The sequence below is a fragment of the Capsicum annuum genome, chromosome 5 (assembly GCF_002878395.1).
Source record: "Capsicum annuum cultivar UCD-10X-F1 chromosome 5, UCD10Xv1.1, whole genome shotgun sequence".
NCBI classification, from domain to species: domain Eukaryota; kingdom Viridiplantae; phylum Streptophyta; class Magnoliopsida; order Solanales; family Solanaceae; genus Capsicum; species Capsicum annuum.
This window is the reverse complement of record NC_061115.1, coordinates 80,763,373-80,835,461: the sequence shown is the minus strand read 5'-3', so window position 1 is coordinate 80,835,461 and position 72,089 is coordinate 80,763,373.

Here is a 72,089-nt window from a genome sequence, read left to right as displayed (position 1 = left end):
CCTCATACAGCATGGTAAGGTCATAGCCTACGCCTCCAGACAGTTAAAGCCATATGAGAAGAATTGTCCTACTCATGATCTTGAGTTAGCAGCGATAGTTTTTGCCTTGAAGATTTGGAGGCATTATCTCTATGGAGTTCATGTAGATGTCTTCACAGGCCATAAAAGCCTCCAATATGTCTTTTCCCAGAAAGATCTCAATCTTTGCCAGAGAAGGTGGTTAAAGCTCTTGAAGGATTACGACATGAGTGTTCTTTATCATTTGGGAAAGGCTAATGTTATGGCTGACGCTCTCAGTCCACTCTCCATGGCTATTATTTCTCACATTGAGGATAGTAAGAAAAAGATGGCTCAGGAGATCCATCAGCTTGCGAGACTAGGCGTTTGCTTAGTCGATTCTTCACAGGGTGGTGTATGTGTTCATAGTAGTTTAGAGTTATCTCTAGTTTTTGAGGTAAAAGAGAAACAAGATAGGGATCCTAGCCTTGTCAAGATCAAAAGGTCAGTTCATAATCAGAAAGTCGAGGTTTTCTCCCAAGGGGGAGATGGTGTTCTTTGTTATTAGGGTCATCCATGTGTTCCAGGTGTAGATGAATTGAGGCAGTGAATTCTTGCAGAAGCGCATAGTTCATGATACTCTATTCATCTAGGGGCCACTAAGATGTACCGCGACATGTGGGAGATCTATTGGTGGAGTGGGATCAAGAGAGATGTTGTAGAGTTTGTGGCTAAGTGCTTTACATATCAGCAGGTTAAGATAGAGCATCAGAAACCTAGTGGTTCCATGCAAGAGTTCACCATTCATACTTGGAAGTGGGAAAAAGTTAACATGGACTTCGTGAAGGGTTTGCCTAGAACTCATCATCAGAATGATTCAGTCTGGTTCATTATAGATAGAATGACTAAGTCAGCTCATTTCTTTCCTATTCGTACTTCTTATTCTGTCAGGGATTATGCCAAACTCTATATCAGGGAGTTAGTCAGGTTACACGGTGTACCACTATCTATCATCTCAGATAGAGGTACCCAGTTCACTTCTCACTTTTGGAAAGCATTTTAAAAGGGTCTCGGTACCCAGGTCCATCTCAGCACAACATTTCATTCTCAGACAGATGGTTAAGTAGAGAGGACCATTCAGACTCTTGAAGATATGCTAAGGGCGTGTGCAATTGACTTCAAGGGAAGTTGGGACGACCACTTGCCTTTGATTGAGTTTGCATACAACAATAGCTATCATTCTAGTATTCAGATGGCTTCATTTGAAGCTCTCTATGGTAGGAGATTTAGATCTCTAATTGGTTGGCTGAAAGTTAGTGAGGCCTCAATAATAGGTCCTACCTTAGTATTCGATGCCTTAGAGAAAGTTTAGTTGATCAGAGAGAGACTTCGAGCTGCTCAAAGCCGATAGAAGTCCTATGCAGATGTTCGTAGAAAGGATCTCGAGTTCAAGGTCAATGACTATTTCTATCTTAAGATCTCTCCCATGAACAGAGTGAAGAGGTTTGGCAAGAAAGGGAAACTCAGTCCCCGGTATGTCGGTCCCTTCAAAATTCTTTGTCGCTTCGGCAAGGTAGCTTATGAGCTTTAGTTTCCTTTAGATCTAGCCTCAGTCCATCCAGTCTTCCATGTCTCTTTGCTAAAGTAGTGCATAGGTGACCCAGCAGTTGTTGTCCTTCTTCAGAGTATCGGCATTTAGAACAGCCTCTCTTATGAAAAGATTCCAGTCAAAATCTTAGATTATCAGACTCATAGATTGAGCAACAAAGAAGTCTCTCTAGTCAAGGTTCTTTGGCAAAATCAGTCTTATGAGAGAGCTACTTGGGAAGTAGAAACAGATATGCATACCAAGTATCCTCACCTCTTCCCCGCCAATTCAGATCAACCTCAAGGTAACAGTTCTCCTTAATCTTATTCAGTTTCACGTTCATGTTTCCAGTATAAACTTGGTACCTATTAACCATTTCATACTCAATCATGCATTCATGTGTCAGTTGTCCATGCATCAGATATAGACGAGTTTAGTATGTTAAGCATGTCAGTCATGAGATCAAGTTTTAGTTCTTCATGTTCAGTATAGGTTCTATTGTCTTGTATCCCTTCTCAGTAAATTCTCATTCGAGGACGAATATTCCCAAGGGGGAGATACTATAATACCCCGCATATTTCTAAGCTAGGAAGTGAATAAGTATTCCTATGTATGAAATCTCTTATCCTATGATTCATACTTGAGTACATGACTTATAATGAATATCCTAGTTATAGAATAGCTTATGATGCATTAAGCATGTTCATATAAGTAACTTAAGGTAATACAAGCTAAGAGTTTTTGAATCCATCAAGTTTTAGTGTTTGATTTTGCAAAGGTCATATTTGAATGAGTATAAATCGATGTTATTGTGGTATTTTGGCTGATTTAGACCCACCAAATTATAGAGAATCGAATTAGCTTTCCAACGATACCAATTTCTCCTTAATCCAATACCCGAGCAAAAAGTTAAGCCCATTTTTGTGAGAGATAATAAAGATAGGCGATGGGTTAGGCGCCGCCCAACCTAGCTTAGGCAATCACTTGGGCGCCGCCTAAGTCAGTTCCAGGTGCCAAAATCACTCCTTTTTGAGTTATTTTAAGGGTAATTAAGTCTTTTAACACTCCTTAGACGTCCCTAAACTTAACCCTAAGAAATATATAGCTTTTAAACATATTACAACCCTATTATCAGCTCAAAGCTCATCATCTAAGAGCACTAAAAGAGAAAAACAACTAGGGTTGCTTAACTAATCTTCTGATTTCAAGGAAATTCCTCTGTCAATCATCAAGAATCTTCCTTCTAAGATATATGTGAGTTGATGCATGGACTCCTTTCATCCATGAAGCTAGAGAGCCATCTTCTAAATTTTGTATCATGGTGTTTATGTTGTTGGTGGTTGATGTTCATGTGGTTAGAGTTTGATGATGCCTAAGATGGGATCTTTGTATGTTTATTCTGAGGATATGGTGGTATTTAATGTATAAATATGTGAAATTCGTGGTTGAATATTTGTAATCTTGATGAATCCACCTATGCCTAAGATGTGCATGTGAGGTGTTTGTGAAAATACCTAAGGGAATAGAAATCATGCTTTTATGACATAATAGGTCCAAAATGACTATTCAATGTTCTAAGTTTATGTTCAACGTGATCCCGGTGCTATTGTCTTGAATTGAAGAAGTTGTAGGAGATTCTCATGATATTGTTGCGATATGGAATGACCATGTTATTAAAGCCATGCAAGTAAATACATGTTGTGTGAATTCCCGATCATGTGATAGTTTGTTGAGAATCATTCTTATTATGAAAGCCTTACTTATGATATTATGAATTATGGACTCAAATCTTATAAGCAAGTTATGTCATGTGTGTCAGTTTCCTCCTATCGAGTCCTGAGGGTACTTGTACCCGAAAACTATAGCTATGTGCCTAGAGCCATGTCATGTTTCACAATATCCAAACTCAAGCTATGATTCCATAGATTTCAATCAGTCATGTGACTCAGGAAAACCTTATGATCTTAGTCAGTTGTCGGATATCAATAACATTTCACCAGTCAATGGAATTCAGTAAGATTAAGTCATTTACAGTGAGTTATTCATGTCCAGTCCCTCCAGATGGGAGTAGAGGTTAGCACCGAGTGAACCCAAGGTTGGGAACTCACCCACCCGTTCAGGGTGTGATTCTTAGTAGTCATCCTTTTGTTCTAGAACTACGTAGCCAGCGTAGGTTGAGACATCTTAACCCATCAAATTAGGGTTGATGAGATGGCTTAACCTGTCAGTTTAGGGTTCCTACCATTCTCATTGAGTACCCACCAGATAAGGGTTACTCACATGCTGTCCTTACCCATGGCACGGTATTGACACGCCTCTAGTTAGGGCAGAGATTGGACCCCAGCTTAGCCATAACAGCATACATGGGGCATGTTGGTTAAACACTACTACCCACAGTTTCAGTATTAGTCTTAATTAAAGAACTCAGGGTGTTCTTCAAATTTTAGTATATACAGGACTATCAGATACTGTTGTCCATGTTATCAGTTTCAGTATCAGTCATGACAGTTATCAGTAAACCATGTATTATCATACAGGTCATGCTATCACGTATTCACGGTCCAAGTTTCTATATATGTGTGTTTGCTCTCCTACATTCATATTAGTCAGTCAGTGTTGTTCATGCATGAAACCCTTTATGTTCAGACTACCTTCCTCGTATACTCAGTACTCCAGTTGTACTGACGCATTATGCTATGGTGCTTTCTTTTTATGTTACACCATAGGTTCCGAGACATGAGCTCCAACCCAACAGTAGCGGTAGCATTCTAGTCGCAGAGACACAGTGAGTTCTCATTGATTGGAGGACAATATGATTTGATACATTTATTTATTTCTTCAGTTTAGTTTTATGGAGTTAGTTAGAGACATGTTCCTTCAACTCCTTATTCAGATAGTTTAAAGGCTTTCAGATTTACGTTCAGACTTAGCTTTCAGATTGAGTTGTTTTGGGTATTTTCACCTATCTGCTTTTATTTAGTTGAACCTTATGGCCTTACAGTTCTATGTATTCAATATTATTATATCATAATTTGCAATATACAGGTACAAATATCAGTCATTGGTTAGCTTATGGTCCCTCGGGGTCATGAGCACCGTATAGCATTCCGGTTCAGCGAATCGAGGTGTTACATGGAATGCAGAGATAAGGCATCTAACCAAGAAGCTGTTACACTATCATGCTACAGAGAATAATAATATGATTCCACTTCTCCAAACCATCTTCCCAAGTCCTTTACCTATTAATCTTTCTTAATTCCTATGGCTTATGCTTTGGAATATTTAAATTATGCATTGCAATGATACTTACCTTTTTCCTTTGAATGAATCACAGTTTGTGTGTTTTTTTTGTCTCTTCCTCAATTTTAAAAGTTGTTCTTCATATTAGTGTTGCCCTAGTGGCCATGAGTTAACTAACTTATGGTTATTTTACTCTTAGTTTACTATTCTTACTTTTTAATAATACTAAAAAAGGGAATACTAAATTCATATGGTAGGGAACAGGTGTGTGTGTTTCATGATGTGGAAGGGACCAGGTACCAGTTGCATACGTGTTGAATGTTTTGAACTTTGCTCAAGCATGATAACATATTGATAGGGGGAAGCATCGTGTATGAGATATTTACAGGGGTAAGAATGGTGTACAATGATAGGGGGAACATTCACTGATAGTAGTGGTAATCACTCTAACTAAATAAGGTGAATGAATTAGATGCTTCAAAGTTCTATGTTCATATTCTGTGGTTTGTCATTATCATAATGGGGGGAATTGATATATCTTATTTTGATGATAAGCCATTGATAACAAGGGACCAGGTTCTTAAGTCTTCATGGAAAAATACAGCTGTCACAAGGTCTGCATAGTTTTATCTTCTAGTGTAACAAACTGCACAGGTGAGATATGTACCTTTCAGGATACTTGGCTCAATTAGATTTCTACCCTAATTAGTATTCCACAATAACATTAAAAGAATGCTTCTTAATTTTATATGTACTGAAAGAGTGAGTGTTCTTAAGTTATGTTTGAGTTTGTAATTGAATTACTCATTTTATAAGGGTAATGCCCCTTTTAATGTTCTTGAGAGTGTTTAGGTAGAGTTACCTGAGTGTAATATTGGTTAGTGTTAATCAATATTGAGGTGAAAAAGCTTATGTAGAGTTACCTGAGTTTTTTATATTAGATAGAGTTAATCAATATCAAGGTGTATTCTTGATAGAGTTGTCAAGGTAGGCTTGTTGTAGACTTATTACAAGCAGGTGGAGCCTACTATTAGGTTCATTGGAGTCTGTAATCAAGAGTTTGATTATAGTAGGCTGTTGAGTTCTTGTGAGGGCAAGCCATGTTTTTTCCTCCCTTGAGGAAGGAGGTTTCCATGTTAAATCTGTGTGTTCTTCCTACAAAGCTTTAGCTTATTTATAACTTAACCATGTAACTATCCGTGATTGACTTTAATGTACTTGGTCCCTCATAGTTTGGTGCAACCCCTCTATGATTCATCATACATATAAAGAGAGGAGCCAAGTTTATAGTTTTGGGGTATTTAATACATTCAATTCCAATTTTCAACTAGATATATTTATGCATTTAAGAATTCTAGATAAACATATACATAAATTATATATAATACTTTTTAAAACTCTCGACTAGCTAGTTGAACCAGGAAAATATAGAGAAGAAGAAGAATCTAAACAACAGAGGAATTTGACTAACTGAATCTGTTTAATTACTCTAAGCTGGAATAAGTTGGTATTTATAGACATATTAACTCCTTGTCACAACGGTATAATGACAACTACCACACTAACTAACTACCCTCCTCACTCTCTTAATGTGCAAAATAACTACTTCTAACAAACATCATCTTATGTAATGGCCCTTACAATCATTTATCTTATTTTGATATATTTTTATATTTAGAGATTTTCTATAACGTCCCCAAGTTGTTTATGACATTGCTGGGGCTGGTAGCTCTATTTTCAGACAGTTAGTTTGAGAATATTTGTGATATGAAACATATTATGAAATATTTAATTTAAATTGACATTTGGTAGAAATATTATTTGTTACTCTTCTAAAATATTTGCTATTAACAAAATTCTGTAAGTTATGGTATATTTATATTATTTTAAATAGCTTTTTATCGTCTATTAATATTTTAAGAGGGGATAGTAAATCTAAATAGGTTAAAAGATTGTTATTATGTAATAAAAGTTTTATTATAAATAAATTTCTATTAACTATGACATATTTAAAATATTACATTTATTTTATCAGAAACATATGCAATACTCGAATAAAAAAATTAATGAATAACAGAGAAGAGTAGGAAGGACACCTCCACTCCCACGTGGAAGTGGAGGGAGACTTATCACCAATTGAAGGTAAAGGTGGCAGCAACATGGTAGATTACATGTGTAAGTCATAAACTCATTCAACTAACATTTCATTAACTAATCATGCATATATATATATATATATATATATACACATATATATATATCTCCTTTTCTTCCTATACGGGTTAAGGTATTTTGGCCTAATAAAACTTTGGTATTCAATTTATTTTTTTACTCAATTTCTTAAATATGAATACATAACCACAATAAAGAGGTAATACTTCATAAAATACCATGACCTCATATTTCATCACAAAGGAAAATTAATTAACTACATCAGTTTATTCATGCTCGCATTTTAGTAGAATATTATTTGAAGGCTTCTTAGAGACAGTTTAGCTTTGACATCTAGATAGTCTATGCGCTATTATACTAGTTTTGAATAAATACTTGTAGTGGCGTATGGTTTGATGTATATAACATGCCTTATTTATCCGATTAGGATCCCATTCTAGTTAATTTTATAATTTTATCTTTCAGTATGATAAACTATCTATCACTTTAGAATGTGAAATTAAGTTGCAATACCCTGGATTTTTCTCCTTTTTAATTAAGATATGCGAATGGTTAATTAAATGTATTTTAGTTCCAATTTAGGTTCAGTATACACTTTATTTCTTTCATTGATTATGAATTTTAGTACCAATTTGGCATTAATTATGGTATGGTTTGGATTTTAATATCATAGTTGGGTATGGCTACTATGAGTTTCAGTACAAGTTTGATTTTCGATTGTGATGGTTTGGTAGATTTGGTACTGATTATGGATGTTCTTAGAGTTGTCGTTTCGCTAAGTTTTGGTTCTAGTCTGATATTTGATTATGAGTTCTATTGTATATCATATATGCGGCCTATCATTATTACCTACTATTTTTTATTCACATTTGGCTTATGGCCTCTTGTTATTATCCACCTCTACCTATTTAAGACTAGAATCTGGACTCTTGTTACTATCTATTGGTGCCGGTTCAAGCCTGGTGCACATTTGTATTACTACTATGATTTCTTAGGATCGACTTAGTTATAGATTATTTACATTTATTTTCTTTAATTACTTTTTGTGTATCCCACCAGCTTATAGTAGTATGGTTGGGTTAATTGTCTTCTTCAGTGTGCCTAGCATATTCATGGGGTTCAGTTAGGTTATGCTTGATTTTTTTATAATTACTATTTTATTTATTTTCTGTATCATTTATATGTATTCCCTTACCGTATTGCCTAGCTTGATAGTTGTTTATATTTTTATCCTTGATTACAGTTAACTTAGATTACACTCTCGCATTGTATTTATACTTTTTCTGTATTGAGCTCAGTTGGCCGATGATGCCTATTGAGTACCCATTAATTTGGTACTCATACTACACTTTTGCATCTTTTTCCTGATGCAGATTCGAGTACTAGTAACCTATATTGACATGGTTCCTACCTTTCAGCACTAATTCAGAGCAGGGTGAGCTTACTATCATCTGAGGCTAATCCTTCTCTATCTATTCTAGTTTAGTCTTTTGTACTCGAGACTGCTTGTATATGTTGTGTATAGTTTTGATTCTTTTTAGTACTCAATGTATCATTTTGTAGTGACTCTAGTACTTACCTTACCAGGTCTTGGGAGGGATCCATTTGTATATTTGGTCCTTTTTTCTTCTCTTATTTTAATATATTATATATGTTTCCTTTCTGTTTATTACTTATTATTAGTACAACAATCATTATACATGATCTTTTTTGGTTTCTTCCTGTTATCTCATTACCTATTATTCCAGGCCATGGTTTGCTTGCCTACTGGTGGGTTAAGGTAAGCATCACTATAACTTGAGAAATTAGGTTGTGACATCTTGGTATCAGAGTCTAGGTTTCATTTTAATTGTTGGTACTAGAGCCTATGTTAAGTAGAGTTCTATGGATCGGTATAGAGACGTCTGTATCCTATCTTTGAGAGGCTATGGAGCATTTTTAGGAGAAAATCTCATTTTTTGATCTATTTTAGTGTGTTAGGTCTGAGTTGGTTTTAGTTTTTATTGGTTCACTATTTATACGTATGTATAGGATACAAAATTTGGGAGCCAGAGATCGAGATCCTAAGCCTGCTACTAGAGTTTTAATTTGGGGTTGAGGTCAACCCAGATGCTGAGGGTAGCATAAAGAAACAACCCATATTTGAGATCAGGCCAGGGATCCATCACCTGATCTTGTTGTAGCTTCTATGACTAAGAGAGCTCTAGGTATTCTGCCACAGAAGCCAGTAGGTTAGAGGGTATCCATAGCTCCACCTAATTCTATATTCTCTTCGGTCCTTTGAGATGCATTGGTATATTTATTAGTGTTAGCTGATGGTCTGCCGAATGAGGGATAGCCTATGGCAGTGAAGCCTAGGGTAGTGGTTTCTCCAGTACCAGTAGTCCCACCGTAGACAGTAGCCCAACCAGTTATGTTTTTTGAGGAGCAAAAGATACTGGGTTGATTTTTGAGGTTGACTTCCCCCAGGTTTGCTGGGACCCCAAGAGAGGATGTTAATGAGTTCCTTTCTAGTTGCGAGGGGCAGTTGCAAAATTTGGGGTTTATTGAGTCATGAGGAGTGGACTTTATTTCTTATCAATTAAACATAACAGTAAGGAGGTGGTGGAGAGGCTATCTTGATTCCAGGATAATTAGATCTCCACCAGTGACTTTAACTCAGTTGTCCGAGGCTTTCTTAGGGAAGTATATGCCTCGCAGCATGCGCTAGCATCTTCAGGATGAGTTTACAATATTTAGATAGGGTTTTATGTCTATGGCTAAGTATGAGCCGAGATTTTATGAGTTAGGTAGACACGTCACTATGATTGTACCTATGGAGTACGAGTGGATTTGATGCTATGTTAAGAGATTAAGATTATCGCTTTGTAAGGTTGCACAGAGTTTAGTGACAGTAGAAAAATCCTTTTTTTTAGATAGTTGAGCATGTTGATTCAATAGAGGATATAGATTGTGAGGCCCAAGGGGAAATAATAAGAGACCTCATTACTAAGGTAGTTATAATGGGAGCCACAATGGTTTACAGTTCACAGGATGAGGATTTTATCCTAGCTGACCATTTTAGGCATTGATTCTGATATAAGATAGGGGTCAGGTCAGTTATAGTTATTCTAGTGGTCAAAGCAACAGTCAGCCATAGAGGGGCATTTAGTTAGGATCATTATGTTGGGGTGGTCATTCTGGATTTGCCAAACCTTCTAGATAGAGTAGGGTGCTCAGGGCATGTTATGATTGTGGGGTTGTTTATCACTTTACCCATGAGTGTCCTCAGCATAGGATAATTCAACCATTAATTTCGAATGCACAGCTAATCAGGTTAGTGCTGTCGCTAGGTAGGGGTAATGCACAGGGTCGTAGAGATGGCTTATCAGGAGGTAAGATAGGGGGTCGGGCAGGTACCCAGTCGAGTAGTGGACAGAGCCATTTGTATACTGCACCAAGTAGATTAGAGGCTGAGGGTTCGAATACTGTGATCACAGGTATAATTTCTATATGCCATCGGTCAACTTCTGCTTTGTTTGACCCTGATTCCACATTTTCATATGTTTTTGCTTATTATACATTGAGGCAGGGTTTATGTTTGAAGTCCTTATCTGTACCATTGTATATAGATACCCCATAGGTAATTTTTTAATATTAAATGAGGTATAGAGATCATGTTGGGTGACTGTTTGGGAGTTTGATACTTATATTAATCTTATTTTCCTAGATATGGTAGATTTTGATATTATTCTATGCATGGATTGACTATCTTTTTACCATACGGTCTTGGATTATTTTACTCAGACAATTACCTTAGCCTTGCCTGGTGTACCCTCGATTGTATGGCAGGATTATGTTAGCCAGGCGCTGACGAGGATTATTTTTTATATTTAGGCTCGGAGTTTGATATCAAAGGGTTGTCAGTCATTTCTTACTTATTTTTGGGATGTTAATTCTGAGAGTCCATAGCTTGACTCCATCTATGTTGTTCATGAGTTTCCTGATGTAATTCTGACCAACCAACCTATCCTTGTTCTTGAGTGTGATATAAAGTTTATTATTGATCTTGAGTCAGGTACCTAACCTATTTCTATGGCCCATTATCATATGGATCCTGCTGAACTAAAGGAGTTGAATAGTAAGCTTCAGGATTTTCTAGGTAAGGGATTTATTAGATCAAGTGTATCACCATGTGGTGCTCTAGTTATGTTTTTGAAGAAAAAATAGCTCTATGCGTATGTGTATCGACTATAGGCAGTTGAATAAGGTGACTGTGAAGAATAGGCAGTTGAATAAGGTAACTGTGAAGAATAAGTATCCAATGCCTCTGTTGATGATTTGTTGGACTAGCTTTAGGGTACAGTAGTGTTTTCTAAGATAGATTTGAGGTCTAGTTACCATCAGTTGAGATTTAGGGTTGCGGACATCCCTAAGAAAGCCTTCAGGACTTGCTATGATCATTATGAGTTCCTGGTGATGTCTTTTGGGTTGACCAATGCTCCAACAAATTTTTTGGATTTGATAAACCGCGTGTTTAGGCTGTATTAAGGCTCATTCATTATAGTATTTATTGATGGCATTCTGGTATATTTGAGGAGTAGGGAGGAGCACGAGCAATATTTGAGGATTATGCTCCATACTTTGAGAGAACATAGGCTATATGCCAAGCTCTCAGAGAGTGAGATCTGTCTTTAGTCTATAGATTTTCTGGGGCACATAGTGTCCAAGGATGGTATTATGGTAGACCCGAAGAAGATTAAGGCTATTTGTTGTTGGGCTAGGCCTATGTCATCTTCTAAGGTTTATAGATTTATTGGATTAGTAGTCTACTATAAGCATTTTTTGTGGGATTTTCTTCTATTGCAACTAAACTGACTAGATTGACCAGGAAGGAGGTTCCATTTCAGTTGTCTGCGAGTTGTGAGGCAAGCTTTCTGAAACTCAAGGATTTGCTTACTTCAGCTCCTATTCTGACTTTTCCTATTAAGGGCGAGGGTTTTTGTAACACCCCAGATTTTTGGTTCCTGAAAAAATTCCTTGATCTTTGAGCTTACTGCCTAAGCTATGAGTCATAGGGTGTCTATACAGGTCGTAGGAACCTAATTGTATGGTGACCAGTGAAGATTCCCTTTGTTTAATTATCTTGAATATGAGTTATGCCTAACAAGTCGTATGGACTCTCTACGAGTTGTAATATGCCTTCTGTGATGAAACCAGTCTGATGGCCCAAGTTTCTACTCAGGATATGATTAGGTCCTTACGAACCATAGTGTATGACTCATAAAGTAACCAGTGAAGGGTCTCTGAGCTATTGTCTTGACTACAACTCATATTGGCGAGTAATAATGTGTTATCACGAGTCATAGGGTGACCCGTGGTCACTGATGACTATTTTTTAGCTTTTAATTAAGGGCACTTTGGATATTTCCCCTCTTTCCCAATCGTGCCCCACGACTTGAAATCCCTTTCGGGAATTATTATCATTCTAAAAAAATCAAAATAACTTCATAAACACTCTCAAATCCCCATGGTCAGAAACACTTAGGGTTTCCAATAAGTTGGTCAATTAGGGCTTTCAGGGGTGATTTATCTCCAAAGTTGCAATACTCACAAGTATGTTAATCTCCCCCAATTATTATTTTATGAAAATCATGTATTTTAAATGGTTTAACTGTATTGATTTGAATATAGGTTTTGATATAGGTTGAGGGTTTTGGAATGGTTGATCCTTAAATTATTTTCCCATGGTTTTCATGAGTTGTTCATGGTTTGAATTCTATTATTTTTCAAATTAATAGGGTTCATGGGTATTGGAATTAAAGTGGGGTTCGAGGTATTCCCTAAACTAATGTTTTGAACTTGGAAATTCATTTTGAATAATTGTGTTCCCTCAGCCCACTTGTGTTAATGACCTTGAATTATAGAATTATCACTTGGTTTGACTTACTCACCTATACTATCGCATTTCATAAATGGTTAAACAATGGACATGTATTTAAAAGGCCTTGTTAGCTATGTTTTGAATTAATGAACAAAGAAGGCTAATATATTCCCCCAAGTAAATGGAATTATACTGGCATAATTATGATCTTGCAAGCTAAATAGTATGATGATACTTGTGTTGTTCATTAATGTATAGTTCCTTGGCTAATAAATAAGTTATATAAAACTTGTTTTAATTGGTCTTAATAGGGGATATGTATCTAATCTTTAAAGGTGTGAGTCTTGAATGGATGATACTGGAAACTCATGTTTGTTGATGTAAGGGTTTTTTTTAATGATCATATGCATGGTTCAAACCTTGATATAATTGTATCTAGGATTGACTTAGGGTCGGGGAATTCCCTAGTCTTTCTTGTTACCTCCAGTTCATATGGCTAACACATACTGGGGCCCTTTTAGTAGGGGGAGTTGAACCTATATAGCCTGTGTGTTTCTGTTTATGATGGTTGAGCTACATAGTCTAGGCTAATGTTTTATTATCATTGTAAACCTTGTTCCCTACCCCAATATATATTATATATATTTATGCATAAATTTGAACATATATATTATATTTGAAATTGAACTTTTGTCTTACACTACTTTGTCCTTATATTGAGTTACATGCTAGTGCTTACCCTACAAAATATTCTCGGATGGTGTATCCACCAGCGCTGTAGGCTTCTAAGGTACTTATACTTTTCTTGTGCAGTGATCGTGATTCCAGAGTTGTTCTCATGTCATCTTGAAATGGTGAGCCTTCTTATTATGGAAGGCTTGTTGCTTCTTGATTTAGTATGTCATAGACTAATTCTTTTTTGGACTAATTCTAGCTATTGCCGGTGGAATGTCCCAACTTAGGTTGATGATTGGTATTGTTTTGAGGCTTTGTGGATTACTCTGGTTGGGTTCGGTGTTGATATTATCAGATTCTTTTGAGCTTATACTTTTCTATATTGTTATATATTTGGAATTTATCTGCTTCTACTTGGTTTGTATCCTTTTTACTAGGAAATAGGGGTGGTTTATAGTCCTCAATGGTCTTAAGATAACTACCATGGACAGGCCCTGGGTTGAGTCATACCAAAGGTGGTATCAGAGCCTAGGTTCGGTGTCATTGGTTGTCTATAATGTTGTGTCAAATAGAGTTTATTTTATGGGTATGTGGCACACCACACTTATAAGGGAGGGGCTACAAGACATTTAGGAATATTTTTCTTTCTTGTGTTCTATTTTTGGGCTATAGAGTTTAAGGTTTTGAATCTCCTCTAATTTCTATTTGTTGACATTTTAGATCATGCCTCCCTGAAGACTCGATGTTCTTGGAAATTCTTTAGTCCCAACTGAGGATAATATGATTGAAACTCATCCTACCTATGGTGTAAAAACCTGGTCTAGGGTCTCTACTTCTGATTGCCCATGTGGAGCTCTACCGATCCCTATTAGTCTTCCTCGGGCTGATGATGATTATGCCCCACAATCATAAGGAAATATTTCTAATGTTGAGTTTTGTTGGTCTATTTATTTGTTGACCCAGTTGGTAATATCTTAGTCACTTCAGTCGGATCCTGTAGGTACTACTGTGAGTTCTTCTGAGATTACTCAAGTAGGGCAATTTATAAGGCTAAATTCTCTGACCTTCACTGGCTCTAAGGTGGAAGACTATTCCTAGGGTTTTATGGATGAGACGAAGAAGATATTTAGTGTGATACATTTTTCTAACTTTGAGAGTGTAAAATTTTCCACTTATAAGTTAAAGGTATAGCCTATCAGTGGTATGGGGAGTGGGATCAGTCAAGGGGTGACGATGTGGAGTTTGCATTATGTGATAAATTTTCTAGTGCCTTCTGGATCCTTTCTTTCAACATGAGTTAAGAGAGCCTAAAGTTGAGAAGTTCGTGCATTTGAAATAAGGTAGGATGATTGTGAAGGTTTATTTCTTAAAATTTAATTAGTTATCCCATTATGCTCCTCAGCTAGTGTCTAGCGTGAGGGATAAGATGAGGAAGTTTGCTTCAGGCTTGTCTCGGGACTTGGTCTTGGAGTGAAAGTCCTTCTTAATGAATAGTGACATGGATATTTCTAAGCTTGTGGTATATATATAGTATATTAAAATTGAAAAGAAGAAAAATATATGAAATAGGAGCAAGGAAAAGTAAGAGGTCTAGGTATTTTGTGCAAAGTGAAGGACAATAGAATATTGGTAGAGATGAAACACTATGATCTAAGAAGTATTAGGAAAATTATGGTTCTTATTCCACGGTTAGTGCTCCATATCCTAAGCTATTCGGTGATCGCCACTTTCTGAGAAACAATTGGTTTGAGGTACAAGGTGCCCAATCTCAGGCCAGTACGACCCAGTCAGCTCCATCATATCCTCTTTGTAGATTTTATGGATAGTTGCAACATGGTTTTTGTTATGAGGGAAGAAATAAGTGTTTTAGGTATGGACAGTTGGCTCTATTCAGAGGAAGTGTCCCTCAGGTGTTGTTGCTACTGGGGTTATAAAGTTTCGGTTGCTATTTTTTTAGCTCCTGGACCAAAGGGTGCTAATTTTGTTATTAGCATTGGCCGAAATCATCTGTATGCTCTTACCATCCATTAGGATTCTAAGGCATCTCCTGATGTTGTTACTGGTATGATAAAACTTTTCTCTGATGATTTATACTGTTTGCTAGATATCGGGTCTACCCTTTCTTATCTGACCCCTTGTGTGGCGGTTCATATTAGTTTTGGCCTTGAGTCTATTCGTGATCCCTTTTTTATGTCTACCTCGATAAGTGACTCTATTATAGCTAGGAGAGTCTATAAGGGTTGTGCGGTATCTATCTATGGTAGGGATATGTTGGTCGATTTGATAGAGTTGGAGATGTTAAATTTTGATGTTATCTTGGAGATGGAATGGATCTACTAATGATATATATCTCTTGATTGTAGGACCCGAAGGGTTAGTTTATAATTCCTAAATTAACTAGTGATTAAGTTGGAAGGGTGACAAATGGAAGGTTCATTTCTTATCTAAGATCCCGAATATTGATTTCCAAGGAGTGTATATGTCACCTAGTTTGGGTTAAAGATTTTAATTCTGAGGGTCCTTCTTTGTTATCATTCCCTGTAGTCAATGAGTTTCCCAAAGTGTTTTCTGATGATCTTCCTGGCATTTATCCCAATAGGAAAATTGATTCTAGGATTGATCTTCTCCCGGACACTCATCCTACCTCTATCCCTTCCTATAAATGGCTCCAAATAAGTTAAAAGAATTCAAGGAGAAGTTGAAAGATATTTTTGATAATTTTATACACCCTAGTATTCCCCATGAGGTGCTCCTGTGCTCTTCGTATGTAAGAAAAATAGGTCCATCCTGATGTGTATAGATTATCGCTAGTTAAATAAGGTGATAGTGAAGAACATGTATCCTCTTCTTAGGATTGATGATCTCTTTGACCATATTCAGGGTGCTAAGTACTTTTCTAAGATTGATCTTCAGTCGAGTTACCACCAGATGAAGATTAGGGAGGCGTATATCCTAAAGACTTCTTTTTGTCCCTAAATGACTATTTTAAGTTTTTGGTGATGTCCTTGGGTTAGACTAATGCCTCAACTGTATTCATGGATCTGACGAACTAGGTATTCCATTAGTTTGTAGACTTATTTTTCATTGTGTTTATTAATGACATCTTGGTGTATTCAAAAAGTAAGGAGGATCATGCCAATTAACTCAGTATAGTGTTACATACCATTAAGGATCAACGCTTGTATGCTAAGTTTTTAAAGTGTAAGTTCTGGCTGAATGTTGTTACCTTTTTGGGTCATGTTATTTCTAGTAGAGATCATGCTGGATCCAAAGAAAGTTGTGGCAGTGAAGAAGTGGCCTAGACCCACGACTCCAATCGATATTTGAAGGTTCTTGAGTTTGGCATAATATTACAGGAGTTTTATGGAGAGTTTCTCTTCGATTGCTGTTCCATTGACTAGATTCACTCAAAAAGGGTAATAGTTATTGTGGTTGGATGCTTGTGAGTGTATCTTTGAGAATTTCAAGGATAAGTTGACTTTTGCTTGCGTTTTGACCCTGTCTAAGGGTACTGATGTTTTTATTGTTAATTTTTACGCATCCCATATGGGACTGGGTTTTCTGTTGATGCAGCATGACAATTTTGTAGCAAATGCTTTGAGATAGCTTAAGGTGCATGAGAAGAACTATCCGACACATAATTTATAGTCGTTGGTTGCAGTCTTTGCTTTAAAGATTTGGCATCATTATTTCTATGTAGTTCATGTTGACATCTTCTTAGACCATAAGAGTTTGTAGTATGTGTTTACCTAGAAGGAGTTTTATCTCCAGTAAAGAAGATTGCTTGAGTTATGCAATGACTATGATATGAGTCTTCATTATCATTCTGGTAAACCTAATATGGTTGTTGATAGTCTAATTAGGCTGTCCATGAAGAGCTGGTCTTATGTTAATAAGGAGAATCAAGGATTAGTGAAGGATATTCATTGGCTGGCTAATCTTGATGTTTGTCTCTTCAACTTTGAGAATGGTTGTGTGATTGTTCAAGAGGTGGTGAAGTTATCTCTTGGTGCTGAGATGAAGGAGAAATAAGTTTTGGATCATAGTTTGATGCATGTCCAGGATGATGTGGGTCAACATAAGGTCTTAGCTTTTGAGATTGGTAGTGATGGAATCTTGAGGTACCAAGACAGACTATGTGTTCCCAATGTTGATGGGCCGTAGAAAGGATCTTGAATGAGGCTCATGAGTCAAGGTACACTTGTTCATCCTAGTTCGACCAAGATGTACTATGACTTGAAAGAGATCTATTGGTGGAGTAAAATGATGAAGAATGTAGAAAATTTTATGGCCAAGTGTATGGTCTATTAGTACATGAAGGTGGAGCACTTGAGGCCTGATTGTTTGTCTCAAGAGATTGAGTTTCGTGTGCTAAAATGGGAATTGATTAATATGGCCTTCCGCGGTCTTGCCATCAGTTTGATTTGATTTGGGTCATCGTGGATAGGATGACCAAGTAAGCTCACTTTTTGTAGTAAAGACTAATTATTCTACAAAAGATTATGCTAAGCTCTTCATGTAGGAGATTATTAAGTTGTATGGTGCGCCTCTCCATTGTATGTGATCATGGTACACAATTTGTATCTCATTTTAGAGAGTTTTGGGGACTAAGGTGAGTCTTAGCACCACTTTCATCCTCAAATAGATAGTCAAGGGGAGAGAACGATTCAGACTTTAGAGGATATGCTGGCCCATATCATATTTTGTGGCAACTGGGAAGTGTTGCTTATAAGTTGGATTGCCTTCTAGTTTGGGTTCTATTCATCCGGTGTTTCGTGTTTCGATGTTAAAGAAGTGAGCGGGTAATCCTTTTTTGATTGTTCCTTCAGATGGTGTTGGTGCTTTTAATTCCTTACTTATGAGGAAGTCTCGGTTGATATTTGGGATATGCAAGTCCATCGTTTGAGGACTAAGGATGTGGCATCGATGAAGGTTCTATAGAGGAACCATAAGATTGGAGAAGCTACTTGCGAAGGTGAAGAGGACATGAAGTCCAAATATCCATTCTTATTTCCCAGCTTGGATAATCATGCTTGAGGTATTTGTATTACTTAATATCTTTATTTTCTATTTTTGTTGAAGGAAAGTTTAATTTTTTTTTATGTTAAATCTTGTTAATGAATGCCTTAACTCATCATTTGGGGACAAATAATCTTAAGGGGGGAGGGGGAGAACATAACTTCCAAGATTTTTGGTGCATGAAAAAAATCCTTGATCTTTGATCTTATTACCAAGCTACGATTCATACTATGAGTCGTATGGTGTCTACACGGGTTGTAGGACCTTAATCGTAGGGTGACCAGTGAAGATTCACTTTCTTTTTATCTTGGCTATGAGTTGTACCAAACAAGTCATATGGACTCTCTACGAGTCATAGTGTCTCTTCCGTGATGAAACCAGTTTGATGACCTAAGTTTCTGCTAAGAGTACGATTAGGTCCCAAAGAGTCATAATGTACAATTTGTAAGGTAACATGTGAAGGGTCCTTGAGCTACTGTCTGGACTAAGACTCGTGATGACAAGTCATAATGTGTCCACATGAGTCCTAGGGTGACACCTTATCACTTATGACTATTTTCAGCTTTTAATTATGGGCACTTTGGACATTTCTCCGCTTACCCAATCGTACCCCATGGATTAAAACCCCTTTATGGTATCATTATTACTTCAAAATAAATCAAAATAACTTCATAAACTCTCTCAAATCCCAAAGGTCAAGAACACTTCGGGTTTCCAAGAAGTTGGTCAGTTAGGGCTCTCAAAGGTGATTTCCCTTCATAGTTGTGATACTCTCAGGCATATTACTCTTCCTCAAATCTTAATTTATGAAAATCATGCGGTTTAAATGGTTTAATTGTATGGATTCAAAGGTGGGTTTTGACATGAGTTGAGGGTTTTGGAATGGTTGATCCTTGAATTACTTTCCTATGGTTTTCATGAGTTGTTCATGCTTTGAGTTAAATGTTTTTGAAAATAATGGGGTGCATGGGTATGGGAATTGAAGTAGGGGCCGAGGTATTCCCCAAACTAATTTTTTAAGCATGGAAATTGGTTTTGAATTGTTGTGTTCCCTCAATCCTCTTGGGTAAATGGCTTTGAATTGTGGAATTATCACTTGGTTTGACTTACTCACCTGTACTATTGATTGCATAAATGGTTAAACAATGGACATATATTTTAAAGGCCTTGTTGGCCACGTTTTGAATTAATGAATAAAGGGGGTTGAGGCATTCCGACAATTTGATTTGATAAACTAAAGGTAGTCGAGGAATTCCCCCAACTTGATTAAATAAACAAAGGTGATTGAGTCATTCCTCCAAGTAAATGGTTTTGTGATGTCATAATTATAAAGTTGCAAGCTAAATATTATGATGATGCCTGTGGTGTACCTTAATATATAATTCCTTTGTTAATGAATTGTTTATGCAAACCTTATTTTAATTGGGCTTAATGGGGGTTATGTAGCTAAGCCGTGAAGGTATGAGTCTTGATTGACTAATACTGGAAAATCATGTTTGCCGTCATGAGAGTTAGTCGTAATGACAATGTGCAAGATTTACATTATTGATATAATTGTATCTAGGAATGACGTAGGGTTGGGGCATTGTCTGGTCTTCCTTATTACCTCTAGTTTGTGCAGCTAACAATACTGGGGTCCTTTCAATAGAAGAGTTGAACCCATATAGCCTGTGGGTGTCTGTTTATGATGGTTGAGCTACATAGTCCAGGCTAACATTTCACTATGACTGAATGTGAACATATAAATTGAGTTTGAAATTGAACTTTTAATTGGTACTACTTTATCTTTATCCTGAGTTACATGCTAATGCTCACCCTACTAACCATCTTTAGACGCTGTATCCCAATACGATGAAGGGTTCGAAGGAACTTTTACTTTTCCTACATAGTGATACGTTATTCTAGAGTTGTTCGTATATCAGCTTAAAGTGGTGAGCCTCTTTCTTTTGAAAGGCCCGTTGCTTCTTAGTTTAGAATGACATAGACTAATTCCTTTTTGGAATCATTTTGTCTATTGTTGGGGGTATGCCCCAACTTAGGTTGATGATTTATATTGTTTAGAGGCTTTGTGGATTACTGTGGTTGGGTTGGTTGTTGATACTCTCAAATTTTTTTGAGCTTATACTTTTCTATCTTGTTAGATGTTCAAAATTCATCTGCTGATAGATGTATTATGAACTATTTGACTAAGCAACAAATATGGTCTCGAGTCCTCAGTAGACTTCGGATACTCTTTATGGCTAGGCCCTAGTCAGGTTGTAACAGTTTTACCAATTATTGTGAGACATATGGTGTTAATTTGAGGTGTGATATGACGTAGTGGGGCTGTGTCGTTTCATATGAATTAAGGCAGTTAAAGGTGTATGAGCACAACTACCCCACTTATGACTTGAAGTCGGCTGCTGTAGTGTTTGCTATTAGAATCTAGAGACATTATTTTTATGGGGTTCACTATTAGATATTTACTGATCACCATAGTATTTAGTATATTATGACCCAGAAGGAGCTTAATTCGTGGTACCATAGATGGATTGAGTTATTAAAGGACTATGATATCTCTATTCTCTATCATCTGGGCAAGGTGAATATGGTACAGGACACTTTGAGCTGAAAGTCATTAAGTATAGGTAGCTTAGCCTTTATTTCAATTTCTCAGCGACCATTGGCTTTGGACATCTAATACTTAGCTAACTTAATGGTTTTTCTAGAAGTTTCTGACCCTCGGTGGATTATTACTAGTGTAGAGGCCAGATCTACCTTATTGGAGTGGATTCAGGGTTGTCATTTTGAGGATCGTAGGCTTCATAGCATTAAAGAATAGGTGGTAATAGGTGAGTACTAGAGGGCTACCCATCATTTTAAGGGTGCCGTAAGGTTTGATAGTCGTATTTGTGTTCCATGAGTTGGAGATTTGATCTAGTTGATTCTTTAGAAGACTCATATCTCCAGATAATCTATTCATCCTAGGACAGCTAATATGTATAGGGATTTGAGGTAGTATTACTGGTGGAGTGGTATGCGGAGAGATATAGAAGGGTTTGTGGCTTGATGTCTTTGGTGTCAGTAGATAAAGGCCGAGCAACAGAGACTTAGTAGATTGTTTCAGCAGCTACCTATTCCAGAGTGGAAGTGGGAGCGAGTTGCTATGGATTTCGTGGGTGGGTTCTCTCGTAGTTCCCATGGTTTTGATAGAGTTTGGGTCATCATGGATCAATTGACCAAGTCTGAAGATTTTTTCCCCATTCAAGTTTCCTATAGTGCCGAGAGGTCAGCCCATGTATACATTTAAGTGGAGGTTCACCTATATGGGGTTCCTGTGTTCATTATTTCAGACCGAGACTCTCAGTTCACTTTTAGCTTCTAGAGGACATTTCAGGAGGAGTTGGGTACCCAAGTTGATCTTAGCACCGCATTTTACCCTCAGACTGATGTGGCAGTTACAGCCTATCTAGGTTTTAAAGGACATGCTCCGTGCTTGTGTGTTGGATTTTTGGGGTCAGTGGGACCAAGTTCTACCTTTGGCAGAGTTTACACATAGTAACAACTTTTACTCAAGTATTCAGATTGCCCCATTTGAGGCATTGTATGGTAGGCAATGTCGATCTCCTATTGGTTGATTTAAGACTTCTAACGCTAGGCCTCATGGCATAGATTTTCTTTATGAGTCATTGGATTAAGTTTCAGTAATTCAGGATAGGCTATGACTAGCCTAAAATAGAAAGAGAAGTTAAGATGACCACAGGCGTCATCCATTGAGGTTCAGAGTTGGTGATAGGATCTTCTTCAGAGTATCATCCATGAAAGGTGTGGTGAGGTTCGAGAGGAGGGGAAAGCTTAGCCCCAGGTATATTAGACCCTTTGAGATTCTATAGATAGTTGGAGAGGTAGCTTATATATTGGCATTGTCTCCTATCTTCTTAGCCATTCACCCTGTGTTCCATGTATCTATGTTGTGGTAGTGTATTCTAGATGAGTCGCACGTTCTTTAGTTGAACTCAATTTAGTTGGATGAGAGGTTGAAGTTTGTAGAGGAGCCAGTGTCCACTTTAGCTAGAGATGTCAGAGAGTTGCACTCCAGGGACATTCCAATAGTTAAGATTCAATGGCATCACAATCAAGTAGAGAAGGCTACTTGGGAGATCGAGTATGATATGTGCGCCCAATATCCTTGTTTGTTTGAGCGTTCAAGTATTTCCTTATGCTTTACTTTTGCGGACAAAAGTCCTTTTAGTAGTGGATGTTGTAATGACCCTCACAACCATTTACCTTATTTTCATATATTTTCCGTGTCTAGAGCTTTTCTACAACCCCTCAAGTTGTTTATGACTTTCTAGGATTCATAGTTCGATTTCTGATAGTTCATATGAGAATTTTTGTGATACTAAATATATTGTGGAATATTTAATTTAAATTGACATTTGGTAGAAATTTAATTTATTACCCTTCTAAAATATTTTTGATATTGACAAAATTCTTTAAGTTATGGCATTTTTATATTATTTTTAAATAACTTTTTTAGTCTATTAATATTTTAAGTAGAAATAGTAAATCTAAGTATGTTAAAATATTATTATTATATAATACAGATTTTATTAGAAGTAATTTTTTTATTAATAATGGTATATTCAAAATATGATGTTTATTTTACCGCAAACCTATATAATACCCGAATAAAAAAATTATTGGATAACAAAGAAGATTTGAAAGGGACACCTCCAATCCCACGTGGAACTGGGGGAGATTCATCACCAATTGAGGGTAAAGGTGGCAGCAACATGGTAAATTACATGTGTAAGTCATAAACTCATTGAATTAACATTCCATTAACTAATCATATAAATATATTTTTTTCTTTTTTTTCTTCTTATTAGGGAAGAGGTATTTTGGCCTAAAAAAACTTTGCTATTTCATTCATTTTTTATCAATTGATTTAAATATCTGTACATAATCACACTAAGAAGGTAATACTTCATAAAATACTGTGACATCATATTTCATCACAAATGAAAATTAATTCTTAGCATCAAGTTAATCAATCTCGTGTTCTAATCGAATATTATTTGGAGGTTTCTCAGAGACATTTTAGCTTTAGCGTCCCAGTAGGCTCGGCTTACCCTACCTTTAGATTGAACTTATTTCTTGAAATTATGTACTATTATGCTAGTTTTGGATAAATACTTCTAGTTGTGTACAGTTTGATATATATAACATGCCTTATTTATCAGGTTAGGACCCCATTCTAGTAAATTCTGATAGTTTATCTTTCAGTATGATATAACATCTATTACTTTAGGACGTGAAATTAAGTTGCAAAATCTTGAATTTTTCTACTTTTTAATTCAGATGTGCAAGTAGTTGATTAAATGTATTTTAGTTTCGATTTAGGTTCAACATACAATTTATTTCTATCACTGATTGTGAATTTTAGTATCACTTTGGTATTGGTTATGGTATGGTTTGGATTTTAATATTATAGTTTGGTATGGTTACTATGAGCTTCGATACAAGTCTGAGATCTGGTTGTGATGGTTTGTAAGTTTTGGTACTTATTATGGTTGTTCTTGGAGCTGTGGTTCCAATGAGTTCCCGTTTGAGTTTGGCATCTGATTGTGAGTTCTGTTATATATCATATATGTGGACAATCATTATTACCTACTTTTTTTGGTTCGAATCCAACATTTGGCCTCTTATTATTAGCCACCAATACTGGTTTGAGCCTAGAGACAGGCCTTCCGTTACTACCCATTGGTATCGGTTCAAGACCGTGCATATTTTGATGACTGTTATGATTTATTGGGATGGACTCTGTTACAAAATATTTACGTTTCTTTTCTTTAATTACTTCTTGTGTGTCTCACTGACCTATGGGGGTACAGTAAGGTTAATTGTCTTCTTTAGTGTGCCTAGCGGGCTTATGGCGGCCCAGTTAGGTTATGTTTGAGTTGTTTGTTATTGCTATATTATTTATTTTCTATGTCACATATATTTATTTCTTTACTTCATTTGAGTTGCTTGGTAGTCGTTTACTTTTCTATCCATGTTTACTATTGACTTAGATTACACCCTCTCACTGTAGTTATACTTTTTTCATATTGAGCTCAGTCAACCGATGATTCCTACTGAGTAACCATTTCTTTAGTACTTATACTATACTTATGCATATTTTCCGTGATGCAGATCCAAGAGTAGGAGCCGACGTTGATGTGGATCTTAGCTTTTAGCACTGATTCAGACCAAGGTGAGCTTACTATCGTCCGAGGATAATCCTCCTCTATCTATTCAAGTTTAGTCTTTTGTACTCGAGACTTCTTGTATATGTTTCATATAGTTTTGATTCTGTCTAGTACTCTAGGTATCTTTTAGTAGTGGATCTAGTACCAACCTTACTTGGTCTTGAGAGGGATCCATTTGTATATTTGGTCCTGTTTCCTTCTCTCCGTTTGATATATTATTTATGTTTCATTTCTATTGATCACTTCTTATTAGTACAACTATCTTTGTATGCGGTCTTTCTTGTTTCTGCCTGTTAGGTCGTTACCTATTATTTTGAGCTATGTATTGGCTTGCCTACTTGTGGGTTAAGGTAGGCTCCATAACGACTTGAGAAATTGGGTTGTGATAGCTTGATCACTGCACTACTTTAGCTAAACACTCCCCTCTCAAAAGGAAGGCTTGAAGAGGCTCTTCATCCCTAATTTATTCAGTAGATACTCATGTTGATTTTTTCCGAAGGCTTTTGTGAGAATGTCTGCAAGTTGCTCTTCTGTGGATACATGATTACTCTTTGTCATCTTTTGATTAATTCTTTCCCTTACAAAATGACAGTCTATGTCAATATTTTTTGTCCTCCCATGACATATAGGATTAGATGCAATTTGTATTGCTTCATTGTATCACACATTAGGTCGATAGACTATCTGATCTGAACACCTAATTATTGAAACAAACCAATTAACATGGTAATCTTTGTATTGCATGTAGGCATATTCCTAAACTCTACTTCTGCTGAACTACTGGATACAATTTCATATTTCTTTGACTTTCAAGAGATTATAGCATCTCCAAAATTTACTATATATCCTTAACTGACCTTCTAGTTTTTAAGCAAGCTACCCAATTAGAATCACAAAAATTTGTCAGCATGTTTGTAGTCTCTGCAGGCATAAGTAATCCAGACCAGGACTACCCTTTATATATCTCAAAATCCTTAGAGAAACTTTCATATTTGAGGGATTTAGACAATGCAAATATTTATTTAGCATCTATACCACAAATAATAGGCCCGATGAAGTCATGGCGAGATATAGTAACCTTTCTACTAATCTTTGATAGATTAATGGATCCTTAAGGACTGTATCATTATATATTATTCCATTGGAAATGTGATTAACATATTCCACTGAAGTTAACTTCTAATTTACTTCAAGTAGAATTCCAATAGGTGTTGCTCCACACAAGCCAGCCTAAAAAATGAGTCCAAAGGCATATTTTCTTTGGCTCAATGCTATCCATTCCTTGGAATTGGCCACTTCTATTCCTAAGAATTTCATGTCTCCAAGGTCCTTCATTTTAAACTATAGTGCAAATCTACTCTAGCTTGATTTATCAAGATGATATTATTCCCAGTCACTAATAGATTATCAACTTAAACAAGAATGATCACTACGTCATCTCCTTATTTCTTAGTGAACAAAAAGTAATCAAAGTAACTTTTATTGAACCTCATTTACGAAAAATCATCAATTAGTTTCTTGTTCCATTATCTAGGGCCTTGTTTCATGCCATATAGAGATTTGTGTAATTTTTAGACCTTTTGAGTCTCCCCTGTTTACAAAACCATCGAGAATATACACTTATACCTCCTCTAAGAGATCTGCATTGAGGAATGAATTATGAATATCTATCTAAAAAATTAACCACTGTGTAGAAGTAGCAAGTGTAATAAGTAATCTGATAGTGACAATGTTAGCTACAGGTGAAAAAATCTCTAAATAATCCACACCATGCTTTTGACTATAGCCTTTGGCTACTAGTCTAGCCTTATACCTCTCCATTTTCTTAGAAGCCTTATACTTTACTCTGTGTAACTATCTTGAACCAATAGGAACTTTACTAGGACATAGATCTATAATAGAACAAGTGTTGTTCTCCTCAAGAGTTGCAATCTCTAACTTCATATCTTCAATCCAAGAGGGATCTTTGGAAGCCTCAAGAAAGGAAGAGGGATCACGAATAGATGAATACATTGAGAGAGTTTGATAATAATGAGGGGACAGGTAAGAGTAAGTAACTTAAGAAGACATGGGATAGAGGCATTAATGAGTTGAGGTAGGTTTAAAGTAACAAAATCATGCATTCAAATAGGAGGATTCCTATTTCTAGTAAATTTTCTTAGAACAAGTGCAATTATAGCATCCGAGTGAGATGAAGAGTGATTGGGAGTTTGTAAGGTAGAGGAGAAAGTAGGTTTATTCCTATAATGCCCCAAGAGTACACCCTGGGTGCCACATGGTGCTTACGGTCTCAAGAGACCATAAGCTAACCTATGAGCTGGTACTTGCTGTGAGCACTGGATAAAACTGATAGCAAAAGATTATATGCGGAATTTAGCTGAAGAATTCCATAAGGTTTTAAATCATAGTTCTGATAATTTTTGTAAAATAATAGTGATAATACTGATAAAACAACTGACAATGACAACTGAAAACTGAATATTAACTATCTGTACTAGTCTGAAAAGCCACTATTGAATGGCTGTGGAGTTGATGGGACAAGCCCCCAACTAACTCCGAATGAATGGAAAAATAATAAACCATGTCCTTGAAGTAGGAGGACTCATCACTGCTACAACTGATAATCTGGTATATCCATGCGCGATCAGGGAACTGAGCATCTAAACCTATGATATTAATATCATTGCGCATGAAATGAGTATGTGATCAGTACTTTCAATATACTGGTATGCTAAATGAGGTTAGGCTGATATGCATGGTTTCATGTGCAGGAGTAATAACTGACTGAATAAATAGCATGAAGTACTAAATAGAATGCATGAAATCTATAAAAATTAAGACCGCATGACCAAGAATAAAACATGTTGTGAATATAATCTGTAAACTGAAATACTGCAAACTGTCAAATCAATGAATTATATTTGTATGCTATAGTTAAGCAAAACTAAAATTATAGTACTGAGCTGAGTACTGGACTGAGACTGTGGGAGCTATCATCTAACTGACATGCCTCAATAAGCAAGTTGGGGTACAACTTATGTCTCCAGTTGGAAGGGTATCAATACCGTGCCATGGTTACTAACACTGGCTACGAGGTCCAGTAATGTTCTGTCTCGAAGGACTAAGAGTGTTAAGCCTATACTGACAGGTGACTCCTGAGAGGTAGCCAAGCTTGAACTAAAGGGTGACTCTTTATATCCTATGCTGGTTATGTAGTTTTCAAATACAGGGACTGCTACTAATGACTTTACCTGACTGACGGGGAAGATGTAACCCCTGTATTCGCTCAGTGCTAAATCCTACTCCTAACTAATAGATACTAAACTCTGAACTGACTATGTTTAACTATTTATACTAACTAACTGAAACAATAGGACTTATAACTATTCTGTGAATATTTTTTAGACACTGAAAAACTAAGTAAGCAACTAAAAATTCAGAAATTCAAACCCCCAGGACTCGATAGAAACAATAGCGAGATCATACAAAAACTCTAAGGACATAATGCGAAAGCATTTATTCAAAACTCATTCTTGTAGGCATTTCATCAAATACTTGACATTCGTAGCTTAAGATAAACATGGGAATACTTTAAAACTTGTAGTAATAGCTTGATTTCAACATCAAAGTCATAAATTATGATTTAATCAACGAACAATATCATTAAAATATGTGTGGTTTAATAACAACAATAATTTCATGTAAACAAGGTATCGAATCAAAATTCATAAGGATTCAAGTATAAAAATCATAATAACTTGTAAAAATCATAAGTTTGAATTTAAAATTAGATTCTTGGACTCTGTGGGTGAAAAAGGCCAATGGATGAACATCTAACTTACCTTGACCGAGGAATTCGTAAAGGTTCTTGATGGTTTTCTTGAAACTTGAGCTTGAATCTTGAAGGGATAGGGTTTGTTCATGAGAGATTATTAATTTCTTGAACAAAAATTGTGAGTAATGGGGCACATAATGCCCCTTTAGGGTTTTAATTTTGTGTTTTGAATGGATTTGAGGCCATGGGAAAAGACCAAAATATACTTGGAGATTTAAAATAGGGAACTAGAAATTCCAATTTTACACTCCAGTGCGATGTAGTGCTATCATGTTGCGATTGAAAAAGGACGATCCCAATTTTGCACCTTGGCTCGACGCGGCGCCATTGCGGTGCTTCACAGGAAAAGGATGAGTGTGATTTTGCACTCCAATGCAATGTGGCGAATGTTCCACCATGATTTATGGCGAAATACAGGAAAATCTTGGTGACATACTAGAAAAGGAAGAACATGATTTTGGGAATCACCACGACGCGGCACAACCGCGGTGAGTTACTGCCTCATACTAAAAGTGCCATAACTTCTAACCTGGGTATCATATTTAGGTAAAATTGGTATCGTTCGAAAGTTGACTCAATTATCTACAATTTGGTGGGTCTTGTGAAGGAAAATTCTTAGTAAAGAGAGATATGCTCGTTTGAATTTGACTATAGCAACATCCTTCTCTAGAACTCAATCGATAAGGGATATTTTGATTCGTGTAATAGCTAGAAGATATTTAAGGCCTTAATACACATCAAACTTGCTCATAAAAATATGAAAGCACTCTAATTCAAATCCCATAATCCTAAAGCATGGCTTTAATATTGGTTAGGATTCTCAGGGTATTACAATATCTCCCCCTTAGGAACATTCGTCCTCGAATAAGATTGGCTAAGCTAAAAAAACTGAGGAATTGAGGTTATAAGATGAATATACATGATGAAAATGTGAATACATGACTGATTCTGAAACATGGAACATGACTAAACTGGTTCCATGAATACGTGAATGATATGAGAAACATATAAAGCTGAAACTGAGCATGGATAAAAAAAATTCAAAGAAAATAGTTACCTTAAGCTGAGTTTGAGTTTCTGGAGAAAAGATGAGGATACTTGGTCTGCATATCTTCTTCTTCTTCCCAAATGGCTCCCATAACGGTCTGATTCTGGCAAAGAACCTTGATTAGGAGAACTTCTTTGTTCCTTAGTCTATGAATTTGTCGATTAAGGATCTCAACTGGAATTTCTTCGTAAAAAAAGTTGTTCTGAACATCTACACTTTATAAGGAAAAAACTACAGCTGGGTCACCGAGACACTTCTTTAACAAAGAGATATGGAATACTGGGTGCACTGATGCTAAGTCTGTAGGGAACTCAAGCTCATAAGCTACCTTTCCAAAATGGCTCATAATTTTGTAAGGGCTGATATTTCAGGGACTAAGCTTTCCCATTTTACCAAACCTCCTTACCCCCTTCATGCGAGAGATTTTTAGATACACAAAATCACCAATCTCAAACTCAAGATACTTTCTCTTCATATCTGCATAAGTTTTTTGCCAGCTTTGGGTCGCCTTAAGCCTCTCTCAGATAAGCTAAACTTTCTCCAAAGCATCAAACATAAAATTAGGCTCTATCAAAGAAGTTTCACCTATCTCAAACTGATCAATTGGAGATATACATCTCTTTCCATATAGAGCCTCAAACGGAGCTATCTAAATACTATAATGATAACTATTATTATATACAAATTCATTGAAAGGTAAGTGGTCATCCCAACTAACCTTAAAGTCAATGACACATTCTCTCAACATGTCTTCAAAGATCTGAATGTTCCTCTCTGCCTGAACATCTATCTGAGGGTGGAAGGTATTACTGGGGTGAACTTGGGCACCAAGACCCTTCTAGAATGCATTCCAAAAAATGAGAGGTACACTGAGTAGCTCTATCAGCGATGATAATAGGGGAACACCATGTAATCTAAACAAATCTCTAATATAGATCTTGATATAGTCCTCGACTAAATAAGAAGTATGGAATGGTAAGAAATAGGCTGATTTGGTCATCCTGTCCATAATGACCCAAATTGAATTATGCCGACGATGAGTACGGGCTAAACCTGTCACAAAATCTATGTTCACTTCTTTCCACTTCTATGTGGGAATACTGGGGTCTTGCATAGACCCACTAAGCTTTTGATGTTCAATCTTAACCTATTGAAAAGTGGAGAACTTAGCTACAAACTCTGCAATATCCCTCTTCATCCTACTCCTCAAATAGACTTCCAGTAGGTTGTAGTACATCTTCGTGGCCCATAGATGAATCAAGTAACGTGCACCACGTGCTTCTATAAGAATTTACAGTCTCAACTCATCAACACATGACACACTTATTCTACCCTGGCAACGCAACACACTATGTCCCCCTTGGGAGAAAACCTTTACTTTCTGGTCTCTGACTGACTTCTTCAGCTTCACTGGACTGGGATCCCTATCTTGCTTTTCTTTCACTTTGGTAACCAAAAAAGATTCTAAACCATTTTACACCTATATGCTACCCGCAGCTGAATCAAACAAACGAACACCTAATCTGGCAAGTTGATGAAATTCTCCAACTAACTTCTTTTATCATCCTCAACATGTGCAACACTACCCATACACAATCCATTTGGGGCATCTGCCACTACATTGGCCTTGCCTGGGTGGTACAAAACACTCATATCATATTCTTCTAACAATTCTAACCATTTTTTTTGATGTAGATTCAAATCCTTCACCGAAAATACATACTGTAAGCTTTTATGATCCTTGACCACATCAACATGAACCCTATATAAATAGTGCCTCCAAAATTTAAAGGCAACAACAACAGCTGCTAACTCAAGATCATCAGTAGGGTAATTCTTTTCATAGGGTTTAAGCTATCTAGAGGAATAGGCCACAACCTCACCCTTCTGCATTAAAACACACCCAAATTGACTCTTGAAGCATCATAGTACACAATAAACCCATCTGAACCATCTAGTAACATCAAAACTGTGGCTGTGGTGAGTTGAGTCTTTAACTCCTGAAAACTCTTCTTACAAGAATCTGACCACTGAAACTTAACTTTATTTTGAGTGATTCTATATATGTGGGCTGAAATTGATGAAAACCTTCAAAAAACCACCGGTAATAGCTAGACAAACCCAAGAAAATCTTGATATCTAATAAAGAGATGGGCCTAAGACAGTTTCTTACTGCTTCAATCTTTTGAGGATCAACTCTAATGCCATCACCAAAAATAATATGGCCAAGAAAAGCTACTGATCTTAGCCAAAATTTGCACTTACTAAATTTAGCAAACAACTAATGGGCTCTAAGAGTATGCAATACTATTCTGAGGTGGACTGCATGATCACTTTCATAATGGGAGTAGACAAGAATGTCATCAATAAAGAGTACGATGAACATGTCCAAGTGCTGCTTGAACACTCGATTTATCAAGTCAATAAAAGTTGCTGGGGCATTTATAAGACCAAAGGACATGACTAAAAACTCGAAGTGACCATACTGGGTTTTGAAAGCCATTTTTGGAATGTCATATTCTCTGACTCTAAGCTAATGATAGCCGAATCAGATGTCTATTTTGGAGAAATAACTGGCACCCTAAAGTTAGTTGAACAAGTCAACGATTTTAGGAAGTGGGTATTTGTTCTTGATTGAGGCTTTGTTCAATGTACGGTAGTTGATACACATTCTAAAAGAATCGTCTTTCTTACACATGAATAGGACTGGTGCCCCCATAGGAAATGCTGGGCCTAGTGAATCCCTTATCTAGGAGATCTTTCAACTGTTCTTTCAACTATTTGAGTTTGGTAGGAGATATTTTATATGGAAAAATAGAGAAAGGTTGTGTATCCAGAAGAAGGTCTATTCCAAAGTCAATTTTCCTTTTGGGAGGAATTCAAAGAAGATCTTTAGGGGACATATCTAGAAATTCCCTCACTATTGAAACTAACTCAAGATTGGAAGTCTCAGAATTAGAGTCTTTGACTCGAACAAGTTGATAAATACACCCCTTGGCTATCATCTTTCTTTCTCTAAGGTACAAAACAACCTGACCCATAAGCTTTGTAGTACTACCTCTCTATTCAAGAAATGGATCATTTAGAAACTAGAAATAAACTACTTTAATTCTATAATCCACTAAAGCATAGCATGAATTGAGCCAATCCCTACCAAGAATGATGTCAAAATCCATCATCTCTAACTCTACAAGGTCAACAAAAGTAACTTTCTGAGACACTATAATTAGGCAGTTCCTGCATACCCGTCTGGCTACGATAGACTTACCCACTGGGATACACACTAAGAAAAGGCTCTAGTAGTTTCGATACTGACCCTGAAGTTGACAGGCATATAAGGGGTTACAAAAGAAATACATACTCTAAGATCTAGTAAAGCATAAACATGTAAATGAAAGACTTCTAATGTACCAGTAACCACATCAGTAGAACTTTCCCGATCCTATTAGGACAAAAGTGAATAAAGCCTATTTTGACATTGACCACTAGTAGCACTGAAAGTGGTTCCCTACTAAGTTGGACGGTCGACTAGAGAATATGACTGATGGGACTAGCCCTATTGGCATAAATCCCTTCTTTTCTGAGCAACTACCCGACACTCCCGGATCTGATTGCCTAGCTTACCACACCTAAAGCATACATTACTACCAACTCTACGCTCACCCTGATGGTTTTTACTATATTTCTAGCAAAGGGGATTTGTGCGATCACGATTTACATTGATTTGAGACTTAGAGCCTAGTGCCCCATCCCGTTTGTCATTTCTAAACTTTCGCACAAGGCCACTAGGAAAAGATAAAGTAGGAGCTAAATAATTCTTACAGAATTGGAAACGATTTCCACCATCTGACTTTGGCTGAGTGAAATTAAAGCTACATATCCTAGCCCTTTTGTTGTCTCTCTCAATCTATTAAGCATGGACCATCAAATTTTCCAAGTCTATCTCTTTGATCAATATTTTGGTCGTACACTCTTTGACCACACTATCAAATATGCCAGACATGAACTTGCCATCCTAGACCTGCTATCAGCCACCAAATATGGAGAATACCTAGATAGCTGAGTAAATTTAATGGAATACTCCTTCACACTAATGTTGCCTTGTCTTAAGTTGAAAAACTCTAACTGTTTGGCTTCTCTCAGATCCAACGAGAAGAATCTATCTAAGAAGGTTATAGCAAACTTCTCCCATTCTATAGCCTCTGGGTCTATGCCTCTATCCCTTTTCCACTGCTTAAATTAGGTATGGGCTATATCCTACAGTTGGTAAGCAGCTAATTCAACACTCTCACTAAAAGTCACCCCCATAATGTCTATTACCTTTTGGACTATGTCAAGAAATTCCTGCAGACCCTCTTTAGATTTTGATCCAAAAAATAAAGGAGGATTTATTCTGATGAAGTCTCGAATCCTAGATATGGTAGTATTGTCCACTGGGTTGGCCAAAACAGTGGCTGAATGAATATTTTAAGCCATTACATAGTGAGCTAGAGTAGTAAATGCAACTCTAAACTTTGCAAGAGAAACATGCTCGTTCAGGGGATCTTCCTGAATGGGCGTAGGTGTTGGCTAGTTTACATGGGGTTTCATGGTTAAAAATCATAATAATTTGTAAAAATCATAAATCAAATTTAAAAATAGATTCTTGGACTCCATGGTTGAAAAGGGCCCATAGATGAACATCTAACATACCTTGACTGAGGAATTCGTAAAGGTTCTTGATGGTTTTCTTGAAACTTGAGCTTTAATCTTAAAGGGATAGGGTTTGTTCTAGAGAGATAATTGATTTTTGGAAAAGAAATTCTGAGTAATGGGGCACATAATGCCCCTTTAGGTTTTAATTTTGTGTTTCGAACGGATTTGGGGCCATGGGCAAAGTCCAAACTATCCTTGGAAATTTTGAAATGGAAAACTAGAAATCCTAATTTCACACTATGGCATGATGCAGTCCTATCGTGTTGCACCACTGGATAAAGGACGATCTTGATTTTGCACCTTAGCATGATGCGGCGCCATCACGGTGCTTCACTGGAAAAGAACGAGTGTGATTTTTCACTCCAATACAATGTAGGGCCTATTCCACCATTATTTCTCGCATGATACTGGCCAATCACGGTGAAATACTAGCAAAGGACGAACGTGATTTTAGGAATCACCACGTTGTGGCATAATTGCGGTGAGCTATTGCCTTACACTAAAATAACTTTTTGCTCGGGTATCTGATTTAGAAGAAATAGGTATCGTTGGAAAGATTACTCAATTATCTACTATTTGGTGGGTCTTAAGCTGGAAATTTCCTAGTAGAACGAGAGATATTCTTGTTTGAAGTCGACTATAGCAACATCCTTCTCTGGAACTCAATCGGTAAGGGATATTTTGATTCGTCTATTAGCTACGAGTTATTTGAGGTCTTAATACACATCAAACTTTCTCATAACACTTTCAATGCACTATAATTCATTTATCATGACCTTGAAGCATGGCTCTAATATTGGTTTGGATTCTCAGGGTATTATAATTCCACTGTTCTGGGAAAGAGTAAATGTAAGAAGAAAGAGAAGAGGGAAAAGAAAAAGAAGCTAAATTATGATCAACAAGGGACAGTGGTACCACGGGGAAGAGATGTGAACCAATAGAGTGAGTTTGAAGAAAAATAAAGATTTCTTAAAAACTACATTTCTACTAGTGAATAAATATTTAAAGTGAAGATCATATAATTTATAACCCTTTTGAGTGGAAGAATACCGTTTAAAAAAAACTAGAAATAACTCTAGCTGATAACCTATCAGAACCATAAGTATTGGAGGCATAACCAAGGCATCCAAACATCTTCACATGTGATAAATAAAGAGAATACTGATATAGTATCTCATAAGGAGATATATGATGGAGAGTTTTGGAAGGTGTTCTGTTAAGAAAATACGTAGTAGTCTCTACATTCAACCTAAAATTTTAAGGTATACCTTTTTGGAGCCTGAGGGATCTGGTAATGCCCAAAATAGTTCTATGTTTTCTCTCCACCACTCCATTCCACTAAGGAGTGTAAACATAGAAAGTTTGATGTAATATACCAAGAGTAGACATAAGAGACTTAAATTCAGGACTGAAAAATTCACCTCTATTATTGTTTCTTAATAATTTTACAGATATGGAGAACATATTTTTCATCCTAGACAAGAAATCTCTTAGTAATACTATCACTTCAGATTTGATCTAAATAAGAAACAACCAAGTAAATCTAGTGTAGTCATCCACTATAGTAATAGAAAACCTTTTTGTTATTATAGGCAGGAGCTCTATAAGGACCCATATATCTTAAAGTAATAGATCAAAAGAAACCTCAGACATAGAAATACTAGGCTGAAAAGGTAGCTTTAGATTCTTTGCAAGGGGCAGACAATACACACATGATCTTTATACTTCAAATGACTTAGTGCAAGATGTTTCTTGAGCACTTTAATAAGAGCATGCCCCATTTTTCTATACCAGAGAACACTGAAATTACATAACAACTTTATATTTTTATCAAACCTATTACATAGTTTTACTAAGTAGAACTCTTTTTTAGAAACTACAATCCTTGATCCGCTATACAAATCCCTAGCACTATGCCGGTATACAGATCATGGAACATGCAGAAGTCAGGAAAGAATTCCACTAAACACTATAATTCCCTTGTTAGCTTGGAAATAGATAAAATATTGTACTTAAAATCAGGCAGATAAAAAACACTAGAAATGGAAAAATCAGTTAACACAATAGAGTTGCCTTTGTAAGAGATTGAAACCTCACTACCTATTGGAAGATACACTTTTTTTTGTGTGCATACTGAGATAATTCATGAAAACTATGCAACAAATTAGTATTAAAGTTCATACAATTAGTAACACTAGTGTCAATAATCCAACTATCATTTATAGTAGTAGTAGTTGAAGCTATTATGATACCTACATTTAATTTAGGCTGAGTAGAATCCTCTTCTTCTTTTTCTTTATTGGCATCATCACAATCTGATGCTATAATTTTGTTGTAAAGTGTGAAATATGAGGTAACATATGCTATGATATAATAGATTGATAATGTCTATCACTAGTGGAGTTTGAGTCCACAGAGTAGCCAGAATCATCACTAACAAAAGGAGCAACATTCCTTACTTAATGTGCATATTAACGTACTCCTTTCTTCATAGATTTAGGCTAGCCTGAGGGATAGCCAATTATCTTAAAATACTTCTCATTTGTATGACCATTATAACTATAGAACTCACATACTAGTAGTGGACCATATCAAGGAACTTTCCTCTCAGCAAATACTCTGGATGGTATAGGTATGTAAAAAGTTAACATACATTGTTATTTTTTTGAACATACACTGTATTTCATAGAAATAGTTAGTTAAGTGTATGAAAAAATAGTTTTTACAAATTTTTATGTTTTCTCCAAAAAAAACATTTGTGTTGTTTTTTACTATTATAGTTTATACAAAATGAAGGATGCATATTACCGCTTGCGTATGGTGTTATAGATACTGAGAATGGAAATTCATGGACATGGTGTTTCAATCAGTTCAAAATTACATTCGGAGAACGTGACAACTTATGTGTTGTAGCTGATAGGAACGAAAGTATTATCAAAGCTATCAACGATGTATATCCAAATATCCCACATCTTGCATTCATTTGGCGTCTCTATAAAAATATTTGTAGTTACTTTCGTAAGAACAAACAAAGTATCTGTGATTTGTATTATTCAATGGTTAAAGCTTATAGAAAATATGATTTTGACTACTTAATGTCAAAGATTGAAAAAGCTGATCCGAGAGTGAAAAACTATCTATAAGAAGCTGGATATGAAAAGTAGAGTAGGTTTCATTCATTGGTAAACAGAGGTCGGAAGATGAACTCGAATATTATTGAGTGTATTAATGGGTGTTTGGTGGAGGCCCAAGAATTGCTAATATATGAATTATTAGAAAACGTTTGAATGTTATTTGGTTCTTGAATCTGTAAAAACAGTGAGATAACTTCTTATACAAGTACGACTTTGGGTCGTAGATTTAACGAAATTTTAACTCTTAACGGTGTGAAAACTTTAAGAATGATGGTATGAAAAAGATTTTAATTTTTTTATTATGCATTATATGTAGTATTTGATTGACTATAAAGAAGTGTATTTAAATTAACTTTTAAAAAAAAACATCTGTGGTTGAATTTTATTTTTAATTGTTCAGGTGAAGGCTTCCTCAACCTATATATATTCGGTTTATGAATCTAGGAGAAGATACATTGTGGACCTTGAAAGTAGCTCGTGCAACTATAAAAGTTTCCAAATAGATCAAATACCTTGTCCTCATGCTATAGCGGTCTTGAAGTCTAAACATGTAAAAGATTTTGGACCATACTGTTTAGAATTCCACAAACCAAAAACTTTGGTGAAGACTAATGATGTTCCAATCATTTTGATACCAGATAAGAAAGACTGGGATGTTTCAAACAATGTAGATAGGGAAGAAGTGTTGCCACCGATATACAAAAGACTTTTAGATAGATCGAAGTAAGAGAGGAATAAGAAATCCAACAAAACACTTTGATCAAGCACAAATCATTGTGGACGATGCGTACATGTAGGGCACAATAGGCGTTCATGTAACTTTTCCCAAAGGAAAACTAACTTATTATTTTTCCATACTCTTGAAGAGTAATCACTAATTTTTTGGTTTCAATTTTGTAAAAATTACTTTATTAATATGTTTTAGTTTCTTATTTTTGCGTTGAAATAAATTTGAGTTTAATTCAGTTTAAAATTTCAATTTGATGTATTTTTTTCTTAGTTGTGTTGTGTATGTAGTCACTGGGTTAATTCGATTTGTTATTATTACTTGTACATGAATTGTTTATTAAGTAATGTTTGATATCACTATGTAATATAGTTATGTATATTAGCTAACAAACAGAACCTGTAGATATAAAATTAAACTCAGCTATGTGTATTATCTAAATTACATATACAATTATGTATATTATCTAACATACATCACTAGGTTATAAACTATGTTATGTATATGTAAACATATACTCACATATTTAAAAAAAAATGCAGGTTATTAGTTTTCCATATACTCTTGAACTAACTCATTGTTTATCTATACTCTTGAGGAGTAATCACTGATTTTTTGTTATCAATTATTTAGAAACTACTTTATTGATATGGTTTAGTTTGTTATTTATGCATTGAAATAAATTTGAATTTACTTCAGTTTGATGTAATTTTTTCTTATTTGTGTTGTGTATGTAGTCGCTGGGTTAATTAGATTTGATATTATTACTTGTGCATGCATTGTTTATTGAGTAATGTTAGTAATCATTATGTAACACAGTTATGTATATTAGCTAACATACGTAACCTGTAGATATAGACTTTAACTAAGCTATGTTTATTATCTAAATTACATTTACAATTATGTATATTTTCCAACATACATAACTAAGTTATATACTGTGCTATGTATATGTAAGCATATACACTCATGATAAAAAAATGTAGATAATTTTTTATCCTCGTCGTTCAAATTCAACATTCAAAATTCCTAACAAATTCATAGAAAATAAAATTTTCATCATATTTATAAAATTAAATCAATTCTTTGTATTCTTCCATACAAAACATCTAAAGTACTTTAACATTCAACACTTCTAACAAATTCAAAGAAAAAAAGTCTTCACCATATTCATCACTAAGACAACTCAGTGATAACTATTCCACATTTATTAGGAATTGGTATAATTTTTGTCTTTGGTCTTGGAGAGTCATCATTTTCACTAACCTAACCTTTGTTTGATTTCTAAATACCGTATTTCCGAAGGAGTGACGGGTATCACATTCGATGGTATTCTACTTCAAAACCAACAGAAGGAATATCCATTCCTTTACCTAGGTATTCTTCATACCCAACAACAAAGACTCCACAGTCCCTTATATCCATACAAAAATTTACATATTATTCTGTAGTACTTACAAGTAAAGAAATAAATATGTTATTCCGTATAACACATGTACAGTAATAGTTCACAAAAAAAATATAGAAGTATACTTACACACTGCCACATTCTTGTTGCATAATGGTTTGCATATACTCAACCTCGAAGAGATGTTGTATCATAAACTCTGTCCTTTGACTCATGTTATCCCTATATGCTTAAAGATTTTCCTAATTTGTATGAGATATTTCTTCAAAGAACCCATTGTCAGACTGGTAAGTTGGAAGCATCACAACCAACTTGTCAATCTTGTTAATGAATTCCATATTTCTTAGATTGGACAATGAGTCATAGACACATATGCACTTATCATTTAGAGCAATAAAAACTAATACCTAGTGAAACTTTTTTTTGTAGTTGATGGGAACATACACCTGATCAACTATGTTCCATGGTAATGAGAAAGTATGCAATATACCTTAATTATGTTTGTTATTGCCTCTTCATTTTGGGCCATAACAACAGATTGAGCATAATTGTAATACCCTAAACTTTCCTTAAGCCTAATTTCATCTCTATAAGATTGAGAAATCACTTCAAAAGTGAGTACTATTTAAATAATATATAATTTTACTTATTATAACTTTTTATCATGTGGTAAATTGAATTAGCTTTCCAACGATATAAGATTCTTCCAAATTAGATAATCGGGCAAGAAGTTATGGCTAATTGAAGTTCCAATCATAAAGCACCATCATTCAGATCCTTAGCACATCGCGGAGAGGAGTAATATCCCAATTGTTAGTTTCTAGTATCCTAGCGTGATATTGAAGCATCGAACCAGGTGCCAAATGGCATTCCAAAGGAGCACCACGATGGCTCCGCATTGCGGAGACTGCATTGCAGAGACTGCCCAGTTCCTAATGGTCGACTTCTAGTGAGCCACCACGATTGTGGCACATTGCGGTGGCCGCTTAGTTCGCAAATATTTCATTTTTCCAGTTCGTTAAGATTTAAATGGGGTTATTTTGGTCAATTAAACTACCCCCAATCCATCCAAAAACGTAACAAAGCACTTTATGCCCTAATCCTCATTCTCTTAAAAATAAAAACCTTAGTTTATCATACTTCTCCTCCAACAAACTCAAGATTTCTCCATTGATTCTCCAAATTGAGCTAAGATTCCAAGTTCTTAGTTCAATAATTCCAAGAACCCTCATTCAAGAGTACAAGTAGTATCTCAAAAGCAAGCCTATTCATTAAGTTCACAATCTAAGGTATGTGGGGTTTGAACAAGAACAATCCTTGCATTCTTGTGTCCAAAAACTTCTTTTGAGATATAAATTTCTGAGTTTTACTATGATTTCCATGAACATTAAGCTAGGGTTTATACCCATTACCATAATTTGCAAGATTATGTGATTTCCCATGATTTGAAAGTTGAATTACATGATTTTATTTATATTTCCATGCCTATTTTTGAATTCTTTAGATTTTAAGATGATTATGAATGTTTTGTTATCAACCATGAATTTTGAGATGTTGAAATCATGAGATTCATATTATAAGTTATTTTCCAATATCTTGATTGATATGATTGTAAGCTTTTTAAGATGATGGTTGAGAATGAAGTTTAAATATGATTTTCATGCATTAAAGCTTTACATTTTGAGTCCTAAGTACAAGTGATGAGTTTATAAGGAGATTATGATCTCAAGTTTTGTTGACAAGTTTTGATAAGTACTTTCGAAAGCTAAGATTGGAATCCACACTACTTATGATTTAAAGCTAAGAGAAGCATAATTTGGTCTTCATTATAGACCCTTGAGTTATTTAGAGAAGGATTTCCTAAAGGTTCTGAGCTGAGTATGAGAGAGGTATTTAGCACTGAGTTGGGTATAATTTTAAGGTCTCATACCCTAGAACTACATGCTATCATAGGATTGAGATTTATGAGCTTGAGGCTGAGATAGTGATCACTTAGTTGAGATTATACTCCCCAGCACGAGTATGATGCCTCTGCCCAATATGAGGTTTCTTCCTTAGGAGGACAAAATGTTGGACTCCATATAGCTCAAATAGTTTATGTCGGTTAGAAGTACCTCCCAAAGGTGTCCCCCACTCTTGAAACAGTTTTATGGATTTAAAGTATTGAGCTAAAGAGTTTACTATACAGAATGAGTTTCAGATTTCATCTAGCTTACATTTTTGTGAGAATAAGAGGAGAATATAGATTTAAAAGAAAGTGAAATGACTCCCAAGATTTATATTACATGTTTCATTATTCATGATTTATGAAATTTATATTTTAGATTTTTATTCAAGCTATGTGAGTCATTTATGTCAGCATGCATGATTTTATAAAGAGTAATGATATTGTTTATGTAAATGCCTACACCCTCACATACTCAGTACATTCTCCAAATACTGATCCACATATATGACTATGTGCTACATTGTCTTAGAATATAGGTACAAGTTGTTGTGCATATACCATATTCAGTCAGTTCCCAGCTTCCAGTCAGTAGGTGACGAGTCCTTTTGATTTAAGGGCTTGATTCAGTCATACAGTTTGGGAAGTATTTTATTTTCTTTATTCAGTCATATTGAGTTGGGATAGTTAGGAGCCATGACCCGGCAACCTATAGTCCATACTAGTAGAGGTTTCATAGATAGTCAGCAGTGTTAATGATTTTAATTTTAGCTTTGTTTGCAAAAGCAGAGTTCTAATCATGTAAATTCAGATTTGTATTTATCAAGTTTAGAAAAGTTTTATGTTTCCACTGATTTTTATTTCAAATTTATGTAATTTAGTCAGTTGCTTGTAAGTATGCCAGTAGAAGGATTAGCTTGGGATCACTTGTGACCTTAAGCACTATGTGATATCTCTGGACCCATTTTCTAGGCATTACAAACTTGGTATCAAAGCCAGGTTTCAAGTGTCCTAGGGCGTTTGTGAAGCCGTGTCTAGTAGAGTCTTGCTGAATGGTATAGAAACGTCAGTACTTTTCTTTAAGAAGCTATGACGCATTTAGGAAATATTTCCATTATTTCAAGTCTTAGATCGTGCTAATAAAAGGTTCTCTATGAAACTTATACAGATTTTCATCCTACTCTATTCAGGCCATCTATGCCATATTTTCAAGATATTACAAATAGTCAAGCTTAAGTCTTTACTGATAAAGCTTTCTCAGGCAGTCTCTATAGATAGTTATAGAATTTTAAGCAAATTAGAAAGTATCTGATTAGTTCTTTTAAATTCCAAAGTTTGAAGAGCTTTATTCATGTTCATAGAAATTATGCACTAATCCAAAGTTAGATGTGCTTTAAGAGTTCTTAGATTCTAGAACAATAATCTAAACTTCTCTATCTATGTACTATTCTTGAGGTAACATGATCGATAAGTTCCAGTTTCCTTCCCTGATAATTCTCTCAGACTTGCTAGTAAAAAGTTTAAAAAGTCTCACAAAGTGGCTTGAGAGGGGCCTTCTAGTGTATTATAAGCCCCTCATGTTTAAAGTTATGCCCTCATTCTTATGAGTTATTCCGTTAAAATAGAGTAAGATGTGTATTCTTAGATCATTGAATATTATGTGCCAGGTTTCTATCTCTTGTAATATTGGTATTATTGTGTTGTTGAAACTAAAAGTCTAATGAAGCCGTGTGGGCTCTTTCAATTCGCTAGCATAGTTGCCTTGTTATTCATCTTATTTTCTTATTCAAAACACAAAAATCAAAGTCTAGAGAAGCTGTGTGAGGCTTATTTCAATTAACTAGAAATTTGTTATTCACCTTACTGTTCTTGTGTTTGTTGGAACTGGGGGTTTAGAGGTGTATTAACAAGAATGGTGGTAAATGCAATTTATTGAATACATGTATAGCCAAATCTTTTTGCATATGATTGAGTTAGTAATGAAGTGATATGTTCTTGTGTGTTAGTTTAGTAAAAGGTACAGAATGAGTTATTAGTTAAGGTGAATTATTATTTGATTGAAGTATGAAAAGAGTTGTTGACAGAGTTTGTTGTTTACGAGAAGTATAGGTTATTAATGAAAGAACTTGGTGGATGAGCATTGTTAATTTAAGGTTCCCTGAGATTGCAAGAAGGAGTTTAGTTGAAACCTATAGAGCTGTGGAAAAAGTTTAGGTGTATAGATAGGTATATAGTAATGATGTGTGGACGGAGGATGTGTTAATGGATTATGATTAAGATAGGCCATATGATTATTATCGATTATTATTGTTATGAGGTTTGAGTGTGCTAGTATTTCTTGATGTTTTATTTTATAGTTTCCAAGTAAGAATTGTGTGTGTGGTGGGGTTGTAAATCATGTTAAGCGCTAGACATTAAGTTTGAACAACTGGTGGTCACGAAGTAGGATATAATGATTTCTTGGTTAATGGTACTAGTTATAGGGATGTGATCTAATAGGCTTGAACAGTGGATGCAAGTGTTTGAGTCCAGCAATTCATGAATAAGTATGATTTTGTAAGTATGATGTTGAGGTGTGCTTAAGGTGATATAGGGCTCTGCTATTTCTGAAATTTATTGTGTTGTATGGTTAGTAGTACCGTTGAGTTGCTAAGAGGAAGGAGACTAGTTGTATAGTATATGATGTTCTTAATAGCTAAGTTAAGGAGTTTTGATTCATAGTATTGAGCCTTGTTGGTATGATCTTGATTCCTATAGTTTAGAGAAAATATAATTTTGGAGATATGATAGTATATGATGTTAGTAGAGAATAAAGGGAGTAGCGTGGTTTATTAAAGAATGATAATATCTCTGTCAAGTGTTAAAAATCTAAGTTGGTGAGTGTTTAAGTTGTTATATGATGACTTTTGGGGTCACAGAAATTTAAGAGTCAAATCTTAGAAAGAAGTATTTGCTTTAGGTGATATACGTGAAGATATAGTCCTTCAGGGTAAGTTTGGTTTCCTGTGTATTAATTATATCCCATACTCTAGAGTAAAGTGAGTGCAGTTTAGGTTAGAGTTAATATAGTAGTTCACAAACTTAGAGTAATGGCTTTAAGCTATAGGGGAGTTGATAGAATGAGTAACCAAGTAAAGCTTTGAGATTTTAGTAGTTGTACCAGTAAGTTGTAGAATAGTTGTGAGAAAAATTGATGCTTGACCTAATCTTATTTCAGTATTTTGAGTTGTCCCAATACCTACTCATGCTTTACGTGGTAGTTCAATGATCTTAATTCATGTTCATGTATATGGTAGCGAATTATGTACTCTCCTAGTTCCCAAAAGGAGGAGTTTTAGTTCTTTTAGCAGTTGGAATCATATTCCATAGTTATAAACTCCAAATCTGGGTCATGCAGCTCATGACTCATATACTCAAGCTTTACGGTATGTTCAGTTCAACTGCTCAAGCAATACTTTTATTAAGCAGCAACATTCAAATTTATATCATACATGTCCTCGGGTTAGACCTCTTTGATAAGTTCATGATGTTAAATGCTCTATTTCTCAGGCCTCAAATGAGTGGCCAAGTTATGCATGGTCTCCCTTCATGCTACAGGTCCTCGTGTTCTAACCTTTCAATGACCTTTTCTTTCGGTAAAAAATAGTGACGATAAGAAGTTGTGTAGATAGGAGAGAGTAAATATGTCATGTTAGGGAAGATGGTCGTATGCTTGCTTTATGTAATTCTATGAGTCTGAAGAAATATTGAGTGAAGTTCTTGTATATGACTTGGTCAGTTCAGAATATGTTATGTATGTCTTCTTAACAGTGGTACATGGAAGTTATTCTTGATAGAAGTTTGTAGGTTGTGACAAGGGTGTTTTATGAGAGTGTGTTTAGAAGTGTATATGTTGTTATAGAAGTAGGCTTGAACATTATGTTGGTATATATCTGGATGAATGCACTGCACATTAGTAAATGTCTAGTACGAGTTTGAATGTGGTTGTTAGGGTGGTAAGGAGAATTTTGCATGAGATGAGAAGTTGTGAAGTGCATGGTGTGTTGAATTATAGTTCAGACTAGTATTACAGTGTTATGTGGCGTATCCTGTGATTGTGGGTTAGGCTTGAAAATGGTGACGGAATTTAGTTCAGTTTAGAACACGAGTAGATGGAAATATTAACAGCCATGTGAGAATTAGAAGATGAATCAATGAGTATGGTGTTTAAGGGAAAGGAATGGTTGAGAGAATATTTTAGAAGTATCTATAAGCTTGATAGTAAGGTATTGCATTGCCTAAGGACCAAAAATTCTATCCCAGTCAATGATTCAAAGGGGTCTATGTTCCAAGCTACAGAGTCATAGATATATTGTAATCTCTTATTCAGATGCTTTTTTTAGATCATGCCCAAAGTTCTTTGCTCCCTTATATCATTAGAAATCCCTAGGGGGTGTTGATGAAATCCTCCACTTGAGTATGAGTATCTAGTATGATTCAGTTTGGATAGCCAGAAGTCTAGTTTAACAATCAGATGGATATATTTCTATAGTTTTACATTTTCCGAACTAGTCTGATCTTACTACCTCAAGTTTCATAAGTACGTTCATTCCAGTAAATAGTTGTTCTCACACGTGAAAATTTGTAAATTTAGCTTAGTATATGTATCAGGGATCAATTTAAGAATTCGAATATCTAGTCATGATTCTGTGCGTATGTATTCACTGAACGATCTTCGTTTTCCAAGTCTTCCATCTCAGATAGTGTAATACCCATTGTGTAATCTTAGCCTTGTTTTCTCATGATTTATGCCTGCATAAACTATCACTTGACAATATATAAGTATGATCACACCCTGAGCACATCAAGCAAGTTCTAAACTCTCAGCATAAATCATCTCCTTACGATAAGTAAAGACAAGTTCAGTCGAAGGTAATAGTCTTTCAATATTGAGCTTCTTCGTAATCAAAGATTCAACTATATAGTTATTCTTATTATAAGTTCGTGCACTGACAGAAGTACTCAAAGGTTTAGAATGAGGTAGAATCAGTTTAGCAAGTTATTTCAGCGGTGAACCCTTACTTTTCCTCTGTATTCTTAGCCTAGCTAGCCACATTCGAGGACGAATGTTCCCAAGGGGGAGATATTGTAATACCCCAAACATTCCTTAAGCCTAATTTCGTCTCTATAAGATTGAGGAATGACTTCAAAAGTGATTAATGTTTAAATCATATTTAATTTTCCTAATTTTGACTTTTTATTGTGTGGAAAATTGAATTAGCTAAGATTCACCCAAGTCCAATAACCCGGCAAGAAGTTATGGCTAATTGAAGTTCCATTCATAAAACACTGTCATTCAGAACCTTAGCGCATCGTGGAATGGCATTCCAAAGAGGCACCGAGTTGCCTCCGTATCACAGAGTCTGCGCAGTTCCCAGTGGTCGATTTCAAGTGAGCCACCGCGATAGTGGCACGTTGTGGTGGCCGCTTAGTTCACAAATAATTCTTTTTTCTAGTTGGTTAAGATTTAAAGGAGGGGTATTTTGGTCAATTACCCTACCATTTAAAGGAGGGGTATTTTGGTCAATTACCCTACCCCTAATCCATCCAAAAACATAACAAAGAATTTTATGCCCTAATCCTCATTCTCTTCAAAACAAAAACCCTAGTTCATCATACTTATCCGCCAAGAAACTCAAGATTTCTCCATTCATTTTTCGAATTGAGTCAAGATTCCAAGTTCTTAATGCAAGAATTCCAAGAACCCTCATTCAAGAGTACAAGTAGCATCTCAAAAGCAAGCTTATTCATTAAGTTCATAATCTAAGGTATATGGGGTTTGAACAAGAACAATCCTTGCGTTCTGGTGCCCAAAAACATCTTTTGAGATATAAATTTCTAAATTTTACTTTGATTTCTATGAACATCAAGCTAGGATTTATACCCATTACTATAATTTACAAGATTATGTGATTTCCCATGATTTAAAAGTTGAATTATATGATTTTGTTTAATTTCCATGCATATTTTCGAATTTTCCAGATTTTAAGATAGTTATGAATGTTTTGTTATCAAGCATGAATTTTGAGATGTTGAAATCATGAGATTCATATTATAAGCTATTTTTCAATATCTTGATTAAGATGATTGTAAGTTTTTTAAAATGATGGTTGAGCATGAAGTTTAAGTATGATATTGATATATTAAAGCTTTACATTTTGAGTCCTAAGTACAAGTAATAAGTTTATAAGGATATTATGATCTCATGTTTTGATAAGTACTTACAAAAGCTAAGATATGAATCCATACTACTTACGATTTAAAGCTAAAAGAACCATAATTTGGTCTTCATTATTGACCCCTGAGTTATTTCGAGGTGGATTTCCTAAAGGTTTTGAGCTGAGTATAGGAGTGGTATTTAGCACCGACTTAGGTATGATTCCAAGGTCTCATTCCCTAGAACTACATGCTATCGTAGGACTGAGATTTATGGGCTTGAAGCTGATATAGTGATCACTGAGTTGAGGTTATACTCCCTGGCAAGAGTTTGACACCTCTCCCCAACATGAGGTTTCTTCCTTACAAGGATAAAACATTGGACTCCATGTAGCTCACATGGTTTATTTCGGTTAGAAGAACCTCCTAAAGATGTCCCCCACTCAAAGAGTTTACTATACAAAATTAGTTTTAGATTTCATCTACCTTAGATGCTGTGAGAATAAAAGGAGATTACAGATTTTAGAAGCAAGTGAAATGACTCACGAGATTTATACTACATATTTCATTATTCATGATTTATGAGATTTATATTTCAGATTTTTATTCAACCTATGTGAATCATTTATGTCAGCATGCATGATTTTATAAAGAGTAATGATATTGTTTATGTAAATCCATAAACTCTCATATACTCAGTACATTCGTAAGGTAGTGATCCACATATATGTCTATGTGCTACATTGTCTCAGAATGTAGGTACAAGTTATTGCGCATATACCATATTCAAGGGCTTGAGTCAGTCATACAGTTTGAGAAGTATTGTATTTTATTTATTTAGTGGTATTAAGTTGGGATAGTTAGGAGTCATGATGCAGAAACCTATAGTCAGTACTAGTAGAGGCTTCATAGACAGTCAACAGTGTTAATGAATTTAATTTCAGTTTTGTTTGCAAAAGCAGAGTTGCAATCCTGTAAATAGAGATTTGTATTGATCAAGTTCAGAAAAGTTTTATGTTTCCGCTGATTTTTTTTTAGATTTATGTAATTTATTCAGTTGCTTGTAAGTATGCCAGTAGAAGGGTTATCTTGGGATCACTTGTGACCGTTAGCACCATGTGACATCTCGAGATCCATTTTTGGGGCGTTACAATAATCCTACTGTGTAGAAAGTACTGTGTCTTAATCATAGACATAATATCTATAGTACATCTTCTCAATGTAGTTTTTGAAAAAAATAGTTTGTTGTTGTGAATTTATAATGTTGATCTGCCCTTAATTTTTATTTCTTTCACAAGTGATAGAATATCACATCAATATACTACAAAATTGAGAAACAAAGAATACACATTATGCCGTAGATAATTATGGAGATAATATACATGACATGCAGATTAGAAAAAAGAATTTGGACATACATCTCAATAAACATACATATACATATAATCTGCAGACATATAGCAATTAAATAAAAATATTGCACCTTTTACACTGGCAAACAGTGAACATATTTATATGTATGTAATAAGTTCAATGAGAAGAAAATATTACACATAAATATTAAGTGTAATTGTAATACCTCGATTTTCTAAACTAAAATGGTACAGAATGCATATGACCCCGAAGGACAACAAGCTAACCCATGACTGATATCTGTATCTGTATATTGCATAAAATAATAAATAATGTGAAAACATAAACTGAAAGGCCATAAGGTTCACATAACGTAAGTAAAACATAACATCTAAATGGGGTATCCAATACAAAAAAGGAACAAAACTGAAAATACTGAAGTCTGAAACATGATAGTCTAGAAAGCCTCTAACAGACTGAACTGTCTGAGTAAGGAGTTGATGGAACATGTACCCAACTAACTCCAACTAATAAACTAGTTAATGAGATAATAAGTAATAATCATGTCCTCAAATGATGAGGACTCACTTCTAACTCTGACTGCTGAAACTAGAATCTACTGCTAATCTGAAGCTCGTGTCTCTGAACATATGGTATAAGACACCATAGCGCAAATGCATCAGTACTTTGAATGTACTGGTATGCATGTGAGGTAGGTTGAATGCATGGTGTTCATATGCATGAACAATAATAACAACTGACTAACTATCATGATCATGAGAATACATGCATGGGACATAACAACTGACACTAATACTGTAATAACATGATTATTGAATATGAATATAATTGATAACATGAGTGACTTCATCTGACAGCCCTTAATCTGATGGAACTATCTCAGTTCCGTACTGTGTCTGAGTTGACTGTACCTGACAACCCTAAATTCTGAAGAACTATCTGAGTTTTTTTACTGAGACTGATACTGAGACTATAGGAGATAGAATCTAACCAACATGCCCCAAATGATGCATTATATTCGAATTGGTTCCAATCTATGCCCTGATTGGAAAGGTGTCAATACCGCGCTATTGGTAAGGACAACATGTGAGTGAACCTAGTATAATAGCTAACTTTAGTGAGAACGGTAGGAACCCTCGTATAGCAGGCTAAGCCACCTCATCTACTCTCATATAGCAGGATATGATGTCTTAACCTAGGGTAGCTACATAGTTCTGGAATGCAAGGATTGCTCCTAAGAATCACACCCTCAGATAATAGGTGAGTTCCCATCCTTGGATTCACTCGGTGGTAATTTCTACTTCCATCTGAATAGACATTAATCATAATTTACTAAACTGAACATGGACTGAGTTACTGAATTCCGTTAACTGATGGAATATTACTAATATCTAGCAACTGACTGAGTTCATGAAATCATGGAGATTTCCTGAGTCATAAGATTGTCTGAAGTCTAAGGATCATGGCTTGACTGAGAGTATCATGAAATCATGACATGGCTCTACGCACACAACTAATGTTTCGGGTACAAGTACCCCCAGGACTCGATGGAAGAAAACTGACCAAACATAACTTACTTGAACATATAACTAACATCATAATCCATAATACCTTTATAGAAGCATTCCATCAAAACATGTGATAGGCATAACTTGTACATACATGGGGATTTCATGATATCATACTAGTTGGGAATTGTTCCTTCATCTAGGCATTTAATCAAACACATGGTAGGCATAGCACATGTAGACAACATTATACAAAAATTAATCATCATGATTCATCTCTAATTTCATCATCCTAGTGTTTATTCATAGGTTCATATGAATATACATCTATACAAATCAATTCTACATATAATTGATCACCCAAAATGGATTTTAATTTAATTGATCATTCTTAATATAAATAAAACTAACCCAACATAAAATTCATAAAGAAATCCATAAACTTAAATGTAGAAAAGAGATTCTTAGGATTCATGGATGAAAGGAGTCTATGAATGAACACTACGCATACCTTGGTTCGTGATTTCGTGAAGGTTGACGGTGAAACCTTCTTGAATTTGAATCCCCAATAGAAACCCTAGCTTGTTCTTGAGAAAAAATTGAGAGAAAATAGTATATTTTGGGTGAATAATGACCAAATCACGTATTATTATGTTTAAATAGGGGTATGAACTTGACCCTTTTAACCTTGGACACGTTATTTAATTTCAATAAAAATTTTTTGAACTGGGACCCTGGTGCGACACGGCTTTATCATGTTGTGTCACTAGAAATTAACATTTGGGAAATTGAGGGATGACGCGACACAGAGCCATCGCGTTGCCCCTTCTTTTGTGACCTAGAACTTTTGTGTGACGCGGGAGAAATCTCTCTGAGACACTGGAAAAAGGATAATTCTAAATTTGAGTGATGGCGAGATGTGCCATAATCAGGGAAACCTAATGGAAATTTCAAAATTCTATTTCCTATTGTGGCGCGGTGCTCCACTAACTAATATGGCACTGCTTTATGATGGGAACTTAAAATAATTGTAACTTCTGACTCAGTTATCGTATTTGGGAGAATCTTATATTGATGGATAGCTTATTGAATTTTGCACATGAAAAAAAGTGAAAATCTTGAAAATTCCTCATGGAATAATTAACCTTTACTTTAGAAGCTAATACTAGGTATTCTTGGGATGAAATTTGCTAGAAATCTTTGGGGTATTATAATATCTCCCCCTTGAGGACATTCGTCCTCGAATGAGATTGACTGAGAAGGGAAACAATAAGCTGAACATGAACTGAACATGAATAGCTAAAAGATGCATATCTGATCTCATGACTGACAAGCTAAACATAATATACTGAACATGCATATCTGATGCATGTGTAACTAATTCATGAATATATGACTGAATGTTCCGAGGAACTAAGTTTCTCACAATGAGAATGCATTTCTAATGGATAATTTTATAACTGACTCATACATTAATGCATAACTGAATATGCAATGGTACTTGATATCATGTTTATATTGGGAACATGAACATGAAACTGAATACCTAGTTCGTGATGAACACTGATCATGAAACTGAGTAAGGTTATGGAGAACAGTTACATTGATCTTGATCTGAGTTGGTTGAGAAGAGGTGAGCATAATTGGTACATATGCCTGCTTCTACTTTCCAAGTGGCTCCCTCAACGGACTGATCTTGCCAAAGAACTTTAACTAGAGGGACTTCTTTATTCCTAAATCTATGACTCTGATAGTCTAAGATTTTGACTGAAATCTCTTTATAAGAGAGACTTTTATGAACATCAATGCTCTGAATAGGGACTACGACTGGTGGGTCACCTATACACTTCTTGAGCAAAGAGACACGAAAGACTGGATGAACTGAGGCTAGATCTGAAGGCAATTCGAACTCATAAGCTACCTTGCCAAAATGACTGAGAATCTTGAAGGGACCGACATATCGGGGACTGAGCTTTCCCTTCTTACCAAATATCTTTACTCCCTTCATGTGGGAGATCTTTAGATAGACATAATCACCAAGCTCAAACTCGAGATCTTTTCAACGAATATCTGCATAAGACATCTATCGGCTCTGAGCAGCATGAAGTCTTTCTTTGGTTAACTGGACTTTTTCTAAGGTGTCTAATACTATGTCAGGCCCTATGACTGAGGCCTCACTAACTTCAAACTAACCGAATGGAGATATACATCTTCTACCATAGAGAGCTTTGAATAGAGCCATCCAAATTCTAGAATAATAGCTGTTGTTGTATGCAAACTCAATCAAAGGTAAATGGTCATCTCAACTTCTCTTAAAATCAATTGTACACACCCTTAGAATATTTTCTAAAGTCTTAATGGTCCTTTCTGCTTGATCATTTGTCTGAGTAGGGAAGGTTGTACGGAGATGAAATTGGGTATTGAGACCCTTTTGGAATGCTTTCCAAAAATGAGAGGTGAAATGGGTACTCTGTTTGAGATAATGAATAAAAAACATCGTGCAATCTGACCAACTCCTTGATATAGAGTTTGGCATAATCCTCGGTTGAATAAGAGGTGTGAAATGGAAGAAAATGAGATGATTTGGTCATTCTGTCTACAATGAACCAGACTGAATTATGCTGATGACGAGTTTGAGGCAAACCCATCACAAAGTCCATGTTCACAACTTCCCACTTCCAAGTAGGAATACTAAACTCCTGCTTGGACCCACTAGATTTCTGATACTCTATCTTAACTTGATGAAATGTAGAGCACTAAGCCAAAAACTCTACAATGTCTCTCTCCATCCCACTTTACCAATAGATTTCCTACAAGTCGCGGTACATTTTTGTGACCCCTGGATGAATAGAGTAGCGCGCACCATGCGCTTTTGCAAGAATTTTTTGCCTTAAGTTGTCTACACCTGGAACATAGAGACGACTCTAATAACACAAAACACCATCTCCCCCTTGGGAGAAAACCTCTACTTTCTGATCTTGAACTGACTATTTGAACTTGACAAGGCTGGAATCTCTATCTTTCTTTTCTTTCACCTCAAAAACTAGAGATGATTCTAAACTACTCTGAACCCATATATCACCCTCAATTGTATCGACTAAGAAAATGCCTAGTCTTTCAAGCTGATGGACTTCCTGAGCTAACTTCTTCTTACTGTCCTCAACATGAGAAACACTACCCATGGATAGTCTACTGAGAGCGTCGTCTACTACATTGGCCTTGCCGGGATGATAGAGGACACTCATGTCATAATCTTTCAAGAGCTATAACCACCTTCTCTGATGAAGATTGAAATCTTTTTGACAAAAGACATACTGAAGACTCTTATAATCTGTGAACACATCTACATGAACACCGTCTAGATAATGCTTCAAAATCTGTAAGGAAAATCTTATATTGACGAAAAGCTTATTGAATTTTTCATATGACTATAAGTTAAAATCTTGAAAATTCCTCATGGAATAATTATTCTTCACTTTAGAAGCTAATACTAGGTATTCTTTGGATGAAATTTTCTAAAAATCTTTGGGGTATTACAGTAATGTACATAATACGGGGAAATTGGTATCTATAAAATTGGTATTGCATATACATAGCATGCTCTAATATACATACATAGAAAAACATTATCATTTGAACATACATGTCAACTAGAAAACATATACATAGTATAAGACAAACCTATATCAAATACAAACATGTATTGTAATTTGCAATTGCATATATATATATAGGAAACCGTGAACTATAGGCATGCATAAGCTTTCCAGGCATGCAATAATATACATTCTGGTAATTCACATACATAACAGGTATACATATACATAAATTTTACGCGCAAAAATAAATAACCATTCTATAAGTAACTCTGTCGAAAAACTTAATAAAATTTGGTATATTTAATTCTCATGATCTTAGTGATATGAATGTAAATATGAAATCTTATAAAATTAAAAAGTTTAAATTCCTCATGGTTCCAACATGCATTCATTTGAGACATCAAGTAAAACTAATCTTTTGATCGCACATAAGTAACAACAAAATCGATATCTTGAACTCCAATAGTAGAGGATTTTGCTTTGTAGTGATCATTATTCATTTTTCTGTAAAAAAAATTAAATCTTGTTAGCACGAAAAAAAATTAGTAGTAAAAAAATTAGTAGTTTACTTATATTGACAAAAAATTTTCAGTTTAATAATGATAAAACTTACTTTTTAGCATGAAACTTCAATAGACCTTCCTCAACCCACTGCTTGTACACTTCAATTACACCCCTTGGAAAAACATCAGATATTAGGAAACCATCAAATGAAAATTTCGGTATCATTTCTCCGGTTTGATCCTCAATGACTTTTGAAGTATAAGAAAATTTTGTAATGTATGGTGACTTAAAAACTTTGAATTTAGTCCTAGTTCTATTAGAAGGGTTTTTTGCAACATGATGAGCCATAGTAACAACATCAAGAATATCTGGAGGAAGCTGACTATAAGATATGGGGTGCTGGTCCATGATTTCTTCTGACGGTGGAACAACTTCTAGAGGTAGTTCATCCACTGGTGCTGCAAGACCTTCCAATATGGCATCTAACTCAACTTGAGCAGATTCCGGAATTGTATTCGAGTAATCATCCTAACAATAAATATTATGCATTTAGTGTTAGTTTTGGTGAAACACGTTAGTAAAAGTAGTGTCATGCATTAAAAATTAAAAGTAGTGTCATGCATTAAAAATTAGACATGTAATTTGAAAAAATTGACTTTATGAATTACCTATTGATCTTTATGGATATGCAAAGTGCTAGATGTTCCAACCTTAGTATTATCAGGTTTTTGATTTTCAACAGCTTCGATGAGAGAATCTAATGTGGTAGTTCAAATATTAGCACCACCTCCTCTAATATCCTTGAAGAGATAAATAAAACATATACAACAATAAGTCATTTTATTATTTTAATTGAAAGAGTTAAAAAATGAGATTTTTAACATATGACCTATATATGAAAAATAATGACTTTATGTATTTACCATGTGATCTGTATTGATATACACGGTACTAGATTTACCACAGATTTGACTAGACCATTTAATATGGCAGTTCTAATATCCTCACTACATCCTTTAATATCCTTGTAGAGATAACATAAAACATATACATAACTAAGTTTATTGTTTTAATTGTAAGTGTTAAAATATGAGAAGTGTAACATCATATTGTTGTTGTATAGGACTGTGGTTCCAATAAAAATAAGCATCCTCAATTGTTTCATAACTAAACTCTATGACTATTGATTTATCAGTGTTGCCGACAACCTAAAAATAAAAAATGAGAATTGCATTGTGTCATAAAGCCTTCAAATTTTTGATGTGCTACTTATGTATATTATAATATAACATATTACATATACATTGTAATGCTAATAGAAATGCTAGACACATCATTCAATTTGGACCACATTCTTAACTCAAAAAACGTCATAACATTAAAGAATTAAAGATAAATTCATATATGTAATAACCTATGTATAACTATTATTTATGAAAATACCTTTTTTACTTTTTCTTTCAAGTTTGTGACTATAGCAATCTCTTGAACATCGTTTTTAGATGGTACATTTCCTATTTTGAAAACTCTAACTTCCTGATGCTATTGAAATTAGTATGGTTATATGGTTGATAATTATTTTGATAACATCAATCTATGTTCAGTAAAATGCATATTTATAAAAAAGTATCCCTTTTTATTTCTCTTCAACATTTGATATGATATCCATCTTATCAACATACTCTTGTGATGGTTTATCTCTAAATGTTGAACCTTACAAATCACGATCCTTTTGATTTTGTTATAGAAGATATGTAAGATTAAATTTGTAAACATCAATTTGGACTAAAATAATAGGCAGAAATAACCTTAATTTGATTCCAATTAGTACTTACTTTAATTGCTCCCTTTTCTGCCGGAGGGTTTGATTCTTCTCCATCCGTATATAATAATAAAAACATTGATGAAATTCAGAATAAGATTGTTATTTTTTAATATATAATGACATATTCTATCTAAAGATATTAAATAATGTACTTGTGAAAAAAATATACATCACACAGTTATATATCTTCTAACACACATAATATAGTTTAAGCATGTTAAATAATATACATAGCAGTGTTATGTGTATATGATACAATATACACATCTCATTGTATTAACGTTATGTAATATACATAACAAAGTTATGCATATTATCTAACATACATTACTGACATAATACAGTGATGTATATCCTTTAACACACATAATAGAATTTAATCCTGTTATCTAATGTAAATAGCAGTGTTATGTGTATAGGTTGTCCCATTGTATTTATATTGTGAAATATACATAACACAGTTATATATATTATATAACATACATAACACACATAACACAAGTTGGGTATATCCTCTAAAACCCAAAATACAGTTTAATCCTGTTTTCTAATATACATAGCAGTGTTATGTGAACATTTTACGATACACACAACTCATTGTATTTATGTTATGTAATATACATAGCACAATTATATATGTTCACTAACATACATAAAATAATTCACTGTTGTTTTGTAAATATTCATAACATTTTCATGTATTATATTTACTATACATAACATATTGTATGTATATTATATAACATAAGTTATACATTTATGTATATTATAAAGCATGCATACAATATAATAAAAAATATATAAGATAGTTATATTCCAAAAAATATATAAATACACAAATATAAATAAAAAAGAAATACAAATTGGTTAGTTATATAACGTAAATCAAATTTAGTTTACCTTTTTTTTTGTTTGCTGTGTTTCAACATTTGAATACGTTCGGTGTGTTGTTTATCCATTTTATCATTTGAGTCTTCATGTTGTTTAACAATTAGATCATAAAGAAAATTAAATTTTCTGTCAAGCTGCATAATTAAAGACAGTAAACATGTTAATGTTTTCTAAAAGTGTTTTATAGTGTTCACTATATGAATAAACTTACATAAGACTGTGAAAATAACTTTATCTCATCCTACTTTTTATCAGAATTGTCCTGACAAACAGACTTGCTGAAAGATGATGGAGTTGTCTTTGTGGCATGAACACGCTCTGAGCCAAAAATGGGTGTTTTTTTAGTTGATACAGTTCTTCTTGAAACAGCAGATGGTGTTTTCTCACAATCTTGCTGCTCAACAGTTTCCGCATCAACATGGACTGTCCTACACCTCTTAGTAGGTTGTGATGCTGATGTATCTATAATCAAACCTGTCTTCATAGGAATTTCTATAGGTGGGACTATGCTAAAATCCTCAAAACCATGTATATCGAGGTCCGAATGTGAATGTATGCCGACAGTAGGTCTTTTACTAGTACGATTGGCAGCAGTTTCCTATGAAAATACAGATTTAGAATCATTTAATCCAAAACCCTCAATCATTTACAAATCAAGACTTTGCACTTCTTCACGAGTTGGTCGTAAATTGCTGTATATAAATCGTTAAGCAATAAAAAATGGCAATATTAACACTCTGTTTAAGCTAACACATTGAAATATAAACAGAAGCTCAAAATAATATACTATATACTTACCTTGCTGAACGTACCACTCATAAACTTCTCGTAGTTTACTTTGATTTCAACCACCTTCTAGTTAAAAATTCGTGGAATTACGTTTCTCACCCACTCCGCTATCATATGTCTACCTCAGAACAACATTCATACATACAAATATATAATACATGATGCATTCCCCCCATCGAGTATAACTGTTTCTCAACAAAAAAATTATATCTCCACGTTGCAAGAAGCTTTTGAAATGAACTCTTCTCTCATGGAAATTGTTTATAACTACCATTCTCAACCATCACAAAATTTGAACTGCTAACGGTAGAATCACGTATTTGTGAATACATAAAAGTGTGAATAAAGTAAAGTATTGACATGTTCAAAGTATCAAAATTATTGTAAAAGTTGCCCAACTTGAATCGCAGTACAAAATGACACCTTTTAACAGAATTTTTTGAAGCTGGAAAATACTTCTCCATTAGTACGGACTTTGATGATTCAGTATAGAGGTATTCCTCAATATTCCCTGTACATTTAAGACAGGATATAATGGCATCCTCAATAATAGAAAACTTGAGAATGGTTTCTTGCACATAAACATGAATTTCCTCTGGGTTGTCTTGCTTTATCTCAAGCATAAGTAAGAATTTGGATATTTGACCCTGATAATTACATTGCGGCATGTCTATAAATAAACTAAAAATTGTTTGACGGAATAGATTAAGAACATTTTCCCTAAGATAATCTTGTATGTCTGCTCCAAAATTTTGGTTGCAATAACTACCGAAATGTGACGGATTCATATTGAAATTTTTTATCCTATATTTTATACACTATTAAAAATGAAACAAGACATCATATGTGAGCATATGTTGTAAATACATATACAACACTTATGTATATTAACAACTAATACATAAAAAATGATGTGCGTGAACTATGGATTCAATAACACATCAAACAACATATCACAACTGATGTATCTGTTAACATATACATAGATGATGTCCATTGCTTCAATTGCCCATAGTAAAATCAAAAACATATACAAAGCAAATAAGATGCATATGAACTAGACATCTCACTAGAAGTTTGCAAACATATGGTAGTTTATGTATACGTTAGTCATATACAAACATAACTTATGCATATGTACTCAATAATGTATGTGCAATACATATATACTTACTAATGTACAAACACCAATTAATCAGTTATGTATATGAACTATATAGATAATTATAGTTCAAATAAACACATCACCACAAATATATATGCGCAATATATACAAAGATTTATTTTGTATTTCCACAAACAACTTATGACAGAAGCTCAAACTAATGAAAAAATCCATAATCTACCTAACAACTAACAACCATTCCATATTAATTAATAGTTTTAAAACCTTAGATTACTGAAAAAACAAAATACACCTAGAACAAAATTTAAAAAAAACAAAAATGAAAAAATCATATGTACCTTAGGTAGATATGGATATGTAGTATCATCTTTTTTGACTTTTCTAGAGGATTCTCCAATTACTTTTTTCGACTTTCCAGCAGCAAATTTTTTAATCTTTTTCATCTCATTGGGATCGTTACGATATTTAGATCTGTTTTCATTAAAGTTAGGTTCCTCGTAATCAAAAACTCTGGAAACAAACCCAACTACCAGATTTGTTGGTTCATTATGCTCTAACTAAGTTAATCCTAAACTAAAAGAAGGAGAATCATCCATTTACTAAGTACCAAGTTGTTACTTTAGAACTTCAAATAGATGATTTTGAAAAGAAAAGAGGACAATCAAGATATTACAACTAAATTTTATTAAATTAGAAACCCAAAAAATTACTTAATAAGAACATGCAGCAACCTCAAATCTTAAAAATTAGAATGACAAAAGGAGAATAAGATAAAATTGAATGCTATCAATTGGAATCAACTACGACTAGTTTCAAATATGGTAACGGTCCTTGATTGAAGCCTTCTTTTTAAGGAAAAAGTGGTGAAAGAAAGGGAACTCCTTATGTATATGTGCTTTTAGAGAAAAACATAAAAAATGAGATTTTTGTAATATGTTTAGGGAGTGGGATTTTTTATAATAATGGAAACATAAGTTGTGTGTCTGTGTAATTTTTAGAAATTTCAAAGAGCTGATAAATTCGTAAGGGACTCACTAGCCAAGCTCACGCGGGGATGCGGTTTGCTCGTTCTAAGCCTCATGCACTCCTTTTTCTGACACTTTGGAAATTTTTAAACTTATCACCTACAAACCAAGATAGTACATGAATTGGATGTAAAACACAAGTATGAGTAAAGGTTAGGAGTATTTAGTGCATTTACTCTATGAATGAACAATTTGTACATTATTGAATAGAAATAAACAATTTCAGTCATTGATAATTTTGTTAGGAGTCAATTTGTGTCGAATGGGGCCATTCAAAGATATAAAAGTATCATATTGTGATAAAAAAATTAATAAAAAAAGATTTTCTAATTTTAGTTAGGCATAAATATGGGCAAAACATGGCTAAAAGATGTATAGGTACACCTAACATCACCACCTTCTACTTTAACCATTGTTCTTCCTCGAATAATTTACTAGATAATAAAACACGTTATCAACTACATGTCATGATTCTAATTATGAGATCGAGCAGGCACTTGTTCGATTCTAACTTTATAGAAAAACCCCTTACTACCCAATCATTTTTAAGAATAATTTCTTGAAAATAAAATCGTTATAATAATCAATTTAATTGAAAATTATAATCATGTTCAGTATCTTCAAAATCATACTAGTCTTTAATTTAACAAAGACAATATTTATAAGAACATAGTCTATATATGTACAACAGCTTCTAATACAGAGCAATGAAAAGACAAGAACACAAACAACTTCCACATTAGAAATTAGGTATGTAGAAGTTGATGATGGATACTCGACACTACAACAAAGAAACTTTAATCAATTTGCAACACACATACACCCTAAAAGAGTGTAGCAAGAGTAGTTTAGTACACCTACATACTAAAAGCTGTCATTGGCTGACTAGGATTAGTTCCTGCAACACCATATGTAATTCAACAAAACAAGGAGTTAATCTCGTGCAACAACCTTACATTCTAATTTCACACAACTTATAATGTTTTCTCAACGAGTTTGAATATTTCAATCATCTTTCTTATTTTTATTAGACTCTAGTAAATATTACCAAGTATTCTATTTCACTTACGATAAGCTTGACAACCACTAATATAGTTAGTAGCACTTAGTATCATCTAAATTACACACACCCATTATCACCACTCAGTAGTTTAACTATTTTCAAATATTACCCTCAAGAATTAGCTTTCACATATTACAAATTTGTCACCCATAGCATAAATTAACCTAGAAACCAATTAATGACCTAATCAAAATTAAGGGCATATTCACGTAATTAAGTTATCTCAGCAACACATGAAATCAAATAGTCCATAATAATAGGTAGTAATCAAATAGATGGACATATCAAATAAAATTAAAGGATATATGCATCGCTAAAATAGACATATCAAGTCATCACAGGACCATGCAATTATAAGCAGCCACATCATAAATATGGATCTCATTTACAGTAATTTCACAGTTGAATAGCCTATGTATCTCATCTGTTTCACTCAACATATTAGAATTTATAATAAATTCTCATCTTTCTCACATTATAAAGGTTTTTATTTTGCCTTACTAAATATGGACAGTAAGGGACAATCTTGGGTCCATGTACTATATCAGTATGGTAGCCGCTACATAACATAACTACTTGTATGTAAGCTCACATTGGTCTTGAGCCACTTAACAATAGAATATATGTATATATTTATGTATATATGCACGTATATCTTAGTTTAAATCTTTGTTTATTCTCATCTTACTTATCTCTAAAGATAGTACAAGTAAAGTAAACATAAGAAGGGCACTTCTAATTAAAAGTAATTTAAAGACATGCTTCAAAAAATTATACAACTTATCCATACAACCATTATCAAGTGAAATAAATAAACAACCACAAGCTATGTCTGATGTACCGACTAAAATCAATGTAGTATTGATTAGTGAATAAAGTATTACCTTTAGGCTAAAAATCAATATAGTAATGCTTGTAGTATAGGTGTTTGGGTGGAGTTGGGCTTAGAATGAGAGTTGTAAAATATTAGACTAGGGTGAGTTCAGATGAAATTTTAGTGTTGTGTGGTGTAGAGACCTTTTGTATCTTGTGGTGGTTAGTATGTGGAATTTCTTAGTTTCTTGTGGTTTAGTAATTTCTAAAACTTATGAAAAGATATTCAAATCCATAGAACTCAGGTTATATTTGTCATGATAGGATAAATCTATGCTGTTGAAAAACAAAGTTGTGTTGCAAAAAGAGAATATATAAAATTCTCCTAAGCTATTGGTTGGGATTCACTGTAGAAGTCTAGCTCGCTATAGCGGGACTATTGCATTTGTGGAGAGACTATTGTAGCAGTTCACAACTTTAAATAGGAGCACTAAAGGTAGCCTCTTGGCCACTATAGCTGCACCTCAATAGTGCGTGGGGTTCTACTATAGCATGAATCAGGAAGATTAACTATCAAGATTCTGAGTTTTTACATTATTTTCTTCTAAAAGACATCCAAGGGCCATGCAAGGTGATTTCTCTATTCTTGGGTTATTTCCATAATTTGGGCAAGACTATTCCACTATTCTTCTATAGATTAACTCTTTTAATCTCTTAAATCATTAGAATTATAGGATTAGGATGAATTTATGGGTTAATCTCTATAAATAATGAACTAAAGAGAATTTCTTTGTACAAGCTTAAAATTATTTGTAAATGATTCTAGGTTGCTAGGGTTAACTTCCTAATATAGATTCCTCTCTCTTTAATGTAAGTTGTGGAGAAACTGGGTGGATTTATGAGTGAAAAAACATGAATTAGGGGTTTAGGATATGAAATAGGTTAAAACCTATGTGTCTTACTTCCTGATGCTTATGATTGGAGAATACATAATTAATTTCTTATCATATACTATTTTTAGACCAAGAACAGTCGAAAAAGGCAAGAAAAGGAAAAGCTTTGGCAAATTAGAGAATTTCGTGCTTGCATTTGATTTATGTTATGGTTTGTGTAGTTATAGACTTAATTTGATTTCTATGTTTATTCAAGAGTTGAATAATTATTGATTAGCCTTCGAGCATATCTGTGATTTAGAAATTGGTTATGTAATTTATTCATTCATATAAGTGATAACCCTTGAACTTGAATAAGTGTTTAGATTAATTGTATTGTTGTATATTTGGTAAACTTCATCATATTATTATTGATATTGGTTGAAAGGTTCATACATTGTGATATTTAGGAGGTAGAGTTAACAAAACCCGAAGTGAGGCCTTATTGTAATGGGCAATCTCAAGTCCAACCCGAACCAGAGACCATCCCAACATCCAACCCAACCAAGCAAGTACCTTGAGTCGGATGAACTCAGAACATATAACAAGACATTGTATTAACAATGGAGTGACTTTGGGATCAGCCGATATCCGATACCAACCCAAACAAGTCCAACCACCCAATATCCAAACCAAAACCACTAAACCAAAACCAAAGTATAATAATCCAACGTATGTATATAGATATATGACATAAAAAATCTATACCATACCCAAGTCCACAGTTGTCAATACAAAACCTCTAAACCAAACCAAGGAGTACCTAGTGGGGACATGCCCCCGATATAGCCATAAACCGAGTCTATTAAAGACAAAAATATGTAAAATAATCCATGACATAAAATAGATGCCTTTCAAACTATGGAATCTCACCACTTCGTTCAAACAGCTGATCCCAAAGTCTGATAGCTAAGTAGGAGGACTGAAATGGCCGATTCCTGCATCGGATGGGAATACAACCACCTGAAGATGAGTTAACGGGTGAGCGCTAGCATGCACTGAGGGTAAGGATACAATAATTCAATTTATAAAACCTAGTAAAACCATCCATATGCACAGAAGCCATAAATATATATATATTTATGTATATATATAATCAAGCTGGGAAACAAAACTGGGTTTAGCATGCCATTTAAAACTCTTACCTGGGCTGTGTAACTTTGCCATCTTAAACCACCCACGGGTTATATGGATTCAGCCCCCCATGCTGAAAGGCCCCAGTGCGTAAAGCCACACGACTAGGAAAGAAAGCCTGGGATAACTAGTACAACCCCCCAAAATATATAGTATGACATCATGCACACATTCACTAGGGCCAAAACTCACATCGGCAAATATAAGTCTTCAGTTTCAGTCCCACTGAGACCCCCAGCATCTACGACTTTTTTACATACCCTACCATTTATTTCTAATTCAAAAACATTACCAACCAACCAAACCTTTATCCATTTATTAACCAATGCTATTAGTAGCAATATCGTCATACCGTTTATAACTTGCAATTATTATCCATAGCCAACTATTTATAGTTTAAGGGGATTCCCCTGTACCCTTCAATTCACCATATTAAGCCACTTGGAGGATTTCTATGGACCCCACAATTATGATCATTTAGACCGTAACTATTATTCAAACCATTTCTATTCACTTGGGGGATTCCCGTGTACCCCGCCAGGTTTTCATTTAAACCAACCTTAACTATTCCAAACCATGCACACCATTTAAATCATTTTAGTCCATTCTAAATATTTAAAGCTTTTATATCATTCGACCTATTTAAACCATGTAAAACTATCCAAATCCATTTAGAGTTCCATTACCAAACAAAACCATGCAAGAGTTCCAATGAGAGTTCAACAATAGAGTAAAAACATTCTTTTAGGCATTTTATCGAACATGTTGAGGGCATACCTTCAACAAGAACAAAAACAATATAAACAATCATAAATACGATTACTCAAGACCCATTTTTAAACTATAACCAACCAACACCCACATTTGCAAACCATTACCAAAAACATGTGAAAATATAGTTTAAATCAAGACCCAAAATATGCATCAAGACCCTCAACATTGTTTCAAAACTACCATTTATAATTTCACAATCAATTTTTAAAACACATTAAATCATGCATTTAGTTGGAAATAACAATGATGGAAGAATTACATGCCTTATACATGAAGATTCACGAAAGAAATCTTGACCTATGATCCCTTTGAAGAATACATGAAAAAATCCTAGCCTCCAATCTTTAAGAGTAAGTTTGAGAGAGTATTTCAAGTGTTTTAATCCTTTAACAAATGTTATGGAAGGCCACCACAGGTTATATAATGTGAGGAAATAAGGGTTTTGAAGGAGAAATGTACGCACTACCCTTGACTTAAAATTAAAACAAGCCATGATGTAGGGCATGACTTTTCCATGCCATCCGTACCCTAGGGTACGAGTGGTACCCCAACTCATACCTAAGAACTTTAGATGACCCTACACACTAGTTCTTATATGACTCACACCTCCCTTAATCTTACCTAAGGGTATAAGTGGTACACTTAATCGTACCCACCAACCGTACCATGGGCAGATTTCACAAGACAACTCATTCAAGCACAATACAACTTGCCTTACACCACTCGTATCTTCCTGTACGATTCATACCATGATGAGTCATATCATGGACAGTAGCCAAGCTAAACATACCTCAAAGCACATGATTGAGCCCTCATGATAACCCCTAAATTGTATCCAAGTGTATGAATGGTACCCTTGAGCCGTACCAAGTCTATAAGTCTAAAACCACAAAAAATTTGCAAGGGTCCAAGTCCTAAGGTGTTTCCGTGTCCCCCACTAAGATCATTCATCCTCGAATGACAGGTAAGGGTAGGAACAAGCACGAGGTAACACATTAATACCCATCAAACTTAGAAGACAAGAACATAAACTAAGATAAGAAGATCAGCACATACCCCAAAAATTATTTACACCCCAACACCTTCATTCCGACCTCTATCTAAGCTAGAAAACAAAGATGAAGGAGGAACCATTCCTAATCTTTAACAAAGTTAGAAACCAAGATGTTATAAAGAACATATAACCTACACATGAGTTTTCAAAATGAAGAACCAATGTGGATACTTGGACTCGATCTCCTCCTTTGCATCCTAAATGGCTTTCTTAGAATTTTGGGTCCACCATAGAACCTTTACTAGAGCCACAACTTTGTTTAGAACTAGCAAACTTACCGATTCAAGGATCTTCATTGGGACCCTGTTAAAGGACAAGGAATTCAAGATACCTATACCACCCAAAGGAACCAAGGAACTAAGGACTATCCACACCTTACCTCCATATAACACAAATTATCGGATGAATGGACTCATGCTAAAAAGAAATTCCAATTCAATTTAGAATTTAACATATCACTACAAGAGCTTGAGTCTAACTATAAACCACTTCCATGTTCAAGCCTATCCAAAGCTACAAGGAGTTAACTTCGGTCATTGAGCCCTACTCCTTACATCTATCTTGAAACACTACTTCGCCTTTATCACCTTTATATTATGGAACCCATAAGTAAAGGACATGGAAAAACCATATCCAACCATTATAACCAAAAAACCCAAACCTATTACTGAACACCAAAAACCATGCAACTGCAATTCTTAAAACCATGCCTTAAAATTTCTCTCAAGTACCTAACACAACTATTGGTATACCTACTAATCACAATATTTAAGCTTACAACTTATATGTCTGCGGTATGATCTATCATTCCAAAGATCTAGCACCATTTAATATTTCATAAAGGCTTCCTCCTCCTATTTTTTTCCTAACCATTTCTCATAACAACAACCTTATCTCTCCTTTGAAAACCTTAACTTTTAGTAGTCACCCTAGACTCTCTCCCACGTAGGGGCTTCTACATTCCCTATTTCAACACATCACCATACATCCCAAACCACTATCATCCTAATATAAGAAAAGTCATTTAAGAAACTGAGTTACAAGAATTATCCATGCTTCCCAAGGCAAGATCCTAGGGACAAAACATGACACTATCGGCATGAAGTACTTCACAACAACCACCTAGACTATAATGAAGAAACATCCCGACCAAACCAGATCATAAAAGGAGTTATTAGACTAGACACTAAAAGAAACATTACCACACGTACCATGACTAATGCAATGTAAAGTAAAAACTCATATTTCGGGAACAGTGCAAATGCAAAATGTGAACCTTATTCATAAGTGCTATTAGAATACATGCAACACTAGTAGAGTGATCTCTTAACAAAGAGAGAAAAGTATCACTAGAATATGCAACCCGACCTTCCCTTGAAGTCCATCTCTTGAAGAGAATTCTAGATTGACCACCAACCTTCATCCCAATGCAGCCTCGAGGCCAACATAGACATGAAAAAACCATGAGACCAAATTGATTCTAAGGTTTCCAATTAAACCAAAACCATTCAAAATCAAAACATGGCAACCAAGGATTTTTCAAAATCATTTGAATCCAACCAAAATGAATTCATGATCCTTTAATCATTTATGCAATGCAAAGATATAAGAATAGTCAAACCATATGACAAAATTATATTCAATGGAAATTTCACAAATAGTTTGAGGGAATATAATTTCCAAGACCAAAACCAAGTAATTGGGGAATTCATAGTACCCCAAAATCCATTTAACATTCCCATGAATTCGCTAATGCTTATAAACATAAATAAGCGTGAATACTACATCATAATCAATGGAAAATCAATTAAATAAGTAACCATTTCAAAGCCACCAATTGTGCCAAAACCTATATTTAAAATCATGAATTTAATAATTAATTACATGCCAACAATAAAGTACAAGTATAGGGACAAAGACACATGCAAGTTCTATGATCTATCCCATCTAATGACTTAACCCCCAACCTTTCTGTTTATCCTTAACGTTCGATCTACAAGTCACAACTTTACCACTATTGTATTCCTCAAATCATCAACCTCATCGAACCTGCCAATTTACCCCCGTAACTCTTGCATTGCTATCACTGAGCTAACATGCTCCCTTTACCAAGATCAAGTATCTAGGTTCAAGCCTAGGATCTACCAGCCACCATTTAATACTATCAAAATACCATATATAATATACAATACACATATAAGATCCATCCCAAAAGGAGGACAATCTTGATTCTTGAGTCACCCACTGACAAACTATCCATTCCCTGATAAAACCATCCCCTTATGTATGCAATAACTAAAACACTCAATAGAGGAATACGAAAACTAATGAAACCTTCATCTAAGATATCCGTTAGATTTTCTTTAAGACCTTTAACTCTACTAAAAACCATCCTATAAAGAAGAAATAGAAATTTGGACAAATGTCTAAAATAAGGCCAACCTCAAACCAACCTCCCCATTCGAAAGACGCTATGAGGGTCATCAGAAAAGGCATCAAAAAATTCATTCACCATCGAAAAGGATTGTAAAGAATGTCCTTTTAAGGCAAAATCTTTAACATGAACCAAATAATAAAGACATTTGTTGGAGTTCAACCTTCGAGTTCTAAGAAATGATATAACCTTTCCCTTAATAGCTAGGGAATGAACCATTAACCCATTCTAAAACAACCTCACCAGGGAACCTAAGAAGTCCGATAATCTAATAATGAAAATCACGAGTGCAACCAATCCATCCCCCGAATGACATCAAAATCCACTATATCTGAGTCAAATAAATCCACCAAGACTCCATATTACCCATATATACCACACACACCCATAGACTCTTTTGGTAATAGTAAAGTCACCTACCGGGGTAGAAATAGAAGACGAAAGAGTCCGAAATAATCTTTGGACAAAAACCAAATACACAATCACAAATGAGGCCATAAAGGAGAGAGAACCCAGAACCAAGTGATTCACAAGCACCTCAATGAAATGAGTTTTCAACATAGTAATGTCGGTACTGGAAAATGCCCCAAACTCCCAATGAATAGTAAGAACATTGGGATGATTCCAACCAGTGCCACAACAAAAAGTAGAATCCCTTAGTACAAGAGCTAGAGAAGTAGAAACTGATATTTATTTTTCTAAGAGAAAATCCTTATGAGAGACTCCCGTTGCATGTGAGACACTTGACGACAACTAAAATGCCAATTACTTCTTTACTCGCAACAACTATGGTGTGACTGACCACAAAATCTATAAAGAAGATAGGATGATATAAATTTGGCCCAGTGGCCTGAGACTAGGCACCCTGTGTCCTAGAAGGATGTACTAATCTGAAAACACCTACCTCTCAATGAATTTGCATAGTGAACACAAGACACAAAATAGGAGTTAGGACTCACCCAACTCCTCCTTTTGAACTATTTACCACTATACTATATGCCTCCCCTTAGGTCTAGAAAACTGATACCCCCTTACATAAATATTTACCAACCTTACCTTATTCTTTATTGTATTAATATGACTGGACTGGCATGATAAAGTTGTCACTCTATGGGTTAATAGATTAATAAAATGTCAAAATTAACATAGGTAACCTTTCATTAAGGTAACCAACTTTGAGTAACACTTTCTAAGATAGGGTTAGTGAAGGTAAGAATCTACAGTGAAAACTAGAAGTTTTGACCCATGGCTAGGTTTGTACCCCATGAGTTGGACTAGATCTATTCATGTTGTCCTTGATTGGGACCGGTGAGTTTCCATATATTTTACATCATTGAGAAGACATGATTTAATGAGTTAACCAAGGATGATTTAGAGAGGAGTTTAAAACCTTAGACTCCATAGCCCAGAAGTAGAACAACTAAGAAAGTGGAACATTCCTAGATGACTTGTATCCTCCTGATTGTAAGTGTGGTGTAAAACACATATATAAGCAATAATTTACTTAATAAAACTTTGTAGAAATCCCATGACACCAAAAACTAAAGCTATGATACCAACTTGACATGACCCAAACCGGGGCCTTGATATAATAGGCACTCTCAAGTCCAACTTGGACTAGAGACAATCCCAACACCCAACCCAACAAAGCAATAAGTACCCTAAGTCGAATAAACTTCAAAAATATAACAAGGCAATGTATTAACAATGTGGTGACTTTTGGATACGCCTATATCCGAGGCCAACATAACCATGTCCAACTACCCAATATCCAACCAATAGCCAAACCAAAACCATTAAACCAAAACCGAAGTATAATAATCCAACATATGTATATATATATGACTAAAACAATATATCCTATACCCAAGTCCATAGTTGTCCATACAAAGCCTTTAAACTAGGTCAAGGAGTAACTAGTCGAGACATGCCACTATCATAGCCATATATCGAGTTTATAAAAGACAAAAAAAACATAAAGTAATCCATGACATAAAATAGATGCCTTCCAAACTATGGAAGCTCACTAATTTAATCCAACAGTTGATATCAAAGTCTAATAGATAAGCAGGATAAATAGAATAGTCAGTTCCTAAATTGCATTGGGATACAGCCGCCCAAAGATGTGTTAATAGGTGAATGCTAAAATGCACTCAAGATAAGGATAAAATATTTCCATTTATAAAAACCAAGTAAAACCAACCATATGCGCCCAAGCTATACATATATATCAATATATAACCTTTCTGAAAAAGGTAACTGGGTTTACCGCCATTTAAAACCTTTACCTTAGATGTGTAGCTTTGCCGTCCTAAACCACTCATGGATATATGGGTTTGGCTCCCCCTACTGAAAGGGTCCCAATGCGTAAAGCTGTATGACCAGGGAAGAAAACCTGGGATGACTAGTACATCTCCCAAAATATAAAGTGTGGCACTATACACATGGTCACTAGGACAAAACATCACATTTGATAATATGTGTTTCCAGTTTTGGTCCCCTCATCTTCCACGACTTTGCTACATACCCCCACCATTATTTCCTAAGTAAAAACCATTGCCAACTATCCAAATGATTATCTATTTATTAATCAAGGCCATTAGTAGCGCTATCATCATATCGACTATAACTTACAAGTGTTATCCATATCCAACCATTTATAGATTACCATTTCCATAAATCCTTCAATTCACTATATTAAACAACTTGGGGGATTTCTATATACCCCATAAGTATAATCTTTAGACAATAACATTATTCAAACCATTTCCATTCACTTCGAGGATTCTATGTACCCCATAAGTTTTTCATTTAAACCAACCATAACCATTCAAAACCATGCACACCATTTAAACTATTTTAGATTGTTCCAAACATTTAAAGAATTTATATCATTCAACCTATTTAAACTATGTAAAACCATTCAAATCCATTTAGAGTTCCATTACAAAATCAAACCATGCAAGAGTTCCAATAAAAGTTCAATAATAGAGTAAAAATATCCTTTTAGGCATTTTATCAAACATGTTGAGGGCATATCTTTACCAAGAACAAAACCAAATTATAAACCATAAAAATTAAGGTTACTCAAGACTCATTTATTAAACCACAACCAATACCATTATTAAAAATATGTAAAAATATAGTTTAAACCAAGACCCAACAATATACATCAAGACCCTCAACATTGTTTCAAAACAACCATTTCATAAATCAATGTTTAAAATATGTAAATCATGCCTTTAGCTGGAACTAACAGTGATGGAAGAATTACATGCCTTATACATGAATATTCTTGGAAGAAATCTTGACCTATGAGACCTTTGAAGAACACATGAAGAAACCCTAGCCTCCAATCTTTAAGAGTGAGTTTGAGAGAGTATTTGAAGTCTTTTAATCCTTTAACAAGTGTTATGGAAGGCTACCAAGGGTAATATAACATGAGGATATAAGTGTTTTAAAGTAGGTAA